Source organism: Amphiura filiformis, chromosome 18 (assembly GCF_039555335.1).
Source record: "Amphiura filiformis chromosome 18, Afil_fr2py, whole genome shotgun sequence".
NCBI lineage: Eukaryota > Metazoa > Echinodermata > Ophiuroidea > Amphilepidida > Amphiuridae > Amphiura > Amphiura filiformis.
Genome location: NC_092645.1, coordinates 54,732,350 through 54,804,438, shown reverse-complemented (window position 1 = coordinate 54,804,438; position 72,089 = coordinate 54,732,350). Strand labels below are relative to the sequence as shown.

The 72,089-nt window shown below is 36.0% G+C and overlaps 4 protein-coding genes across 4 annotated transcripts; 2 read left to right on the top strand and 2 right to left on the bottom strand.

Moving 5' to 3' along the window:
• The first annotated feature begins 15,056 nt into the window (after nucleotides 1-15,056).
• On the top strand, nucleotides 15,057-70,194 carry LOC140138824 (nuclear receptor subfamily 5 group A member 2-like). Its single transcript, XM_072160594.1, is given in 6 exon segments — nucleotides 15,057-15,343; nucleotides 45,818-46,093; nucleotides 52,947-53,504; nucleotides 53,507-53,559; nucleotides 58,069-58,324; nucleotides 63,416-70,194. Coding segments are annotated over 6 exon segments (1,503 nt in total). The 5' UTR covers nucleotides 15,057-15,240; the 3' UTR covers nucleotides 63,673-70,194.
• Nucleotides 20,548-22,975, top strand: LOC140139517 (uncharacterized). Its single transcript, XM_072161244.1, has 2 exons — nucleotides 20,548-20,912; nucleotides 22,033-22,975. The coding sequence occupies exons 1-2, from the start codon at nucleotides 20,646-20,648 to the stop codon at nucleotides 22,933-22,935; spliced, it is 1,170 nt and encodes a 389-aa protein (XP_072017345.1). The 5' UTR covers nucleotides 20,548-20,645; the 3' UTR covers nucleotides 22,936-22,975.
• Nucleotides 25,075-32,685, bottom strand: LOC140138823 (uncharacterized). The gene is made up of 4 exons (XM_072160593.1): nucleotides 32,634-32,685; nucleotides 31,087-31,774; nucleotides 30,282-30,512; nucleotides 25,075-29,372 (listed from the first exon to the last, which is right to left on the bottom strand). The coding sequence occupies exons 1-4, from the start codon at nucleotides 32,674-32,676 to the stop codon at nucleotides 29,078-29,080; spliced, it is 1,257 nt and encodes a 418-aa protein (XP_072016694.1). The 5' UTR covers nucleotides 32,677-32,685; the 3' UTR covers nucleotides 25,075-29,077.
• Nucleotides 33,945-44,194, bottom strand: LOC140139642 (uncharacterized). The gene is made up of 7 exons (XM_072161346.1): nucleotides 44,132-44,194; nucleotides 40,925-41,248; nucleotides 40,760-40,763; nucleotides 39,204-39,895; nucleotides 36,872-37,000; nucleotides 34,968-35,054; nucleotides 33,945-34,406 (listed from the first exon to the last, which is right to left on the bottom strand). The coding sequence occupies exons 1-7, from the start codon at nucleotides 44,192-44,194 to the stop codon at nucleotides 33,945-33,947; spliced, it is 1,761 nt and encodes a 586-aa protein (XP_072017447.1).
• Nucleotides 70,195-72,089: the final 1,895 nt, after the last annotated feature.

Below are 72,089 nucleotides of genomic sequence, written 5' to 3'. Positions count from 1 at the left end.
AAATCTGCTGAGAAGAGGAACTCTCACAACACCTGAAGATGTTTCGTTTAGATGGTTTGAACAAAAGCGAGTAAAAGTGGTAATACGTACCGGTACTAGTATAATACTATATCTATTTTTACACACATCAAAACCGATGGAGCAAATTGCTATGGGCTATTCCAGAAAATAGATGCACACCCCCTATAGAGGAGTTCGGACTTTTTGTCCAATGGTGAATTTGGGAAATCCAGACTTTTAAAGTGTCCAACGGCGAAAACATCCAGCAGAAAAATAGTTCAAAATCAGAAATCCTCAATTTGAGAAGTCATTTTGGACATGGCCGTGATTTTTCCTTCATTTAATTGGATTTCCAGGCTTTTTCAAGTGACATTTTCAATAGGAATTCCAGTCGTTTTCAGAAAGCAGACCTGGAAATCCAGACATTTAAAAAGTTACTCCTTTATAGGGGTTGTGTTCTGAAATAGCCCAATATAGTATTGCTGCAATACAACTCAAAATTGGGAAATATAATTATCGTTTTGTTTAAAAGGGCATTTCGTGATCCACAGCCTCATCCTCACCCCCCTCCCACTTTTTTCACAAAAAAAGGTGAGATTTTTATACCGCTGGAAACCTCTGGCTACATAATGTTAATACAAAAAATTTCTTGCAGATTAATTCGTTCCCGGGAATTCGTTTAGCAAAAATATCGTCAAATTTGAATTTCGTTCTGGTATACCATGTATACCAGAAATTACAACTTGTGGTCTATGGAGCATGCAATGTAACACACAAAATCATGCATAACTCGCAAACGCAAAATCGGAATCAAGACATTTTGGGAATACTCTTTTTTCGTGGATATCTACTGAAAAATGTCATAAAAAGAGGATGCTAGGATCGCGAAATCCTCCTATAATGTAAATAAAAATTCCCTTTAAAAGGGAAGGTCAGCCTCAATGCAGAAGAGGTCTTGTTAATAGTTTGGGTCACCGTGAAAGGCATTTTTTAGGATCACGCTTACATCCATGTTACATGACAGTTCACGAAACCATCAATGGTGAGAACATGCACACTGAAACAGCAAAAAACATTAACTCCTATAACTCCTGTCAACTCTTTAATTCATTACTCCAAATTGTTCTGTATTTTTGTCTTTACTGCTTTTTACCCATGCTTATTATTAAAATCAAAAATACACTGCAGTTGTTAGTTAATTCGCTATGTAAACTCAACTTACATGCACATTTTATTTTAAAATGATTTTATATTATTTCGCAATGTATAGTTTACTATAAAGTAGATAGTGACAAGCACATGATAAAGGACGGATCATTCACTACAATCTTCACTTTTAAACTGTATTTTTTGAATGTGTTGATTGTTAGTCCGAAACTCCTGCAAAGCTATGGACATGGCATCTTACCTACTCCATTCTGTAATAGTCTGCACTATGTGTTTTCTCAGTCTTCAATCATTTTGTTGAATGTAATTTTATGAATCAAATAAAAAGATAGAAAGTGGCCTCACTTTAGTTATGTGTCATTTACAGTATTTATAATTTATAAAGTAAGACAATAATTTATTTATTTTCTATAAGTGCATGTCAAAATATGGGATATATTGTTCAATATTATAGCTAGCCCTAAAAACTTTATTTTCCATCGGATTTTTCCCGTTGAAAAGACAAAACTGATGTTAAAGATAGCAATAATATCATCAATAACATTTTGAGTCAATTTTATCCATAAAACGATACAGGATAGGATAGATAATTACTTTGACTTCAATGTGGTCCATATAATGAAGATTTTGATTCTACAACATTATTAGATCTGTTATCAACATATCAATTATGCACTCACAGGCAACCAAACATCATGCTATGCTCAGTAGTCCACTGATATGACCTTGTTCCAGTGATCATTCCCCACTAATTACTAATTGTTGACCATGTCATTTTTTTGATATGCTGATTGCTGAACAAGTTTATGTTTATATGTGTAGGCCTAACCTATGATAACTTTTAAAGTCATAATTAATTCAAACGTAACTTTGGCATTACTCAATCGTTTTCTTTCGTTGAAACGGCAAAACATACTTTCTTTTCCTTGCAAATCGAATTAGCAGACATCAAAAACATTTCCACCACAAGAAGTAAAAAAATAATTCATACCAATAGAAGAAGGCTATAATCTTAGCTAATCTTTAGTGTACACAATCCCATCTCAGAATTAGTACCAGCCCTATGGGCTGGCGAAAATCTGACCAGCCACCTTTAACCAAGAAGCTGTGTTTTACATCTTGTTCGTATAATCTATTTTGTTTTTCTGCTAACAACTTGCTCCGGGACAAAAGTATCAAGTGTAAAATGAAATCTGACTTTTTTGTTCCATATTCCGCGTATCTGTCTGAAAAATTTGTGCCACTCTTCTTCAAAAAAAGTAATATTAACCATGTTAACCATCCCATTACTAAGTAGATCGGAAAACCACCACCACAATACTCTCAGATCCACTCTGTACATATGGATCCGTATCATTTGGGACAAAACTACTATTCGGTTGTCATGACAACGTGGCAATGGATTCTCACATTAAATAGATAGTTGCTCTAATAAATTTGAAAATGACCAGTAGCATTAAAATGACCAGTGTGTATGAAATATTGTGTTACTTTAGGCATTTTCTATATGGCTTTCTGTCACAAAGAATATATACTATATTTATTAACGCATTTGAGAGTGCGATTTTTGCATTTTTTTTTTAAATCATATTTTGAGGATTTCAGCAAAATAACTTGCTTGGATGGTGGTATATATTGTAAATACTTTCATACACCCAAAAACAAGCAATGAGCAAACCATGACAAACAAAAACAACAATAGACAAACAAAAACAAACACAAGAAAATTTGCTGAGAAACCATATAGGGCGCCCACCTCCCCCCCAAAAAAAAAACCCGCAAAAGTATTAAAAATGGATGGAGGGCTGGGACCCAAAATTGCCAATTTTCCAATTGGGATAGCCCAATGATACTCAGAGGCGTAGTCAGCTTTCTTGGTCGGGGGGGGGGCAAATACATTTTTGGGGCATAGACGAAAAAATATTGCAGTTGCATCATACAATATACAATATACTGGTTTTGTTCTGTAGCCTATACTGTATACATGTCTTCGAGCTTCCAGAAAGGCTTTAATATAGGGACGATGTGCGCGAGTAGCGCGCAAAATATTTGTATTTCACACTATTTTCGCCCGTGACGGGATGAAACGGGCTTTATTTTGACAATGTGCGCGCGCCGCGAACAAAATTTTATTTATTTTACACTTTTTTGGCCCTTGCCCCTTTTCTTTTCCTTTGCCCTTCTTTCAGCACTTTTTTCTTTCATTTTTGTCAGGGGGCACTATGCCTCCCCCTTCCCGCTGGCTACGCTATTGATGATACTTCTTGGCAGTGGCGGCACCAGGAATTTTTCCGGGGGGGATTGGGGTGGGGCAAAGTGAATTTCAGGGGGGGGGGGGGGCAAAATCGTCAAATTTTGGGCAAAATTTACGGAATTTGGGTTTTTTTGCCACAAAAGTGGTGGGGGAAAACGGAGGGGGGGCAAGAAAAAATATTGGGGGAAATGCCCCCCCCGTAGCGCCGCCACTGTTTCTTGGTGGTATTAAACAACATAAAACGCAATGTGAAGTAATCATCGTAAAAACATAGCCCAAAATCAATAAAATAAACAAAATAAATAAACAGGCTAAAGTTAGAATTCATTTATAAAACAAAAACCACAGTAAAACGCTAAGAAACCGCGACGGAAATTCCAACACATATACTGGCTTTCCTATGATCATGATGATTATGATCTGATGATCCGTAAATGATCCTTTGCACTGCCCCTTGAGTTATCGCGTGGTTTAATCATCACGGCAAATTGTTGTAACTTCACTCCTCTTTAGTATGGGGGAGAAAAGTTTGAGTCCGGCGGAATTTGGGGGGTGTTGCCACCTTCAACAACTTCAGGTAGTTGTTTTTTTCAATGCATGGAACGATTTTTTTTGTCATTCTGCAAGTGGTGGTCGAAGTTTTGTTATGGTGCTTCTCTTTTAGGCAAAAAATGAAGAGCTTTGTTACAAAACCCCTTACATCCACTTGAGCAATTTTGAGAAAGCATCACTAAATCATCAAAAAAAGTACCGATATATGGGGGTTTGCAACAAAAACAGTTTTTGGCGGGATGCTTGGGTAGGAAGAGCATCCCGCCAAAAACTGCTTTTGTTGAAAACCCCCTTATAATACCCTATCAGTGATTTTTTGATGATTTTGTGATGTGTTCTCAAAATTGCTCAAGTGGATGTAAGGGGTTTTGCAACAAAGCTTTTCATATTATAATTTATGTGTGTTGTATGTTGTATGTTGTGCGCATTTTGGTTTGGGGGAGCAATTTTACCACATTTCGGGTTTTTATTTAATATTTTTATTTGAGAAATTTCTGATTGTAGGTATGTATACATATCCTGAATCTAAAAATAATAAATAAATAAATAAAATAATAATAATAAATAAATAAATAAATAAATAAATAAATAAATAAATAAATAAATAAATAAATAAATAAATAAATAAAAATAAATAAAAATAAATAAAAATAAATAAGTAAATAAAAATAAATAAGGCCAAAAAAAAAGGTTTGTCTCAAAATCGTGAGATTTGGAAAAAAACAAATGCGGAAATTTTTTTTATTTCAAAAAAAAAAAATTTTTAGTTTTTCCAGAAAAATTCGGCGAAAATCAGATTTTTTTCTCCAAATACCATAAAAAAAGTCGGGAATAAAAAATATATAAAATCGCATTTCGCATTTGTTTTCAAACCACTCGTGAGCTTTGAGACAAACCATTATTTTTTTTTGGCCTAAATAAATAAATAAATAAATAAATATAAATAAATAAATAAATAAATAAATAAATAAATAAATAAATAAATAAATAAATAAATAAATAAATAAAATAAATAAATAACGTTTTTTAGCATTTAGGTTTTTTAGTGATGTCGATTTTTAAATAAATAAATAAATAAATAAATAAATAAATAAATAAATAAATAAATAAATAAATAAATAAATAAATAACACATTTTTTAGCGTTTACGTTTTTTGGTAATATCGATTTTTTATAAATATCCTCGAAAAAAAGCTTAATCCCCCAACATTTCCGTTGATTCCGATTTTGCGTTTGCGGGTTGTGCATGATTTTAATAATTATGTGTATTGCATAAACTCGGGCAACTGTGTTGTAATTTCTGATTTCGTTCTGTTTATAACAATCTCAACTGTTTATGGAAAAATTGTGAGGGATGAGTCTGTAAAAGTTTCGTAAGCTTAAAAGCTCTTAAATCCGAATTAATCACTATACAAAGTGTTGTTGGTCATGATGTTTTGATCAGTCTCGTCATTATTGTGTCATACACCCTCAAAAATATACCCCTGTGAAATGCTGCACTTCGCGTGTGAAATTATAACCCACTACTCATGTTATGAGGAAGTGACTATATCCCGATAGGATAAACAAAATCACAGTATCATGTTCAAAACAAATGTTTTACCATCATTTTATGTTTCCTATATACTTTTCCTAGCAACCAAGCTGTTGTGTCAAAAGATATTAAAACAAAATCTCTGAATTGAAAATTTGCTCAATCAATCCGATAATTTAGCACTAATCAAGAAAAATGGATAAACCATTTCTAATATCTTCCCGTATCTAAGAGTTGTTCACGAAATCTATCCACTGAAAGTGACCTTTCACAAATGGCAATCCGGGCTTGCGACTTCCGAGTTTATGGTACAACCAAAGTGCAGGGCCTATATAAATAATTACTACAATTCATAGGCATATATAATAACATTATTTATATAAAAAATAAAGTAAAATGTCAGGAGTCGAACCTGCATTTGTTACAGCATGGAGAGTCCGTCTCTCTTTCGTTTGCGATTAGACTAGACTCTATATCGTGAAATATTGCTGTGGTGAGGTCGCCACTTTTTCACCCCTTCACAGTCAGTTTGTTACCTTCCCAGCAGTTAACAATACCGGTACCAATTTGAACACCTGGTGGAAAGGAGTAATCGAGATAAAGTGCCTTACCTAAGGGCACAGCACGATGGCGTCGTCGGGGTTCGAACCCGCAACCTTCCCAATATGAGTCGGAGCCCGTTCCGCTCGATTTATACCTATTTACGTTTACGCGTTTGTGGTTGTACGGGTAGTGCTATCGGTCGCGGCTCATCCCGCCATCATGAACACCCCAAATCACCTATCATTATGGGCCAAATTTGATTGAGATTCCCGCGCTTCGCGCATTTGATCCGGAGAAGTCATTACGTCGACTTCGTAATTTTCGCTCGCTCCAGGATGGTGTGGTGGTGAAATACCCCATTAATTGATATGAAACACCAATCCCCGAGTATCAATCACATTAAAATGAAGAAAATGATGATCAGCCTTAAACTTCGCAATAAACATGATAATGTCACGTCACACGTGTTCGAGTCTCAGAATATGGCCTTTGGTTTGAAAATATTGCAACTTAAAATATCCTGTATGTATTGATGGAATTAATAAAAATTGCACCCTGGTCAAGCAACCAGTAAATGGACAATGGTAACTTGAACCGTGTCATTTTCAAAATGACCAAATCTGCCACTAGGATACTGATTTGTGGATATTTTCAATCATAAATATTGTTGAAAATTTGCACAATTTCAACTAGTCTAAACTCCCTTTGCTGCACATTATTCACCTGAGGAGCACACTGATCTTATGTAATTGCCTTGTAATAGAAATCTATAGATTTTATCATTTTTTATTCATTTAAAGGAATTATATATTTGTTTATTTCAGAACTGATGCATAGTTACATCACTATCTATTTATTTTTGGGTCGATGCACTATTTGTGATCAGTATCATTCGGGGAAGTGCAGAACTTCCGAAATTACAGGCACACCACACTGTTTTGTAATAATACATAAATACCGTGCATGCGGTTGGTCTCACGGCAGTTCGATTGGTATTTCAGCAAACAAAAATCCATAACTGCAGAAATTGGACAGAATTTTAAAGTTTAGATCAAGAACCACTGCACAAGTACTGGGATTGTTTGTACTTATTTGCCAGCCAGTGTTGGCGATTTCATTTATGATCATGAAAATTTAGTTTTAAATATTTTGTATTTTTATATATATTTTTTTGGTAAAATCGTATCGTCTGCAAGCGAATTTGGCGGGAAATTGGTTAACCATGCAAACAGAAGGAGAATTAATGGCTCCATACGCACTATTTTTTCTCGCACGGAGTAGTCAGCAAAATATTGGTAATAGCTTTTAGACGATACACATTAAAAAATTAATTTCAATAAGTTTGAATTATTTGAAAGTCTTATTTACTTGTCTATTTTGGCCTTCAGTTTGATTCCAGCAATAAACAACACATAACGAGGAATCTATACCATTATTTAGTCTATCTAACTCATTTGAGATGCTGTTGTGATGATCATGTTGACGATGCTTGCATCTTTTCATATTAAGGTTGGTCTTAAAACCCCTGGAATTATGGAAACTTTTGGGGGTCATAACTGCCAAATTGTTGGTCTAAAGTATTTAAAAGTATACATATTTAGAATGGCAAAGACTTGACAAATCCATCTGTGAGGTAAAATTAAGGCACAATTAATGGTCAGTTTGGGAGAACCCCCAAAAAAAACCCGTGTTTTGACCCAATTTGTTTTGGGCAACGTATAATAAAAACAATTTTGGTGAAGTTGATCAAAATAAAGACAAATAAAAAACGGGTCCTATATATTTATATTTAGTTTGTTTACTCCAGAATATTTTTGTTACATTGCTCAAAAATTTGGGTCAAAAAACGGTTTTTTGGGATTTTCTTCAAAATGAGCATTTGTGCCCAAATTTGACCTGACAGATGGATTCGTCAAGTCTTTCCCATTCTAATAATTTTATATGCTTTAGACCAACAATTTGGCAGTTATGATGCCCAAAAGTTTCTACAATTCAATGGTTAAGACCAGTGGCGGCAAATACCCCCCCCCCCCAGTAAAAACCAAAAATTACGAAAATTGCCACTTTTTGCGCAAAATTTGTATTCTAATACTTTTATATGCTTTAGACCAACAATTTGGCAGTTATGATGCCCAAAAGTTTCTACAATTCAAGGGTTAAGACCAGTGGCGGCAACTACCGCCCCCCCCCAGTCAGAGCTCTTGCCCCCCCCAGTAAAAACCAAAAATTACGAAAATTGCCATTTTTGCGGCAATTTTGCGCAAAATGTGTTGATTTTGCCCCTGAAATTCACTTTGCCCCCTCAATGCCCTCCCGGAAAAAAATTCCTGGCGCCGCCACTGGTTAAGACCAACCTTAAAGACAATATTATGGAGTGGGCCTGGGTTAATTCAGTAGGTTGGCCAAACTAAGCTATGTTTGATTAAATAATTTTATGTTTATGATACTTGATATTAATGCGTCCATGCGGCGTGCATGGGTTCCAGGCAGCGGGAAGTGCACCTTACTATGATGACGATGAAGAGGGTGAATTTGTACTGATGGGGATGAGGAGGAGGGGGAGGGGAGGAGGAGAGGAGAGGGGGAGGGGAAGGGAGAAGAAGGAGGAGGCAGAGGAAGAGAAGGCGGATATGGAGAAGCAGCAAGAGGAGAAGAAGGACGACGACGATGATAATGGTCATGGTGATGATGATTATGATGATGATGATGATGATGATGATGATGATGATGATGGTGATGGTGATGATGATGATTATGATGATGATGATGATGATGATGATGATGGTGATGGTGATGGTGATGATGATGATGATGACGATGATAATGGTAATGGTGATGGTCATGATCATGATGATCATGATGATGACGATGATAATGGTAATGATGATGATGATGATGATGATGATGATCATGATGATAATGATGACGATGATAATGATGATGATCATGATCATGATGATCATGATGATGATAATGATGATGACGATGATAATAGTAATGATGATGATGATGATGATGATGATGATGATGATGATGATGATGATGATGATGATGATGATTCTCGGTGAAGGAAAAAATCGAATATTATTATCCGCTCTTTCCATTACTATACATTGGCAATGGATGCTGTGGATGACAAAGGTCTCACAGACAGTCCCGACGAGGGTAAAGCATGGCTGTTTGTACACCTGTCCCGAGGGACCGCACTGTAAATAAGCTTCGTATAGGAGGCTCTGCTCTTACTCGAGCCTCGAGGTCATCGTTTTTAGGCTGTTTCAAAATACCAAACCCAAAAATTGTTTTAAAATTATTTTTTAAATCACCGTTCTAGCGGCCCCGAATTTCTAATACAACGTAATCATTGGTAATGCCAACATCGCTATACACAGGAAAGTAGGATCTATTTAACCAACTGTTTTTTCTGAAAATAGATGTCAGTTGCTCTGTGAAGTCAACTTGTCGCTGAAAATAAAATAATCAGACGAGATATGAGTTATTATATTTACATGATCAGTGTGATTATCAAGATGATCTGATAATGTTTTTGTGCTTTTTATAAATTGTTAGTAATTAAAAATACATGATAATTGTATTATTAGCAATGATTAGAGGAATGATGGTGAGATATAGTACTGGGGGCCGAGGGAATACCTCATTTAGCATGTTTAGGGCGTATTGTCATAAGTGGTGGTTCCGATCTATAATGACCTAAAAATAATAATTAATGCTTATCGTGCTGATGGCCATTATATACTGCAACATGAAAAGTCCTTTAAAACATGCTTAAGGGATCTGAAATGAGCGTTTTGAGCGTTTCGACAGTATTTTTTGTGGGACATGAGAGCACATCAGACATCGAATTGCATTCTGAATACGAAGAATGTCTTTCTGATATCAAATAATTTTCATTTTTTGAAATTCACGATTTAATACAAATTTTATGACAAATTATATAACAGTCCTCGAAGTAAATTTTATAAATCTAATGATATATTCTTAAAGTGTATGTAGCTGGGAGGAAAAGTCGACGATCAATTGAAAATTTTGACCTTTCATATTGAAGATGGATTTTTTCCCAAAAAGACCTCATTTTTTTTTGTGTTTTGGGGAAAAAAATCCATATCTTTAATACGAAAGGTCAAAATTTTCAATTTCATCCCACCTACATACACTTTAAGTATAAATCATCAGATTTATAAAGTTTACTTCGAGTACTGTTAAGTATCAAAAATATCAATTTTTAATCATTTGCCATAAAATGTGTATTACATTGCGAATTTCAAAAAATCAAAATTATTTGATATCAGAAGGACATTCTTCGTATTCAGAAAGCAATTCGATATGTCTGATGTGCTCTTATGTCCCACAATAAATACTGTCCAAACGTTCATACCCCTTCCCTTAATTGTAAGAGATTTTCTCAAAATATCAAGAACTATCTCAAGAACCATTTGACCATGTATCAATAGAGAGCTTGTTTGTACTCATTTTAATGCATTTTTTTATGCCGATTCCAAATATGGTCATGACTGAATTGTTTGAACTTTTAAAGAAAATTTGAAACTTTTTATTTTCTTATTTTTTTATCTCTTCAAAATACTTGTCGTACTCTCTAAATTCCAAAGAGTGAAAAAGTCAATTGAAGTGTGTTTAAATTTAACAAACATAAATAAACTTCAATCGAGAGAGATTGTGCTGAGGGAACACTCTGTGAAAAGATTGAAATTTTCACTCTAAAAGAAATTACTCTTTGCAGAGTGAAAATTTTACTCGTATGGAGAAAAATATGTCATTTTCACTCTTGATAGATTGAAATGTCAATCTTTTCGATTGACCCGAAGAGTCACTCCGAGGAGGATTGACTTTTTCACTCTTTAGAATTTAGAGAGTAGGCAGTCGACACCCGTCAAAATCATCCCCAAGTTCAGCTTGAGGTCAATTTGTGCACTTTCATTATTAAATATATTGGCGATTAATGAACGTTGCATTAGAATCGAGACCATAAATAATATCAGCTCTTACATGCCCTGAATGGCTATTTTTCTATAAATGACCAGAATGTTGTACTATTTTTGTATTTCAGCACTGTTATGGGCCCAGTTGCCAAGATCTCACTGATTGGCCCTCATAATTACACCATTTTTGTGGACTTCTCACGGTTTCACCCAATGACCTCAGTTTGGGGCGTCAAATCTCACTGAAGACACCCAGTTTTGAATTGCTGTGCGACCATCCTGTCACTTTGAAAGTTGACCCCCCCACCCCCACGGGGGGCAGTGGCGTAACTGCGGGGGCAGAGGGGGGCAACATGCCCCGGGCGCCACCCTTAGGGGCGCCAAATTGACCATTTCAGCATCGATTCTGCGCCCCTAGGCCCTCCAAGCGATGAAAGTCAACATTTTCGCGCGCGCATTTCAGCACAAAATCAGTTGAAAGAACATTTTAAGACCGATATTCAACTTCTAGCTTAACCAAAATTATTTAGTGTATAGGCCTTATTTGTCCAAAATTTAGTGCGCTCCGCGCGCAATTGTTTCAAAAATGGGGGGCATTATTTACCTTAGCCCCTATAGCTATACGCCACTGTCCGCGTCTAAGATATTCTCGGAGGGGGGGGGGGGGTAGGGGCGCCAATTTTGTTTCTTGCCCCGGGCGCTACAAACCCTAGTTACGCCACTGGGGGGGGGGGCTAATTCTGGCTTTCACTATACTTTAATACTTATTCCGAATATTTTCCCTGTTGCTATACTTTTAGATCCTGCATTCTGACATATGATTTTGACTTTGTGAACAGAACTTGCTTTATTCAAAAAATTGAAACACACATGTGTCTTCCAATAAAAGGCATCTGGGTTGGCTGATTTAATCACACTGATTATCGTGATTGAAATCAAATGATTCTTAATACGAGCAATTTAAAGTTGTTTTTGTTGATCTGCTTACACTTATTTGTTCTTTGCTATTTTTAATAAATTTACGTGCTTATTTACAGACGTGAAACATGTTTATTTTTTTATTTGGCCTTATAGGTATTTTATACTTATAATGTTTTTTACATGATTTATTCAAGATTTTACATCATCAATTTTGTATTTGAACGAAAAAATTTTTATTGTATAATTGCATAATTGAATTTTTTTTGTAAACTCATCGGTATTGTGCTAAGACGCTTTGGTTGGGGAGAACAAAATTTTAAAAAAAAATAATTAAAAAATGCTCTTTTAAATATAAAAAGAAATTAGATTTTTAGTGCGCTTTTTTCAAAAGTTTTAAAATAAAAAATCAGATATTTTTGATTATTTGTTTTTTAATTTTATTTTTTTAATCATGTTTATAGATACTAATTTTACACGAGATATCAAAGATGTTATCTTAAAATATGTCAATATGTTCACCAGGTCAAAATATCATCCTAAACAAATAAAAAATAAAGATATATGACATGTGAAAAAAGGGCAATATTTGGACCTATGAAAATTAAAATAAATGATAATTTTAATGAATGCATTAATATTTAATTTAATATTGAGCAAATGAATCGGCCCGGGAAATCGACATAATTGAATACAATCAGAACAAACAAAAACTGTTGCATATTGTAAACAGATGGAACGGGTTACAATGGGTCTGGGTCTACACACCGCTGAATATTAGGTGATCTATGCGAAGAATAGGGGCCTAATAATATATAATGATGATGATAATAATAATAATAGCACTAATAACAATAATAATAATAATAATAATAGCCTAATAATAATAATAATAATCTTCACAAACGAATAATAATAATAATAATAAATAACAATAAAATAACAATAATATTAAATACCCGTAGACATATCAAAGTTTCACGATCCCAAAAATAGAGCTACGAGCCTTTTTATGCCCTACCGAAAAGCACCGACAAAACACAATTGTCCACAGAACAAATATTTAATTTATCGGCAAAATCTTCCATAGAAATCCATTGGTGGAAAAGATAAAAAAATAATCATATCGATTAACAATATGCTTATAATTCATATCAGATCTATGATAATTGATGATAACTAAATAGACTACATGTACAGATGACGCTGTACCCCGGCGCTGTACACCTGACGGGAAGTGTGGTTTCGTTTGCAAGTATTTCAGTACTTGTAATGACCCGATTTACAGTAGCCCCAATAATCGAATCGAAAACACTTTTACGGTCACACATAAACAGCGCCTCCACTACAAAACACTCCTGACGTCACCAGAATAGAGCTGACAGAGAATAGCGCATGCGCAGCCTGATTTTCATCGCACGTATGATGGCTTGTCCACACAAAATCACAGTACTGCTCATACTTAGGATATGAATTTTATAGTACGCACATGCTTGGAGATAAAGCATTAGTGAATTTGACAGTCTACATGTAGGAAGCACCATTCAGTGTCATGTCATACCAATTGCATGTATGTCATCATAGCATCAATAGCTATAGCTAGTCACAACTTCTCTGAGATAACTTTTTGACAGCTCCGGGACTTCTTCATCACATTTCTATTTTACTGTGGATTATATTTTATATGTACGGACCAACAGCCAACATGCCTATGCTTCCCGATCAACCTGTAGATTACCTCTTCCCGACGCATCCAGCGTTGGATGATTATGCTGATATGCCATTTGATTCCTACAGAAGTGAGTTTTTAATTTAAACTATCATTGTTGTCATGTTTTGTTTTGTCACGGTGTTACGACCACTTTCGTTGGTGTCAGAAGTGGGACTTGATGTTGTGTAAACTGTTGCGCTTGTGTTGTCTTGTCCAAACATCGACATCATCATCTAATTTTTGTTTATAGTTAAATATTTATTTAATTTACCCCTATCGTATATAATTTGTTTAATTACAACGTACTTGTACAATTTCGGTATGCGTGACAGGAAAACGATAATCAATTGTCCAATTTACTGCCAAAAAGTTACCCGACGATGATATCAGTTAGGCTAGATATGATGAACACGATGAAGGGACTTTTTATACATTTTTCAATTGTCGCCATATCTTAATAGGAAAGTACTACCACTACTAAGAATTACCTAACGTTTCTGACATCATATGGATATGGAGTTATCATAATTTCACCCATCCATGGTTATTATGGCCATACGCTAATTTACAGATCTCTAAACCATTTTGCGTACAGTCTCGTAAGCTCTCGTATATCCATATGATCCAACTGATATCAGATTCAGATCATATGTCCATTTCAAAATTCGGGTCACATTTTCATAATTAAATTCAAAACGAAGGGTGAATATGCTTTTCTAGTTTTCTAGACGTAAACAAGTAGCATACCTAGCATAAAATATGGACATGCTCAATTTGAACCTCCCACTTTTGCCCATGTGCGAGTTGTTTACTTAATTTTTAATAACGCGCAGCAAAAGTTAAATGAAAACTTCGAATATTTCTCGCATGGAAAACGGTATTTATGTGGTTGCCACAACAATAATATTTCTAGAAAAAAAATCACCTCAAAATCATCATGCATTTGCTTATTATTTTGCCCACGCTGTAAAATTTGAGAGTGCACCAGCTGATTGCTTGCGAAATACACCGGTTAGTATCAATGAATTATGTAAACTTTGCTGTCACATGTGCGCTATAATTTATGAAGTTCAACCTTTGACCTTGCTCTATTCTTACTGCGCATGCAACTTATCAATTCTTCATCTATGATACATACAACCTTAATCGCTCCCAGGTTCCCAAATTGATAACGATAGACCGATTCAGCCAATCAGAATCGCGCATCTACAAGGTTAGGCTCGCAGCAGCGAAGTCGTAAGCAGGGGTATTTACTTCATGCATATGTAGTAGCGTTCAGCACATGCGCACTGCGTCTTAATCTCTCACGTTCAACTGAATAACATTAACATTACCGTAAGCTAGAGTGGCGTAGCGCTGGGTATGTGTTATGCCCGCGGCCGGCCCCTCGTAAGTTCAGTACATGTGTACGTTGTCTATCGCATCTTCGCGCAGAATATTGTATGTATGGCTAAATCTTAACGCACCTTGATATGCTGTCTCGGATTATTCTACAGTCCAAACACACATGATATACCCTTTAGTAATTTTGGGAGGCGTACGTTGATGCTCGTTGGGGAAAATAAGGTGGTTTTATAGCGGACAGGCAATCGTGTAAACTGTCGCAATGGCTAGCGAAACTGTAGTGGTGCCAATAGTGGTGGAGAAGCCGGAGGAACCTGGAAACGCACCAAACGCTAACGGGATCGGGATGCCCTTAGAGGGTCAAGGTCAGTTACAGACAATTGTATATTACTCTCCGCACTTCGATCGAACACATTAACATGTGGATGCTGCATTCGAAATGATCTCGGTGTCTGTTAGCTGCCACGCAGGCTCGCGAACTGTATGGACGTTATATCGTCTACCATGCATCAGCATAGTGGTAGTCATGTACATGTGTAGCTATATATAACGTGCATGCAAGCGTGCTATGTTGTTGTGTCCACTCCGCATAAACATGGCGCAGCTAGCTATAATAGAAAAGTTGGGCGGGTACGTCAGGTTTCCCGCTTTGCTGAATGCATACGTAGCACCGGATTAGATTGTATGTGATGGGTTTTCCATGCAAAAGAGAAGCTGAAATTTGGTGTCATTTGCAATAATTTACAACGCAAATACGGTTTTGCTCCACAGTGCAGTATCAATGTCCCTGCGCATTTACACCGTATATTATACGTAGATTCCAAAAACAAAATGTCAGACCAGAAAATAGTGTGATACTATGTGAATGTGATAGTGCTTTAATGTGCAATTCAACGAGTTTCTATTCCCTTTAACTATGATCTTTTCTTCTATTGTTGCTGCGCGTATTAAAAGGGCATAATGGTATACATGATTCGGATTTAAGGGGTGTGGTGGTCGTAGTGGTAGTACTTGTGCTTTAAATTATACCCATGATATATCGTTGCAAACTGTATAGTATAGAAAAGGGGCTACGTTTAACATTTGGTTTAAGCACATTTAATGTGTGCAAGTTTAGTTATTTCTAGAGTTTCTGTTCAGTTCAAGTTTAATTGCATGGACCGCACATACAACAACATCGGGGACACTTGTTCAAAACGATTATTTTAGATCTAGCTAGAGGTCAGAGGTTACATGTCTCTGGGGACGAATACGAGATACCAACATAGCAGTACAACACGTGTGATCTTTGACACCCAGTAATACTGGCATCACGAAATGTAAACCAGCAACTTGAACATGAATCAAACACCAGCTGGAACTAGTACATTCTAGCAAAAATATACTACTATAGTATAGCGTTTATATCAATCATGGTTGTTGCATGTTGTATCTTGATTATTTTAGGGAGACCTTTTTTTTAAGTTTTGTATTTTTCCATATATGTCAAAGAAAACGGCCTAAAAATACACATGTAGAAACTTTGGCTATGGTAATTTGTGTTCATTGTTGCCATCACTCAGCGTATGCAAATTAATTTATTCATACACATGTAAAACTTTACCAAGTAAACAATCCATTCAAAATGCTTTGAAACTTTAACTTGTCTAGGTGCAATAATCTTGTGAGGCGCTTGCTGATTTTGGTGAACATTTTGATAATTCGTTCGTTTGTCGATAACGTTTGGGGTTTGGAAGTTATTATCAGGCAACCATATCTGGCATTAACACCTTCAATATGTTCCATCTCAAGTCAGCAGGCACAGCAGATCCGTGACCATTTCCCTTTAAAAAAAACCCTGACCGGATATGGAAAGGAGATAGAGAGTCGCAAACCCTCTTCCTCAATCAGTATACCAATTGAACTTGGTAACCAACTACAACAAACTTACTCCTTAGGAAGGAAAACAAAGTTCCTTAATCTGTATACCAACTGAATGAACTCAGTAACCAACTACATGTACAACAACCTTACTTGTTAGGAAGGAAAACATTCCCCCTAATTATAAATTTCAAGATTCTGAGATTTGTTCTTGACCTAAAAAATCTAGTGCCTAAAAGGACTACCACTACCACTACACCATACATGTAGATAAAGTAGTACCAGCATATCGCCATAACAAATAATAGTTGTTTGCGCTCTTATATTGTCTAGACTTAAACAATTAATTTGCCCTGTTACATAACGCAGACAATTAGTTTCACCATGATTACGTCCAGGGTGTATTTTGTTAATACCAGAGAAGATGTCATTGTAATACACTGTACGTTTCCCTTGTGATTTTGATCATCAATCCACCCAAATCTGGAAAGGTTATATGACCCTTGACCCCAAGAAGTATCTGTATTTTTCTCATGTCCATACATGTAGACCAGAAATACCATTGCCATCAAAAGCAATACAGATTTATAAGACATCAATGAATGTTTCCCCTGTACCCTACACAGCAAGTACCCGTAGCCCTATGCAGACTATCCAAAGTTAGCCATGCATACATCATATAAGACCACTATATTGACATGCAGATGAGGTGCTAGACGGCCTATTCACACTGTATACATAACAATGTTATGTATTATCACCGAGAGAATCACTTCAAGAGTACGGTGCTATTGTTACTTTAGATCGGTCCCAGGAACTGCTATTGATTATTTCTGTCTGCGCTAAATATAATTATAATATAAGCACTATTTTGCTCATGCACGTGTAGAAGATGGCAATACTGAGTATTTTGTTAATACTTTGAAAGTACTATTTAGTGTAATACTATTAAGCTGCCCCACCCTCTCAACTACCTGTCCACCAAAACGTTATCCCACCTGGGCTAGCAGAAAAGATCAAGCGATATCCCACCTCTGCCACCACTGTACCAAATTCATCCCAAACCACCCTGCTTTTAAATGTAGACCAGGGACAGTGTAGACTACCAGACTATTCCTACAGCTACATCCTGCATCCTGTGCTGTATTGTAATGAACAAATCTCATTCCTGTAGCATTCAGCTCAACTGCATGTCTGCAAGGTCCATAGGCTTAGGAACCGGGGGACCTTGGGGGACTCAGACCCCTCAATAATGTTGGTGCGGGACTGGAATACCTTTCAGCCCCCCCCCCCCCAATAATCCTAGGTGAACTTTAAAAAATGTGATAAAATAGAGGGAAAATTTTCAAAACAAATGTGACCTATATATATTTCAAGTTTCAGCCTCCAGCCCTCCACACCCCCCTTGTTGAAAATCTTCCTAAGCCTATGAGGTCTTCTTTAGGCAAGGGAAAGTGGATCCCAATACCACCAATGCATGAAACTTTTAAAACCTTGAAAATAAAACGAAAAAAAATACGAATTGACCAAACCACTCTTTTATCTGATGAAACGCAAAAATAAAATACATTTTTTGTGTGCACCACCTGATCCCACCGTTATGCCACCAGAGATCTCATCTTGCCCCACCTCAGCTCAAAACAACATCAACACCATCCAGTTCAGCTCAAAACAACATCAACACCATCCAGTGAACCAAAAGTGCAAAACACCCTTATGTAAATGACGCAACAATCCTACATTTCACCAAATGTACCGGATAGATAAAAGAAGTGAGAGTCGAGTAAATCCGGTGTGGTACTTCCTCGACATCCCCCGAATTTTTACACTCCCTACACACCTTTGGACCACACGTTTGGACACTCCCGGATCCCCCGAATGTTTTTGTACACTCCTAAAACCACACCCCAGATATGTTGAGGTCAATTGTTGGGCTAGACTGGTGAACGGGTTTTTACGAACCATGCCTCTGGGACTGAGACTGTTTTGACCCATATAATTGTAATTAGTACTACTAGTCGTAGTACTCTCATCGCGAAGGCAGATTACCGTTTTCCTATGAACGTCGTTGATGAGAATGACCCATATTATTTCGCCAACCTGAGTGATGCGTGGGTTGCGCAGTTTCTGTAATGTCATTGTACTTTTCTTGCAAGCAGCTTACATGTATTTTTGTATCTCATTTATCAATGTTTATTGCCCAGTCAGAAAACATTAAGGAATTGAATGCTTAGCAATACAATAATGACAAATATTAACCAAGACAAAATAGAGAAATAAATATTGTTGTCAAGAGTTATTTAGAAAAGGAGTAGACATATTCATACATTTTTGTATATTTTATGGTACACGTATAAATCGGTAAAATAACTAAAATCGGTAAAATAACCTATTTCATAATTAATGTTACCATAGTTACGATATCATCAGTATTAAAAGCATCAAATTGGACGAAATATAAGTTTTTATTATTATTATTATTATTATTAGTGTTGTTATTATTATTATCATTATTAAATTTTTATTAATTATTTTTGTTACGAACCTTTTATAAATAAATATGGTCCTACTCGGATAAAATAGAGCCCATAATGGAATTGTTGTACTGAAAGCAAAGCTAAGACTAGAGGTCCATGTATAGAATTACAGTAGTATTAACTATTATAATTTCTTGAATCTGTATAAATGACCACAATTTATCTTTTTATTTGCATAAAATCAAACATTAAGGGTAGACGAGGTATTGTTGGTCGAAGCAACCTAAAAATCGATTTTCATTATCTAGATCAATATATTATTGAAAAATAACACCTTGATGTTTTGCAAAAGTTCATTCTACAAATCGTATACTCTGCAAACTTGCTTAATTTATTGTTTTTAATGAGTTATGTACGTTTTACGTCAGTGTTGTTGTTTCAGCCCTCTTTACAACATAACTCAAGAACCGCAGCACCTATAAAAGTATATCTGTGATATTTAAATTCTTCTACACAATCGCTATGAATTGAGCAATGCAGTTTTTGCCAAAGCTCACTACCATTCGTATGATGCTGTGAACTACCAAATCACAACAGTTTAAAATAATTAATAACCTTAGGGGGGTACTACACCCCTGGCAAATGTTGTGCCTATTTTTGCGTTTTTCTCAAAAAATATAGCACATCGGTGACAAGTAAGATATGTATATTATAGGGCAAGGATTACAACTACTGTACTGAAAATTCAGCAACTCAAAGCAAGTAGTTATTGATTTATTGATCAAATATTGGTTTTCCTCATTTTTGACTGTAACTCCACAACTGTTGTCTGTGCTGAAATAAATTTTCCAGTGCAGCCATTGTAGTCCTTGCCCCTATAATATACATATCTTACTTTTCCCCAATGCGCTGTAATTTTTGAGAAAAATGCAAAAGTAGGCACAAAATTGGGCAGGGGTGTAGTACCCCCTTAAGTTTGCAGGGCCCTAGACTCTCAGTGGCATGCCACGTGCGTGCAATAGGGTTAGGGCATAGGGCAAACCGCAAGTTTACTTATGTCTAGAATATTCTTGATTATGATTAATGACGCAATAAAATGATATTATATATAGAAATTGTTCTAATCTCATAAAATCATAAACATCATCAATATAGATAAAAGTCCCTAGATTCCAAGTTATCATATAGAGCCACGTGTGTTTAGGGTTAGGGCATAGCACAGCAGACGAACGCTCAATTCATGATGCTTTGCGCGAAACAGTGTTTCTAGATCGTGATCTGATCGAGTATAAAAGCTAGACACGGTCACGTGACTATTATCATTTGAGCGATGGCGACTTTGGCGACGGATCACCAGTATGTTGCGAATGATCTGAAACATACGAAGTTTGTTTACATTCACTGCGTTGAAGATGGACAGATATTGATACGAATGACGAACTTTCCTGCTATAGTTGCTCGAGTGAGATTGTGTCATATTTCGTTTCCAAATATGCCAATCATACGATCTGCAGTGATTGCCGATACATGGGGAGATGGCCATGTCAATTTCCCCGTACCAAAACTGCTCGAACTGAAGAGCAGTTGCGAAGTTGAGGTATGATTTTGATTTTGATTCAAATAAATATTATGTTTCTGATAGATTAAACATGTGCCATATCGCATGCACATCTTTTTTCCAGCGAGTTAAAGCAGTAAAATATAATTATTCCACCATGAAAAAGATCGATGTACTTGACCCAGTATGACGCGAATTGCATGTTGTTCCGAATTCTGCACCTTTACAAAACTAAACCATAGGCATAGTCAACGTCAATCGGGAGTCAAAAGACATATAGAAAGATAAAAGATCGTAAAAATGGTGCTTTGGCATTTTAATTATCAGTAGCCACAAGCCATAGAAAGATAGAAATTATCCAAAATTCTCTCATCACTGCACTCTCTCACTTGAACATGTTGAAAGTGATTGACATTCATGCATTTCAAGTTTGGTATTTTAAAGAATTTCATCAAGACAATACAAAAATATAAACAATACACTTGATAAATTTGATATACTTGGCTTGGTGCAGAAATGAATGATAGTAAATTTATTGATTTTTAGGCACTGGTCATGCACTTTTGCATATAATTGTGTACCCATACACTGTAGTCTGTAGTGTATGTAAAATTATTTATTTTATTTATTTACCGTATTTAATTATTTACCGTACATAGGCCAAGTAAAATAAATAAATAACATGTTCAATGTATATCATCCGGACATTTTTCTTCCCAAAAAATCGGTGAGGCAGGTCCTATATTTGTTTATTATGTTATTTTTTTACCATTCATTTCTTGGTAAAATTGCAAAATTTTGCAAAGTGTTTCTCAAAACATAAAATCGGTGAGGCCACCAATATTTTCTTTTATTTCCCCAAAGCCGTACCACTAGCATGAAGAAAGTGTTTGCAATAAATGTGTTTATAAATGATTTTTTCATCACAACAATTTTAGAAACAAAATGAGGAAGCAAATAAGAAACATAACAATTTAAAATATTTGAAAATCAGTGAGGTCAGGGACGATATGCAATGCATGTTATTTATTTTTCATGGCCTTATTTGTGGCATGTCACTGACTTATTCAAATAATTCTTTGGGTGCATTAAAGCTCAAAATCATGTTGGCATGCACGCCCGTTTCTAATTATGTCTCTATCTACTTTTATCATTACAGTGGGCAGGCGACAGTGGCCAGCAGTTCCAAGGAGTTTGTGTCTGGAGATGGGATGAAATGGGGGACTTTCCAGCTGGTGTCCAAGCCAAGTCTTGCTCCGGGTCATCTCTGGGACTACTGCAGCCAGTGAAAGATGGCGATTGCCAGTATTGTTGTGATAGTAAAGAGACTGTGGTTAATTCTAGCGATGACAGCAGCAATGACAGCAGTAATGACAGCAGTGTAGCCGAAGCGGAAGAAGAAGAAGAGGAGGAAGATGATGACGTCGAGACAACAACAAAAGAAGAAGACGATGACTCCGACGATGATATTGATGAACAAGAACTAGACAGCACCGGCACAAGTGAATCAGAAAATGAACATGAAGTCGAAGATGAAGATGAAGAAAAACTGTTTCCCTTTGTGGTAAAACTTAGGGGATCAACCATGGAGGAGAGGTATCAAGTTGTCTTGAATGAAGTTGAGGTTAAATTGGATGATAACATACCGGTACCAGTAAGGATACTTGCAGAACCTGACAATCCAGTTGACGTCAATGCATACAGAGTAGATGCACAAATTGACAACCAATGGAAGATCATCGGCTACATACCTAGGCAAATGATCAGGAAATTTAAAAGTGCCATGGACAGGTCTGAAATTATTTCATCAAAATTATTACGTGTTGTGTTCTTGTACCACCCTGTAAGAAATGGACTCTTTCCAATAATTGTGGTATTAAAAAAAAAAAAAAATGGCTGCCAAATGACTACGCCTACGAGTATAATGACATTTTACCAAATTTTTGACAACTTTGTTTTTGATAAGTTTGTTAACTTTCATCCATGTTACATGGAAAAACAGTGGCAAGATCGGCAGGAATTACATAACAAATATAATTTTTCACCAGGTTCGTTGTCGTAAATGATAAAAGAGCTAGACAACCAGACTCATAAAGCTCCAAAAGCCGAGTGGGATCTCTTTTTCTATAGTCTGTATACCTTTCTCGAGTCAGTACGGTATTAAGAAATTTGTTTTTTATTGTACGGGACATATCTTTAAATGTAAGGATGAGAAGTATATAAAAGTATACTTTTTTTAGAAAGGATTTGATGAAAGGATTCCATTCCACATTACTATCAGATTTCTATAAAAATCTGAGAAAATCTCAAAATTCGTGATTTTTTTACTGACTCGGTGAAGGTATTAGAAACGGACTATACGTATCTCCTTTATTTTATGCATCGGCGAATTTTGTAAAAATTTATGCTTTATATTTTTGTTCGTCCTAGCTGTGTGAAGCTACACCAATGATATCAACGATCAGTAAGCTACCACCCCCCAAAAAAAAAAAAAAATACAGAACTAATTTTTGGGGATTAAAGAAGTATTATCAAGTTCTGCCGTTTTTGAATGAAGCATAGCTCAATCCTAATCATTCATTTAATCCTAACTGTAGATAAAAGAAAAAGTTCACTATTTTACCAATTTCTTGAAAACAGGGTCAAAAACATTCATTTTCAGCATGTATTTAATCGAGTCACAAACAAATCAAAGACTTGGAACAAGTCTAAGCATTCAAAATCTTGAGTATATGCCGAAATTTTGCTCTAATTTTCACTCTTTTGTGTTACTTTTTATTAAATGGTTGGTTATAAGAATGCAGTGCATGTCTTTTTCAAAAATTAGAATGCATAGACTGTAATAATATTAGTCTTAGTACATAATACGAAAAACTCCCTAAAATTGCATGGTTTTGGCCCTTATTTCCAAACATTGGCCAAATATCAAAAACTTTTATTGCTAGTTAGCACTAAAGGATTAGGATATAGCTATGTTTCATTTGGCAAAACAGTGATAATAAATAGTTCTGTATTTTTCTGGAATAGAGAGTAATGAAATTTTCTTCATTTTGCAAATCGCACATTATGATTATGGCTTTAAATCTGATGCCAGCTTGATGTTAATGGGAAATTTGTAATGTTGAAACTTGAAATATATTCCATGAACATTGGAAAGACTCGAGTTTGTTTAATTTCTTTTCAAATTTGTTGCTGTAGAATTGAAAGTAATGGTAACCCAAATGCTGGTTGCTGGGCATATCTTTTAGATTAAATTATGTTTCCAATCATAGATCTCTTCAATATCTTTAAAATATAATTTGCCGATTTTAAACCCAGAATAATAAATCACATTATAATGTCGAGGGTGGAGAGCCATAAAGCCTCGACTCACAATCACTTGCTCCCACAAAATGAGCATTAAGTCACCAGGCACTATAGAAGGGACAGTCCTTTAATCGTGACAAGATTCAATCCGGGATTCTATAGAAAACATAAGACATTGTGGAGGAAATATTTATTTTTGAAAACCAAAGCAAGGAACCAACTTTATGCTCATTTTGTGAGAGCTCAGAGCTGATCATGGCGAGTTACAGCTTTCGGGTTCTGTAGGCCTACCCTCGATATGTATGCACTTGTCATTTTTTAACCATTCCGAGGTCGTTATGAACATGTTGTGAAATATTCAAGAAATTCTAAAATTCACAAAATTTAGCCATATTGCTTTTGTAAAATCTTAAAAATTATACTGGACATTTAAAGGAGGATTTTGTGATCCTAGCATCTACTTTTTATGACATTTTTCAGTAGCTATCCACGAAAAAAGCTTATTCCCAAAATGTCAGTTTATTCTGATTTTGCGTGTGCGAGTTACGCATGATTATGTGTATTACACTGCTCCATAGACAATCTGTAATTTCGTTCAGAACGAAATTCAAATTTCACGATATCTTTGCTAAACGAATTAATCTGCAAGAATTTTTTGTACATAAACATTATGTTTGTATAAAAATCTCCACTTTTTTTTAGAAATAGTGGGGGATGATGCTGTAGATCACTAAATGCCCTTTTAAGTTTGATAGAAGCAGATAAAAATGATCAAACATTTTGTACACTTTATTAGTTCTTGTACAAGTCTGTACATATAGGTTAATGTTTTAATTTGCTCATTAATTACACTTACATGTACATCAGCCTAGATAACATTTATTTTAACACTAAATGTTGTTCAGCAAACAATCCATGTTTTGCAAAATACCAAAATAATTATACAATTGTAGCAAACTAACACAGTATTTCAAATGTTGGACTCCATACATAAATAAAGCCTATAGCAACCTCTGTAAGGGAACAAACCAAATGATCAATGATGTCCTATAACGTAACTAGTTTAGTTTCTCATAATAATAATAATGACACATTCTTCAGACCGATGTTTTTGTACAAACAACGTAATCGAGTATTTTTATCCCCTCCCCCTAAACGAAACTAGTTTCGTTTATAGGACGTCATCGATCTTTTGGTTTGTTCCCTAAGGTACAATTTAAATTTATCTATCTAATATTTTGCAGTGCTCATCAGTACAGTAAATTAAAATCCAGAAAAATAAGCAATAATATTTTTGGATTCAAAACATATTGTCCTATTTTGAAACAGCTAAATCCTAATCATTTAGTTTGTTCCTAAAAAAAGTCAAATTTTAATATTTGGCCAATTTTTGGAAAAGTGCTAAAACATGCGTTTTTACCTTTATTAGTTTTTGTTTTCACAAAGACTTGTACTAATTCACGTTATGGATTCTAATTTTTGGAAAATGCATTTTCTTGGAACTTTTATATAACCAAGTATCAAAATTAACATAACATAAAAAAACCAATTTGGAATGCTTAGACTTGCGGCAATTCTTTGAATTTTGTGACTACAATTGTAAGAAGAAATCATGGAAAATTGTATGTTTTTGGCTCATTTTCCTCAAATTGCAAAGCTATTAAAATGTGCCTTTTCAATTGCCAGTAAAATGATTCAGTATAAGTATGTTTTATTCGGCAAAGTATTATTTGTTTATCCATAAAGTTTAGTTGTTTTTATTTGGAATCAGACATCTAGTATTAACAAGGTCTCATGTTTCTAAAAAGTTGTTTTTACATGTATTTATAGCAAGGGTGTAAAGGAAGGAGAATCAGCACTCAATTCAGTTTTTTTTACATACACTTGAATGAAAATTTATACATGTACATGTGTTTTGTCCAAGTACACTGTATGAGCCTAATATTCAGTACTTGCTTTGAAGGAGTGATACAAACGTGCATCATTTCTGTGTGCACTCTTGACAGTTTTCTTTTTTATTTAAATTGTTGTGTATTATATAAATTTATATTTTTCTGAAGGTTCTCATTACTGTGGGTATGATGTAGAACATTTATGCTTCTTGTAATTTAGTAGTAATAATTATTAATAAATGCTAAATCATCCAAAAAGCTTACTTGTATTGATAATTTATTTTATGTAGTTCATGTTTCATTATGAACATTTCTGGAAGTTCAGGAGTTACATACATTTCCTGTAAAACATGTATGTACACATAATTATTCAAATATCACTTACGACAGAAAAAACACACCGTTTTACGGGCCCGACCGATCCAGATTTTGCATTTTGGGATTTGTTTTTAAAGTTTTGCCAAAATTATGTAAAATAGCTGCTTTTTTAACAAACTAAAATTGATTGATTTTGACTGATATTTTTTGGGAAAAAAATCACAACATTTCTTAAAATATGTTTGCAAAAATAAACACCAAAATTTTTGCCAGATCTTTCAAGATTGTGGTGATATTTTAGCCTGGACCAGGAAAATAAATTGGGCAAAAAAAAAATCCAGACTAACCGACCCCAAATCTGTCCATTCTTAAAACAGGGTGTTTTTTTTGTCGTCTAATGTACAAATGCAGCAAATACAAAATGCTTTACTGCTCTGTTTTCACAATTACATTGACATTATGTATAAGTACCCTAATGAGTAGGGCACTCTGAAAGCATGATCAGCTTGTACTAGATGGGACCAGGGGTAGCGCTAGAACTAAACACTCCAGTGTCCCCAGGGACCCTGAACTTGCAGAAAATCAAAAAGTAGGGGTCCGGAGGACCGGAGTAGAGTTTGGTGAGTCCGAGTTGCACAAATGCAGCATAAATAGTATGTCTGCAATAGGGCTAGATTGAAAAACTACATGTAGGGGTCTGCAGGGACCCCTGAACTTGCAGAAAATTTAAAAACAGGGGGGCCGAACTCTATTTTGGTGGGTCCGGGACCCCAAAAGCGCTATCCCTGGATGGGACTCATAACATTGTGGATTAATGGCGACTCATATTTGGAAAATTTGGAATTTGTAAGCTCCAAAGCATATGATTTGGCCCAGTTTTAGTTCTCAAGACCCATCAAAAATGTGTACTTTCCTCAAAATCAGTTCTTTGTTCCCAAAGTCCGCTCTGCACACCCCTACGAAAATTTCAAATGAGTACCACCCCCCTATTGCAATAGCTGAGCATGGTATGATCCCAAATGAAAAAATTGCTATTGGTTCTTGCCAGTGCTGCCAAATCTTTCACCGTCAAGGCGCGGCACATTGGATCGCCAGTCCGCGGTAAAGGAGTCTAAAGTAGTCCATTTATTAAGCTTCCAAAAAAAGCGCCCAATACTGGAAATTGGCCAGAAAATCAATTGACTTACAAATTTCCGGTAGGTAATGGTAAGTTACGGACCGATCAATAAATGGTCACAAAACTCTTTGTCATTGAAATTCAGAACTTCAGAGATTCAAAACCTTATAAATTGGCTAAATTGAAGTAAAATATGGTACATCAAACTAAAGCCGCTACCTGACAAGTGATTGCAAAGCAGCCCAATTGTGCGCCTAAGGAAAAAAAGGCACGGCATTGGCATTACGGGTTCTTGCCATTTTCATTTTGTTACAAATGGCCTTTTATGTACCTAAATTTACATTCTTAAAGCACTCCTTCTCCATGCAAACAGTTTCAAATTTCAGAATTCGTCAGCTGCATTTCATAGTGGGGTATAGTGATTATTGGGAAAAAAGGCACATATGTTTTTTATGACACTCACTTTCCCTTATTTTTCAAATAAGTTCATTATATTCATAAACATGCTAAGGTCATCAGGCCATCATACCAGAAGATTCGCCTAATGGCGCTATGGGCTCACTTGACATTTTAGGCACAACCTTAGAGTGCCCTTCATAAAATCCCCACCAGCAAATACACAAAACCTTAATTTGCATTGGGATTGCAGAGGAGGGAGCTCTCTGTCTGGACATGAAATTAACCCCAATGCAAAGGAACCCAAGTGTGCCATTGGGCCAATCTTTACAGTATACTATCACCATACCATCGGCTATAGCCAAAATAACAATTTCTCGATCATGAGAGGATGTACCTTCTGCGTCAGCGGACTTTTCATAGAATAACACGATCGCGCGACCTGCATGACCGACCCTTGACCTTGCCTAGCAACGACCGTGTGATTGGTCAATTCTCAACATGCTCAAAAGCGGTGTTTGCACCATAAGCGCCGGTATTTGCGTAGTATGCTTGACGCAAATAACTGTGCGTACCCAAGTTGGCTCTCATGATCGAGAATTTAATATTTTGGCTATAGTGCGTTTAAGTAATGAAAATGAGGCAACATATGCAAATAAGTCATTAATGTTCATAAATATGCAAATTACATGCCACAAAACTATACAGCACATCAGGCCACCATATACTATCAACATACCAAGATTGAAATTGATTGGTTACTGTGTTGGAGCTGCAGAGTGTATTAATGAATTTGCTTCTGCCTGGACAACCAGGCAGCCAAACAGCAAGCAAAACAGATGACATTTAGATGATAACATAAGCATTTGTCATGATAACACACATTTGTGTGGGGGTCAAAATTGTAACACCATTGGGCAAGAAGAACCAAAAAAAAAAAAGTTGTTTGCTTGTACTCTTCAGTAATCTGGAAAAAAAACAATCCTAATTTTGGAAATTCCAGAATTTGGTTTTTTCTTTCAACATTTTTGACACCCTGAAAAATTGATTTTTTTCAGTTTCTACACTTTTCTAAACTGTATACAGTAGAGAAATATCCCAACCAACCAACCCAATTCTGAAAAAGTTGAGTATAAGCAAATATCTTCTTTTTTTTTGCCTTGTGAAATGCCATTTCACTGATTTAATTCATCCTGAACTTGAGCTAAGAATTGTCCGGTGACAGGAGGCACACCTACATTGGTGTTGTGATACAACTGCCTCGTTCTCTGCTGACCTTTGGCAGGCAATGATAGCCTACCCACACACACAATGGAACTGTCCTCTCTTGACCGCCGCTTGAGAGTATACAATCTCTTCTTCTTCCCTGGCTGCTGCTCATCAAAAGATGGAAGGTCTTCAGTACTGAATCGATCATTAAGTGTCCAAAAGTAGAAAGGTAGGGACTCATCGATACGGAGATTGAATTCTCTGCGAAGGTAAAACAAACACAACATTTCCATGCATTTATCTTGAAGACAATAACATAAGGTAGAGAGAAGGAATTTTGAAAACTGCATGTAATAAAGTAACATTTCAATCATCCATTGATTTCCAGTAATGTGTGCCAGTCTGTAATGCATTATGCAACATGCAACTAGCGTAACTGCATGCATGACATTTTGAGTGTTATGGGAAATTTTTTCACTAATTAATTATAAGCCAAATTAACTATGGATGATTTCAAAGGCTCAGGACTCCTCCATGTACATGTGTCTGTGATGGTAGTATACCTCCAGATTGTTTCCCCACATACCTGGCGAACTTTGATTTACAATATGTGCGTTTGCGTTCCATTGATTCTATGCCTAATGTGTAGAGCCTTTTAATGATAATGCCAACGGTTTACTATTTTGGTCTCAATGCATGACAATTGAAAATGGCTGATTTACCATAATTATAGAGTACCGAAGTGATGAAGTCACAGAAAACTTTTTTTGCATCTCAGCGTTTTGAATACCATGTATCGGTGGAGCATGATGAAAAACATCCACAGTCAAAATTCACGAGGGCCCGAGATATGGCAGCATGAATACCTAATTAGCCCCATTGAAATCAGTGTAAATTGGCCTGGTTCCAAACAGTTATGAACCAGGCCAATTTACACCAATTTCAATGGGCTAATTATGTATTCATGCGGCCATATCTCAGGCCCTCATGATCCAATTCCCACCAAATTTGGACTGTGGATGTTTTTCATCATGTTCTACTGAAATATGGTCATGAAAATGCTGAAATGCAAAAAAAGATAATTTTATGACGTCACACTTTGGTACTCTATATAGTGTTACACATGGGGCCATTCTGAATCGGGACACTTTGTATGTTAATAATACTTACATAACCAACTTCCGCCACCACTTCTTGAAGTCCTGAAGAGTGACATTCTGGCCCTTGATCTTGTTATGGAGCATGCTGAAGAAGCATTCAACATCATCAGTAGTACCACTTCTTGGGTGCTCAGGGTAGCCCAGGTTGTCATTCTCCGCCCTCCGGTACTCCTGGCTTTCAATGTTTGTTGTCACTGCAATCACAGTTTCCCTGCTAAAACCCCGAACACCTTGAAGTCGTCTGTATATATATATAAAATATAATAAAATTCCAAAAGGTTTATAATTTAGCTATATTTTAACAAGTGGAATTTTTGATTTCAGTATGATTCTGACCATCACATCAAAACACAACAGTTAACAAAGTGATACGGATGCTCTGGTTTTGCTTTAAAATACCATCGGATACATTTATCAGAAATCGAATATTGATTTCATGTGATAATTGATGCATTGAAGAGAGTAAAATAAATATTTTTGACAGTTATTAAGACTTTGACATGTCTCAGTCAGTCAGAATTCACTTCTAATTCCTGGTTGTTTTTGTTTGTTTGTTTTTTTCAATTTTTATATTATAAAAGGGCTGTTTGTGATCCACAGCCTCATCTCCTTGTTCTTCTCAAAAAAGTTGAAATACTGAAAAAAATCAGAAGAGGATGCTAGAATCATAAAAATGCTCCTTTAAAATCTGCAATTAATATTGACAACACACATGGCATCATTCATCAGACAATTTACAATGTTCTTCAATTGAAATGAATGGATCAATGCTGAATGGGTAGAGAAAGACTCTGTCATGTATCTCACATTCTTACCTGTTAATGTCCAGAGTAGAATAATCAGGATTATCCCTGTCATGCCAAGGGATCCAGTCTTCCATTACATAGTGGAACATGTCCCAGTTGGCTGCCTCTCTTTCGGCTTGACTCAGCCCACGTCCATCAGAGGCCTCATGCCACCTGCTAACAATATTCACATAGGCTGCTTCATTTGTGTAATTCTTAGTCTCAAAGAATTTGGCAACAGCAGGTGACAAGAGGCTCTCTGCATCGGCTACGGACTGCTTCCGCTTCCCCAACAGAGCAGCTACAGTCAGGTCTGTGGTCTCTGAGTCGCAAGCCTCTGCAAATCTCTGGACTTTAACCTCTGGTGGTCCACCTTCTCTAGTATGCTTGCCAATCCGCTTCTCAATGTGGTTATGGTCTTCACGGTGGTGTAAGACTTCCCCGGTGACTGCGTCTACTTCTGGTATATGTACATGCTTAGTAAAGTCAACCCCATGTTCGGATTTTATGTTGTTGAGAGTTTTTCTGTATTTGTAGGTTGCTACGATTGACTTCAGTTGTTCTGTGTGGTTTTCTGGGACATGATCCCTCCATGTGTGATATTTGTACCCTGGGGGGACAAGGTCCTCTCGCACCAGGGCCGCAGCATCTTGAAAGCTGTTCCCCTCTTCCTGCAGCCTTTCCATTTTGTCATGTACATGATCAGGTAGTACAGAATCTGAAAATATAAAACAATATTCATTTGAACAATACTGCTACCGATTCAACAGATGCCAGTGGGGGTGGGGGGTGGACACCAACCATGATTGGTGAAACCAGGCGTGATGGTGGGGGGCACAAGCCATTTTCCTACATTCTCAAATCCATTGGGGGGCACATGCTTCACCACGCCACTGCCTGATGTAAATAGCAAGATTGAATAAAAAACATTGCATCAAAAATAATACGAAGAAAAGAAAAGAGATGGGAGATCGCAACATTAAGACTTTTAGAAACAAATTGCCTGTGTATCATCAATGTTTATAACAACCTGCACAAAGTCATATTTCACCACAAACTTTAAAATAAACGCAATGTTCACATTATATGGAGCAAGCAGGGGCGTAGCTATGAGGAGGTGGAGGGAGGGCACTTTTCCCCAGAATATTTTCCGGGCTAAAATGGGGAGGCGAAGAGCAAAGTCCTTAAAAAAAGACTCAAAATGGGACAAAATGACAAATGGGAACAACAATTTGGCTTTGCCCCCTCACACAAAAATCCTGATTATGCTACTGGGAACAAGTATGCAATTATATGACCTCGACACTCTGACAACTAATATTATAACATTTAGCAAAGCATATACAGGCAGATACACAAATACTTCATTAAATGCCATGAATTACATACAATATCAGTCGGTGGAATTTAATTACTGCAGTGAAACTGAGCACTGTGTACATGATAGTTGTTTGTTAAATTTACTGCCAGCAGTGCTGTATCTTGAATATTGCTGACATTATATGTGACTGTTCTCAAAACTAACACATTAAGACATTTGTGATTGGGCAACATTAGAATCCACTCAAATATCTTACCTGTTGATCTTGCAAACATTTTCTGTAACTGATTCTTACTCATTCTGTTCACTGCAGCCTTGAATGTCATGGATTATCTGCCAAATGTGGAGTGGTCTGGTCTCGCCTTTGGTTCTTAGGGAGGAAAATTCTCCATCAGTAACAATACCTGTAATAATTAAAAAGCAAAAACATAATGAACATTACATGACTAAGACAAAAAAAGAGCATGCAAACATTTTTTTTCAGTACATTCTTTTGTATAGTATGCTGAGAATCATTGAATTTTTACACGTGCATGTATGCCAACACCATAGTGCATGTATACACAAACATACACTCAAAATAACCATTTACAATTGATGTGAAGCAAAGCATAAAACTCAGAAAAGAAAAAAATGAAATGAAAACCAGTAATAACAACATTTGTATTAAGTTTTAAATGCATATGATTATTGAACCAAAACAATATTGAATCTTCCACATAATAAATCAACTAAGTGCTTAAGGTGGTACTTCACCCCTTAATAAATTTGTGACTATTTGTTTCTCCCTGACTCAAGACAAGCGGTACATTATTTGATAAGAAAAGAGGTATCACTAGAATGTACCTCATTTCTTAACATATATAATGAACCACTGAAATTTCAGTGGAGCAATTGGATTCATTATCCCTATAATATAACGTTTGTTACCAGTGTGTAGTTATTTTTTGCGAAAATGCAAAATTATTCACAAAAATTACCACCTTAAATCATGTAATTTAAATACTAGCATCATGATTTAAATCAAGCAACCCTGTTCATATTTACTGTTCTGTTACCATATGAACCTGTATACATAGTGCATAGGAAACTTAATTGGACCTGAAAATTGTTTGATAGACGTAACATAAAAATAATAGGGTAGGTCGGTCAGCATTTTTTGTTATTGTTATTATTATTTTTTACAAACACACACACAAACATTTTAAGCTGTAATTAAATAAGCTAAAAAGTTGTTTTTTTATCTTAATTTTTTGATTTTTTTTGCAAAAAAGTCTATTTTTAGGGTCGGTTGGGTTACGCCAATCAAACAATTTCTGTACGCCTTATTAGGAATCCAACTCACCAACAACTTTCAGCCCGTGCTCCACCATCTTCTCCTTCACCCCATCTGCTATTTTTTTGGCTTGGGCATCAGTAATGGATTTGTAGGGCACATACTGCACCGGTACAGCATATGGCTTCCTTTTCCTCTCTTCGTCCGACACCATCAGGACAAGGACATGTGTTGCTGGTGTCCGCTTTTTTTTAAATATATCTCTTAGGTAACGCGTGTACTCGTCCCATTTCACTGCATGGACCTTCTTGATGTCATTATTGGTCCGGTCTTAAGTTGTGTATAGTCGCTGACTATCTCTTGCGCTTTTTTCAGCAGCGTGCTGATTTCCAGTATCTCCCAGTTTATGTTCTTCAGTTTTTCTTCAGAAGTCGTTTTCTTTTTCGTCAAGTTCTTGCACAAGTCAACTGCTGCTTTCAACTTGCAATTTAACAAGTCTATGTCTTCTTTGATGATTTCTTTTGCTCTGTCAAGCATGGGCTTGGTGGGCCTATTTTTAAGCTGAATTAGTGTTTCAACCCTTTTGTCAAACTCCTCTCGCAATCTTTTCAGCTCCCCATCTTTCATATCCACGTCACCGTTCCATTCTCCAATCATGGACTGTTGTATAGCGGACTTGATGTCTGTACCGTCCATTTTGATCCAGTAACGTCCATCAGGATTAGTTGCTTTCAATGTTTTCAATGCAGCTTCCTACAAAAAAAACAAAAAAAACCCTGTTAGGCAACGAAAAAAAGAAACTCTGTTCTACGGGCGGACGAACCTTTCAAGTAGGTTCGGTCGGTCGGCCTTTTTCTTCTTCTTTTTTGACCCAAAAAAATCACCAAAATTTCTAAATAATTTGCAATTTTAGAAAATACAATGAAACAAGTTTGTTTCTGAAATTTGGGTCGGCATTTATTTGTACAGGGAAAATTTTTTTCCCAATTTATTCAAACACTGTGTCGGTCGGGCCCGTAGAACAGGGTTTTCTTTTTTTGTCGCCTTATCCTTGCACAAAGAAAATACCAAAGCATGTTCATATCAAATGCAGTGATGGAAACATACAATGAATATGTTGGTATCAGAAAACATAATAAATTCTATGGAAAACATTTAGATAAAATGGATAAATGTCTCATTTAAGACAGACCATCAAGATATGCTAATTCGGTTACTAACCCTAACTCTAACCTTAACACCGGTAACCCCTGACCCTAATGAACATATCATGATGGTCCGTCTTAAATGAGACATGTAGCAAAAGCTGCTAACCTGGATATCACTTGTGTCTGTAAAGCCACATTTTGTCACGTCCTCCATAGCAGCTGTACGCCCTAGTGCAGCCACATTAAACCGCCCCTAAGAAAAAAAATGCATTTTACTTATTCTGTGTTCAACATGTATTCTATGTACTGCAATGGCTGAATGATTTGAAGTTTGGAGGGAGTGACATCAAGGGTGCATGCAGGTGAGAGTTAAATGGTCTGAACACATGTGTGAGCAACAAATCAAGTAAAAATGGGTGTTTTTTAGGCAAAAATTTATGCATTTATGGTCTAAAAAACACTGATTTACAAGAATAATGGTAGTTTTCTGACCCCTGAACAACTTGTTTAGGGTACCTTTTCAAATTTTTGGTAAATTACAAGTCCATAAAGGGTACATTAGTTGCATTTTTACTAGCCAAAAACTTATAACTCTGTGAATTCTATATCAAATTACCTTATTAAGGGGATAAATTTGCTAGTATTGTAAAACTTGTTTAGAGGGTTTTTGAAACAAATTTGGTCAAGCATGCATACACCATTACACTGTCACTGGTCATATTTGAGTAGCCCCTGTGGCCTTTATATACCAAATCCAATAAGAACAGAGGTGCTGAAATTTAATTTTATAACTTAAGAAAGTCAAAAAATGAATGACTACACTGATAGCAACTTAAAATTTGTAGCACATTTTCTTATAGGATTTATTTATTTATTTATTTCTTATTTAACCTTACCTGGGACAAGCAATCAGTGACCAGCACTGTTCTCCCTTGCTGCCCAGGATGCAGCACAAACATATATTTAAAATACACAAAGAAGTCATGAAAATAATACCATATACACATACTTACTAGCTACAAGAAATTGAAATACATATGATAATTACATTTACAAAATGATGCATAAAAGAGTAAGAAAATGTTCAAAAATTATTACACATAATTAAGAAAGGGCATTCGTCCAAAAAACCCTGCATAGACTCACCCAGTGGTGCACATAGGTTCCTCGCCAAGAAGAGGAAATCACGCACAGACAGAAAGGCCCCCCCCCCAAAAAAACCCAACAAGAATTGAGGTGTGTAACCTCAACCGCTGGTGTGACCTCCATGGGATGGCACCACCAACCTGCACCCAATACCCTGATTGGCAAGGAAAGCCCACATACACCACTAGGTGTAACAGGAAGATGAAGAAATAAAATTACATGTTATTATATGTTCTTGAAAACACTTGTGTTGGCAGGTAGGGGATTTTTAATGTTTAGGCCCCCCGAACAGGAAAGTTCTCTTGCCAGTCTCAGTGCGCATCTTATGAATAACAAAATTCCCAGAGGTTGATGATCTGACAGTGTAATTACTATAAGCATGAGTGCACTTAGTGAAAATATTGCACAGGTTGGGGGTACATTAAAAACATTGAGACGGATTTGATATCTGCGACGATCAGAAAAAGTTCCAGTTGAATCAAAAACAAAATGAGTTGAAGTGCACATTGGGACACCCATGATTGCTCTAACAAGTTCTACGTTTTTGATGGTGATCCAACCTGTTCAGGAGAGTTAGACCTGCATTTAACCAAATAAGATTACAATAATCAACTTTAGGATTCAGTCGCTAAGCTTAATTGTGACACGATCTGGTCCATGGGGGCCAAAGGAGGCATTTTTGAAAATCGAGTTACAATTACCTTATACATTAGGCTATCATATGTACTGAAAACAGTATAAACAATATACTGAAAAGGTCTAGCATACTTGGGTCTTCAGTTATGAAGTTTTGTGATTTCTATTTTCTTATGTATTTTATTGTTTTTTACTACATATTTTTGCCTTTATCTCAATTTCAAATTTGCAGACTGTGGCCCTTGTGGACCAGATCGTGTCACAAGTTTTAAATCAAAATTACAATACCTCATATGGGTAGCCTCGTTCTTCATTATTACCACTCCATCCTGGACCACGGAAAAGCCTATTGAATCTTAATCCAAACTCTATTTCCATCATAACCTGCCACTGTCTGTAGTCATGTGGTATTTTGATCTATTAAACATTGAGTAAATGAAAAATAATATGATATTAAGATATTAAAGAAAATGTTATTTCAAATTCATCTTAACAACAAAACATAAAATGGCACAAAATCAGTGTGATATATAATTCACTTTTAGAGAATATATTTACATGTAGGCCTGCCTTTGCTTGTATCTTTTCATTTGCTTACTATTTGTTTTTCAGAAGGAGCTATGTGACAAGTGGCTACATGTATACCTCCATCAGCTAGACTATGCATTCCAGCCATTTACAGATCTCAATATAATTAATATCATTATTGAAGTGTTGCAAGTACACAACATTTTTGGTCAAGGATGCCGGCATGCCGGTATAAATTTTAATAAAAGGAAAAAGACCCAGAATATAGTTTGACATTTATACATGTGCATTTTGCTATTGTGACAATCAAAGGCAGTTGAGAAAGCTTTTAATTGGTTACGGAACATGGAATGCATGCTGTTATTGCGGAAAATAAGAAGTAACACAATTTATAAGAAAGTAAAATAACATTACATGACATACATGTACAGTAGCTCAAACATTTATGAAAAATTCTTATAACAAAATGATGTGTGAGGTGAAGATGGTGACTGCAAGAACAGTGCATATAATTAAGTCCGAAGTATCCAAATTTATACTGATTAACAGTATTGTATGAAATGAAATTGTCTGAAAGTTATAAACACTTGTAAGCAATAAATGGGAGAAAACTATAACTATCAATTTCTGGATTTTAACATGACAACATTAAAACAGGACACATTGACAATCTGCAATTCATGTGGTTGTTACAGCATATTTAATTTAAAAAATGGGTTAGATATGACGATAGATCACACTATTAATGTACATGGGTTTTCTGTAATTTAAGTAATTTAAGCTCCCAGCTAAAATCTTCTTCCAGTCACCTGACAATGAGGTTAAATATTTACAGTACAGATGAATCAGTAAAGTGCATTTATATCAAAACATGTATCTACACTAAAATCATGGCTTCTGTCTGTCCGTCCACACATTCCACCACACTTCAACACATTCCGATATTTTAGGTAGGTGTGCACTGCTGAAGTGGTGGTTTCAAAGGGCTGCTTGAGGTCAAAGGTAATTAACAGGGAAATTAACAGCCTCAAATTTAATTTGAAGGGTCATTTAGGCGGAGATGCCCTATTTAGCGTTAGCTTTGGGTACCGGTACTTAATTACTTTCTTTATTTTCCACTCAACTTACCCAGGTGAAAAATCAATAAAATAATTAAATGTCCAAAGCTAACGTTGAATCAGGCATCACCGCCTAATGAAGTACAATAGACAAATGTGAGCCATACAGATCACGTTTTTGGCAAGGTAAGTAGCATGATGCATCTACACCGTTGAACCATGGTTGAACTACATATTCATTCATACAGTGTTACAGTATTGCACAAGGAATCTGAACAGAAGTTATTGGCTTGGTGGATTGTCAGATTCCCCTATACATGTATGTTTGGAATTTCTACTATCAATCTCTTGAATGCAATAGATAAAGAAAAAGTAAAACTTTTAAATAAATAAATAAATAAAATTAATAAACAAACAAACATGCAAATGAAATAAATTAATACATACATAGTATACATAAAATGTCAAATATTCAGAGAGGGTTGTTCATGATCAAATGACATCCCAGCAAACGCAAAATGCTTCCACATTATTCGCCAAAGGTAGAAAAGGTTGCCAGAAAACATTTACATGATGTGGTATATTAAGGGGATTTTGAGGGTATAAAATGTCTTCATAAAATTATTCAAGAACATTTTTTTCAGTGGGTTTTTATAAAAAAATATTTCTGAAACGTTTTCATGATATTTAAACATTTTTACCCCAACCAAAACCCCATATAATTGTGTAAAATGTTTATAAAAGGTTTTGTGTTTGCTTGGTATATTGGTCAAATCTTTAAATAACTTGATTGTGTTTACTTTTAGTGAGAAAAAACCCAAACAAACAGAAAAGCATTTCATTGTTGTTGTGTTCTTAATAATTATGGTTTTACTCTGAAAATGAATGAAAAGCATGCATAATTTTTTTTCACATATTATTACAAATATGGTTGATAATGATATTAATTGAACAAGAACATGTATGAATGTTAGCTGTTATCCATCCAAAATGTGAACAACTTGTGTACAATATGCACTGTACACATAAAATACCTGAGCCTGGTTTGTGTGAGAGAAGAACTGTATTTGATGCTCTATCAGTCCAAAAGGCATGTGGTCAAATGGTAGAAGTGGTGTCTTAGTTCCAGGCCTGTCCTCTGCTATACACCTTGTGAAGTGGTAAATTAAGTTTGGCTTGCCGGCCTTTTCAAGGCGCTCCATTGCATTTAAAGACAATGTTACAAAGTTCTCTGGGTATGTGCCCAGTCCTTTCTTCAAATGGAGGTCATAATACAGACCATCCAACAACGTCTGAATTGTATCAGGCTCTAGAGCATCATTGAGTTTCTTCATAAACTGACTTTGGCTTGTTATGCCCATGGACTTGAAAGACTTCACTACATCATCTATCCAATCTTCATCAGACATGATTTTAGTACATGCAGGTGTACTGGAACTTGGGGTTTCCGTGTCATGTGGGTGCAATTGTCTTCCACGCTTTTGGAGTTCTGGTGTATCAGGCATCGCATTTGCGAGGGCATATGAAGTCGAAATCAAATCATATGGGGGAGCTAACTCCACTGGCACCAACGGGGGAGATGAATCAGGTAAGAACTGAGATGCAGACCCAAACTGGAAGCTGTCAATATCTAAGCTATATGCTTTTTCAGCTGCATAAACGCCCCCAATATTTCTTGGAAACTCTTTTGCTAGTTTGCTTGTCACTCTGGTCCTGATGGTGGTTGCTAAAAATTAGGGGAGGCACGTACACAGGTATAGAGGTTATTCTTGTGAATATAGTAACTCCCTTGCCAGATGCAAGTACATATAGGATGGAATTTTTCAATTTTTATACATTAATTGGAGTGCATGACCTTCCAACCCCATATAACTTCAGGAGTCATTCAACATTGTCCAGTTTCCCATACTAAAGGCTACTTACATACACGTATATTTACATGTATGAGGGGAAGAATGGCTAAAACAATTCCAAAGTGTGCACAAACTGTAATGTATACATGGATCGTACGAGAGAAATTTATTCATGGCGATGTTTTTTACTGTTTTATGTCTCCAGAGGGAAACAGAGGTGACAAACACACATGCTTTTTTACTGTTGACTTTCATCCTGCCAAATTCCACAATTTTTTGTTTGACAGATTCTTTTCACTTCTAAATAAAATATTGACATTTTTTATCTAAAATTTCAATTAAACAGCTGTTTCGTACTATCGCACAGTTGTTTAATACCTATAAACAAATTAATAAAATATTGACAGACAGGCCCTATTGATAAAGTGGTTGAGGGTAAGCAAAACCAAGCATTAATTTTATCCCTTACCTAACTATACTTTTGGATATCGCTTTACGCCAGCAAGATAATTTAGACATCAGATATGCTTAGGAATGCACAATTTGATCCTCATGGGGGTGCAAGGGAGTTTGGGTTAGGCGGAACTATTTTTTCTGTTCCAATTTACCTTTAAAAAGAGTTGGGTAGGGAATTTGTTTACACAGTGGGGCAATTGTTTTTTTTTGGGGATTGTTCTTTCTTTTTTTTGGGGGGGGGGGAAGTTTTTCTTTAATTAAAAAAAACCTTCCATGCCTACCCTCCTAAAAATCAAATGGTGCACCCCTTACAAAGAATAATAGTTTCCAAATTTTAAACTGACTTGTTTATTACCAGCACATACATGTATGAACTTACATTCAGTATATAATAGTGAAATTCAGCATAGCATATCATGAAACATGCTAGAAGGAAATATATTTACCTTTCCTAATGTTTTTCCCGATTGGTCTGAGACATGCTTTGCAGCTTCGCCCAGTATTTGTGTGTTTTGCGCCAAATGAGGGCCATCCGCTTTGCTGGATTCTTTGTCCCAGTCACTTGATGGCAGAGCAATAAATTCCACAAGGGCTCTCATCTCATGTCTACTCCAGGACTGCTGTTCACGCTTTGGTGTAGACTTAGGCTTAGCCACAGGAGACCTGGACCGAAACCGGGTTTTGGCTGGTGATGACCGGGTTTTGCCTGGTGATGACCAACCACCTTGAAAATTTCTGGCCTTCCTGACTAAATCTTGCGCTAAGTGTAACTAAAGTGTGATTAAAAAATGCAAACATAAAACAAAGCCATAAACATACAAGGAACATAAATGGAACACACTTCAAATTGGCAAAGCATTTAAATCAGGTCAGGTGACACAGCAAAATATGTGTACAACTGTACATATATGTCATGGGTTTGATGAGCCCCATAGTGGAGGCAAAAATGCATGATCAAATTAATTATTCATTCACTACATTAATTTTAGGCAGATACTTCAGATGGCAAAGATCTCACATACATGACACGACTGTTGATACACCATGCCATATGGACACCATGAGGAATCAGCAGAATGATTTACAAATTTAAATTTAAAGTGCAAAATAAAAGATATATATTTTAATTTGTGGGTCAAATTCAATGTTGCAACCAGTAGCATAGCCAGGATGGAACCAGAGGCCCCACCGATATTATTCAGGGATAAAATGAGGATGACAAAGAGTAAAGTGCCACTAAAATCCTGTCTATGCCTATGTCTAATTAATATAATACTAATTCTATAGCAAAAAAAAAAATCAGTTTTTTGCGATACATTTGTACAATTTTCTATATTGCTATGCCCATTTTATATGAAATAAGAAATTTACCTCATCATGCATTCCACTTGGGCTAAATGAGAGTTTGGTTGGCTTTCGGGCGTATCCTCTTCCATCTTTGCAGCAGGGAGGTTTGTGGTAAGTATGTAGCAATAAGTGACCTTTACCTACCAAAAGATAAAAAAATATAACTTCATTTAAGTTGGAACAATGACTAAGGGTGTGAGTGAAATTTTTTTTTTTTTTTCGAAGGTTTTTTTTGGTTTTGTAGTGCCTCATTCATGCTTGACCTAAAAAAAATGCATGACTATGACATGAAAACTATGTATCAATTTTCATATTAAAAACAAAAAACAATGTGCAAAATTCTATTTTTTTTAGGTCAACCATGAATGATACTAGCATTTAGGTCTAGGTCCAGAGACACCACAAAACCGAAAAAAAACTTTGAAAAAAAAAAAAAAAAAAAAAAAAAATTCCAATTTCGGTACCAAGTTATCCGCCGAAAAATGTGCGGGTACCGGGCACAAAAATACCCGAAAATCACACTCCTAACAATGACCAAACAAAATACATGTATGGCAAAAAGAGAAAAAATATTGCCCTTTTCTCAGTTTTCTGACCTAATTTTCACAACTGATCAACCCACAATTTCCCCATAAAGCAGTGGCGTACCATGGCCGCCCCAACCCCGGGGGGCTGAAGAAAATTCAATTTTGCCGCCTTCCTCAACAACCCGAAAAGGTTGACCCAATTTTTGTTTGAAAAAGTGAAGAGTAAAAAAAAAAAAAAAGGATTTCAGGCGTATCGCCCTAAAAGCAACACATTTTGATGTATATAGTACCATTTTTTTCAATTTTTTTTTTGCTTTATCAAATTTGTCCGCCCTTTTTATTTTACTAATTCTTTTTATTTTAATCCTTTTTATTTTACTAATTCGCCCCTTCATTTTTGCCGGCCCTCCTTCTTTCAGCCCCTTCATTTTGGCCGGCCCCCTGCAGGGTCAGAAATTCGGCGAGAATCCGAGAATCCATTCTCGCAAAGATTCTCGTCAACAAAATTGCAAGAATCTAAATGGATTCTCCTAAATATTTCAATTTATCATACAAAGTAAATTGGCGAGAATCCATTGATTCTTGCAAAATTCCACCGGGAGAATTCAAAAGGATTCTCACACTTGGTTGCGAATTTCTGACCCTGCCCTGCTTTTACCCCCAAAATACGCGCATGATAAAGTCATGAACTTTTTCATCTAAAAAACTGAAGATAAACATGTAAAAGAAATGTTGTAAAATACCATTTCCTGAATGTTTCACACTGTACTGTCTACTCGTACCTGGCTAAGGGTTCCAATATCTCGTATCATCTTCAGCGTCTACACATTTTTCCGTTCAATGCCATGAAAACAGTTCAGACCCAGAACACGATCATGTCAGAAATTAATATTTTGTTCTGGGTCTGATTATTCGGAATAATAATACTTTCCGAAAAAAAAAAATTCACTAGAAATACAAATGCAATAAAGAGTCAGTTGCGTTGAAAAGTTTCTGCAACAGAGAAGGTTCTACAACTTGAAAAAACCCTCAAATGTTCGAAATTTATACCACAAGTGGCACAACTGAGCGACATGCATGCGTGACACTTTCTTGACAAGAGTCAGAGTTGGCCAAATAAATTTAAGCTTCCTTTTTAATGATGTAAGATAAGATTTGGCCACGAAGTTGAAATAGATGATCATCACAGTCAAAATATGTCTGGTTCCACACAGCAAATACGCATGAAACTACAGTTTACCGATATTAAATAATAATATAAAATTGCAAAATTCATGAATTTAATACGATGTCGATGATGATAATCATATAAAAATGTGCTCGTGCATGCAAAAATCATGAAAATAAAAAACAATCGAATAAATTTTAACAAAATAAATTGACACCAAATACTTACTTTATACGCTTCGTATTCCTATCTGGAAGCAAATATGACAAATTTGTAAGAAAACTGCAGTCCTGAATAATCAAAATCTCGGCTAAATCACAGCTCTGCATTCGAAGAATTCACTGTCACTGACAGCATGCAGCACTTGACAGCTGATCGGAACTTCCGGAAAAATACGTCAAAATTTCGAACTATGAACTTTTGAGATGATGTCATATCTCGTGCGCATGCGTTCTTACGAAAAACTGCAGAAATATCTAGCTGGTATCCGTTTAGTTTTTTTTGGTCCAGTAATGCTAAAGAAAGGTGCTCTCTTACATTGAAAAGCGTTATGGTACCCAGTTTAATATGAGGATCAATAATATGAAAAGAAAACTAAGTGAGCACCTTACGGAACGAAGTACGCTGCCACTAAACATGGCCGATTTGCGTAGGTCGTCAATGGTGGGTTCCATGAGGGATCCACGCACATAGGCTGCATGGGAAGGTACGTTTTTCTGCTGTGGGCATAGGGCATGTGTATTCAAACAACCACTATTGGCATTTTGTAATCAACTTGCCAACTTTGACATTACCAAAATTATCATTGGCTAATCGAATGATTAAACCGTGTATCTCGCATGTTGCAAAAATGAGTCACAATTATTCTTGATCGTACAATATGTATGTGCATTCCCTTTATTTGTTTACCAAAAATAGTCAAGTATTTTATAATCATTGAATATTTTTATGATTTCCGAAACAAAAGGGTATGTGCATCATTTTACCTGTGCTGCAATTCTACCAATGTACACGCAATCCCATTGCTAATGGATTCCAAGTTCAAATAAATAAATGATCATCGAATATCTGACATATAGAATTCCAGATCTCTATAATATTTAGGGTGTCTTTTAGAATACTCGAGACCATTTTTTTAAACAATTTGTGTAAAATCTATGCTTGCATTGAATATTATATTATGAACTTCTGTCATTTAATTTTTTGATCATTGTGATCATGCAGCTGACAAAATTATGCCATACATATGATTTTTATTATCATTTTCAATTAATTGTGTTATGACCACAGAAGTGGGGACTTTCTTTTTGTGAGGCGTTTACTACTAGATCATATAGATGTATAAATCACAATTTACTGAAACTTGCCTTTTCTGTGCGTAGTTTAGTACTCATTCATTCATATCGAACATTTGGCATGAATTTGTAGCGCACTAGTGGCGTGCCTACTAGTACAACTCAAGTAATATATAGCTATATATATATCATGAATAAATGGAAGATTTCCTTTTACAAATGGGGAACTGTCATTTTGGCACATCACGGCAGTGTTGACATTTTCTATGGGTGTACACTGCCTGTTCTCTTAAATTGTAAATTTATGTGTATACTGCAAAATCGAGAGTGTCTATGATCAAACACTACTGGATTGCGTCTGGTGTAATTGTCTTATCCGAGGGCTGGAAATATGTTCCATTTCCCTTCGACATATGTATCAGGATTCTCCACCATTTCTTATGCATTTCTTTATCCAAAAAAGCATAATTTCCCTCCAGATTACCAAATTTCCCAATTTTTTCCAGGCCTGGTGATGTCGTAACTTCATACCCCATTTCAAGATCATTCTTATCATGGGTTTAATACTACTCGATCCGGAGCATCATTGGTCCAAAAAAAACCCACTAAGAGTCGTTATAAACCCTAACCCTTACTATAACCCTTCAATCTAACCCTAACCTATAACTTAAACGCTAATCATAACCCTAAACCTGTTGACCCTAACCATGAATATAACCCTGTATGACTCCATAGTCTTGATTCTTGAACCTAGACGTTCTGTAACCTTTTCTCAGGCTTGATAAATTCTGATGTCAACCACTTGAATGTGCATTCTTGCAGAGAACATTGAACATTACGTTTCACTGGAAGTTCATGCAGTAGTGCCACATCGATGCATCGGAATATCCAATTTTAACCGGTGTTTCGATTTGTCATGTTAAATTGATCAATACTGTCGATATGACCAAATGTTACCTTTCTTTAAATAAGTTAAAAATGTCTTATTATTTCTTCTTGCAGACCCAGCATTACGAATGGATTTTAATCCTTTCGAACAAACCGAATTGAAACCCGAATTCGACGAGCAGTGTCCTGTGTGCGGCGACAAAGTCTCCGGATATCACTACGGTCTTCTAACGTGCGAGTCGTGCAAGGGGTTCTTCAAACGCACCGTACAGAACAAGAAAGTTTACACATGTATTGAGAATAGGAATTGTCTGATTGACAAGACACAAAGAAAACGATGTCCGTATTGTCGCTTCCAAAAGTGCCTCAAAGTCGGCATGAAACTAGAAGGTAAGAAATAGAATTTGTCAAGTCTCATTCACAGTGATATACCTATAGCTCCATTTAATATAAGTTGGTGAATACAAAACTACCCCAGGAATTCTCACCTATTGATGACAATTTGACAAACATGCAAATCTGTAGCACAAAGTTACTTCAAACCGCTTTAATAGCATAGCTACATGTATGTATGCCTAAGTTACATCATCTTTTGTACAATACGTACAAATGCTTTATTGTATTCACAGAAAAGTTATAAGTTGATAGGCTTCTCGATGGGAATTCATAATTAGTTTAATATAGTAATTGAACCAGTACGACATCGGCATCAATGAAATGGTCATTTACATTGCCATGCTCTCGTCGAAGTTATAGTATTTCTGGAGTACATCGTCGGTTGTCATAGTACCGCTGCAGCCGGTCTCTGTGTGAGTGGGCGAGATTTCGTGAGATGTGTCTACGACTTCAGCAGGACTGAATGAAGTCAGAGACACATTTGACGAAAGCTTGACCATTCACACAGGGACCGGCTGCACCGGTACTGTGACAACCGACGATGTACTCCAGAAATACTATACTTCGACGAGAGCAGGACATTGTAAATCAACTACCGTAAAACCTCGTCTCCAAGCATATAGTGTGCTTCTGATGAAAGCTACATTAATCCAGTCGCCATTATGGAGTTTGAGCAAATAAATTACGGATCCAAGCATATACAAACAAGTATTATTTTAAGACCGATCTATTGTATTGATATATTAACGCTTGCTTCGAATTAATTAAGCTATTAAAAAAAAACCACTATATATGCTTGTAGACGGGGTTTTACGGTATTTCATAAACATTTATAATTATAATAAAGTAGACTCTAAATAACTGAATTCACATGCAAAACTTGATTATTATTGTAAAACACGTGGGCCCTATGATACGAACCGATGCTACAAGCATGGCTCTTCGTGTATCCCAATAGTCATCATCATGTTTATTTAACTTGAGTAATGAAAGGGAAGCCATGACCTCGTGCATAGGTATTTTAAGGTCACACTCTATATTCAGAAAGGTCACCGACCTCGTAATATTTATAAATCGAAGTCTGTGATTCTTCAATACGATTTAATGCTGTATGGCCTTCACTTCGATGCTGAGTATGACCTAATGAGTATACAAGGTTTAGCACTTAACGTAAGGGCACTTTGAAGCATGATCATTTGTATGCATCATTGTGGAGGAATCGCTAGGGAATTTCCCCGAACAAATTTTGAATACTCTTTTCTTCACTCGCGTACTTTTCCTTCATTCAGTATACATAGAGCGATATGTTATTGTTATTTTCCTATCTCACCATTGATTGCGAGGTTGTTGTTTTTGTGTGTGTGTTTGTTTGTTGTTTTTTCCAGAACTATTAGGCCCTTTACTATTTATTTTTTAAAAGGCACGAGGTAGCTTCAAATTATTAATTATTATTTTCTTTATTTTGAAACTGAATCAATGGTACATTTTGGCACCGCAGATTTTATTATATTGCAATTTATATGGTTGATTTTATACATTGACAATAATGCGTGGGGTGTTACTAGTATTTGTTTGCCCAGTATCATAGTTATAAGATTATCGAAGTAAGAAAGTATCAAGTTAATATAAATTAAGATGTCATTTAACAGAAAAATCAAATGATGAAATATTTTCCAATTCTCGAGGAAGGCGGGAGGGAAATGTATTGAAATTTATTTCAATGTCTGGCGAACATTTCAACTGCAAGAAATGCGAATTTGCTTTTATGTGAATGACACGCTTTGAAGTTCCTTCAGCACATAGTCCCTGCAGTAAATTCCATATTGGATGCTCAATATGTAACTAACTATTTAACGCTTAGTTAGATTTCCCAAAAAAGAATGTTCAATACGACGTTGTCATTGTTTATCCTTCCCGATGTTTCGACATAAATCCATAGTCCAATGTTTGGTAAGTCGAAGCCCATGTTTCTCAATGTAGATCTATATAATTATGCGTGTGAGCAAACATTTCAACTGCCAAATTTGGCATGCTACGTATGTACCAAGGGTCTTATCAGACATGTCTGTACGTTCTATTGTAAACCTCATGCTATACACGAATACCATTAGGCTAAGTAAAAAATAAAACATGTTTCACGTCCGGGTTTTCGAAAAAAAGGAGGAAGAGGGGGCTTTTTATTTTCTATTTTTTATCGCAAAATTGGTGTAAATACCCATACTTGGAGCTGTTTTAGCGTACAATCCGTACATACAATAATGCCTGGAAAAAGGAGGAGGCCCTTTTTTATTTGTTGTTCTGAGAGTTACACCCCCTCTAATGATCACAAAACCTTCCTAAAGTGTTTCTTGTATCTTAACAAGGCTATAGAAAGCATCCCAACGTCCTAGACATATTTTTTGAAAAGTTATAACTGAATTTCAAAAAATAAAAATTTATTTGAGAAAACCTCAAAAAAGGAAGCGGGAGGGGACGTGAAACATGTTTATTTTTTTATTTGGCCTTATACTCCATAGCACATGAATTCAACTCTTACAGACGGTGTTTTTCCACCGGTTGGATTCGCCTCTTCAGTGCTCACGAGACTGTCTTCCCATCTTCCCAGCATGCATCATTTATCATTCCAGTGCATCATAGACCCTAAAGCGGGCTATAGGCCTAAACTTCTTATATTTCCACGTAGAACATATCATACATATGATGCAACATGTCTTCGTTTAATATTTAATCTATTCACATTCTTCTTCCAGATGTGTTTTTAAACATGATTTAGGCTAGATAAAACTTTTAAAAAATGTGTTTTTCAAACCTCCGCTCTACTAACGAATTTTTGATGACATGAAATCGATATGTTTCTCCACCAGACATTCAGCATCAAATATTTGTTAGAAGAAAAAAAAAATAATTGAAAGATATTGAATAACTTTACTTGTTGAATTTATATTTGATGTAGGCCTATTTATGTGGCCCTACAAAGTTAACATTAAATATTGAAGTAATAAAAAAAAAGCGCAGTGATTTACAGTGCGCTACGCACAGGCACAACCATAGACCATTGAAACATATCCACAAGCCTCCGCACACTTTACTCTAGTTTGAAACAAATGACTTGGTTGATGATATAAGCAAGCTTGGTATAGGCCTAATTATTAACTGTGACCCCCCACAAAAGCGAAAGGAGTAAAAATCAAAAATGATAATCTTCAGCAAACAGACAAACTAAAATACAACTATAAATCTTCAAATTTTAGACTTATTACTGCATGTTTGTATGTTATTGCTCCACATAAAGTCACATAATTATTTGAATGTATAGGCCTACACGATTTGTGGTAGATGTATAGTATTATTTCCAAAATATTATTTGTATCCTTTGACCATCGCATCATTTATAAATAGTTGACGACAGTACAAAGCCCAAAATAAGTTGAAACTGCCATATTCTGATGGAGATGCCAAAAACTAATTAATTCACCACATTTTGCATCAATTGCCGATCTATGCTTTATACGCTAGGATCCGCACAACATGCTCATCTATCATGGGCACAGCTCTTAAACCCCAATACATTTGTAATTCATTAAATGACCTTTATAAATGTGGGTACCAAAACTCATACTCTGCAACTTGAGATCAAATTTTGCACTATGAATATGTAATTGAGGTTATTGGACTATGCCATTGGAATGAGGCTATTGTGGTCCATAGTGATATAATGACCTGTAGTGAATGCTTTCTCATTAGAGGTAGTCTAGACATTACGTAAGACATGATCATTCGTAGCATGCATGCAGGTCATGCGTCCTTAGGGGATACACTAGTAATACCAAAAGCCATATCCCAAATCTCAGATCCTAGAAAAATCATACAAAACATGAATACGTCCTTTTAGGGACATATAACCAATAGCCATGTCCCACATCACCACATGATCACAGATCCTGGAAAAATCATACAAAACATGAATACGTCCTTTTAGGGGACATATAACCAATAGCCATCCCACATCACCACATGATCACAGATCCTGAAAAAATCATACAAAACATGCATTGCGAATGATAATTTTTGTTGCATGCTGTTGTCTGTGGTTGAAGCATGCTTGCTTGATCTTTCGTTTTTCTAACGCTATCGTCGATGTCGTGTCTTTCATGTAGGCCTATGTATGAATGCACATTTAATTACTGTCAAGTTTACGAAATGCTTTAGAAATTTGGGAACTTGCGAATTTTCTTAACTTATTCTCCTGGTTTAGGTTAATCTCGCGGCTCTTTTGAATATGTGCAAAAAAAAAATCACAAATGCCAAAATAAAAGAACCAGCTAAGATCTAAATTACACGATGAATGGCCCTTTAAAAATTCAGATTATTTAAAAACCAAAACTAAGGGGACGTTTGCTCGTAGTATTACTAATACTATTAGAGGCTTAATAAACATCTAAACATGCAAACTGTTTTCAATTAGAAAAGGGACCATTTAGGCTATAGATTTGACATTGTCAAAATTAAAGTTTGAAATTTCTTAAGTAGCAAGGCTGTTTAATATTTGTTGGATGCTTCCCCGAATGCAGAAATGCATTATATTTAGAAAGTTGGGTATAACCATCAATCACATACGCACATTTGAGAATTGATTATACAATGTACGGTATGTATAGGTTTTCAAAATGGCGTCGGATCTATTGAATATTAAAGCCCCAATCAGAAATGGATGAATAAATCACAAATCGGTGATCTTTTGAAATCCGACTGATACGATCCATCAAAACCAGAAGTGTTTGTCATTCTTGGGGTCAATTGTGTATTGGTCATCTCTGCTCCAGTGGTCAGTCAAATGGTCAAACTCGGGAGATATCGCAGCCATTAACAACTGACCCTTCAATCTTATCAGGAACTTGTGGTCATCCTGTCTTGATATTCTGACCAAATGACCACAACAAATATTGCAAAATGAATCAAATTGAAAAGGCGAAATGCGTAAAAATTATTTGAATAGGGTGTTGAAAATGTATATTAGTTACATGGTAGAGGTCACTGCACAAGTGTATTGTTGATGTAGAGTTGCATTTGAATTTGATAATAGCGAGTTTTAAATCTACTATCAATGACTATTCATCGTGGGAATTTGCATCGGTCACTGAGTGGAACATTAATACAATGGGCAGGGCTCCGGGAATATTTTTGACCTCCAAGAAAAAAAGACCTGTTATCGGGAAAACGATTGTCCACGCCCACTTTCAAAAGTGAGATTAAAAATTTATCAATGCATGCGTCTTTAATCTGGAAAAGATTGTTGTTCAAGTTCACGGGTGGGGTGTTTATTGAGGATATGCAATCAGATGTACTAAAAGTATATCTCTGGTATTCTTGGCCAAAAAATTAATTACGGTTAAGGGGGTACTACACCCATATGGTAAATTTGTGACTATTTTTGCATTTTTTCTCAAAAAATAATTATACACTGGTAACAAAAGTTATGTATATTATTGGGGCAAGATATCCAATTACTACACTGAAATTTCAGTGACTCAATACAAGCGGTTCAGTATATATGATAGGAAACGAGGTACATCCTAGCGGTACCTTATTTCTGATCATAAATAACAAACCGCTTGTCTTGAAATCACTGAAATTCAGTGTAATAATTGAATTCCTTACCCTATAATATACATAAATTTTATTACCACTGTGTTATTAGTTTTTGAGAAAAATGCAAAAATAGACGCAAATTTATCGAGGGGTGTAGTACCCCCTTAATTGTTACGTAATATTGGACATCGAGTTATACCGTATACCTACATAAACAACATACAAGAAACCCCATGCAGTACCTGTATCACAAATTCTAGACTCGAATCTATGCATGTATTTAATATTTTTGTTTTGTTGTTCCTCACCCTATTTTATTCTTGAGTTGTAATTAACACAATTTTTAAAAGTCTGGGATCAGCACAAAATATTCTATACAAGTTAACTATACTCGCTGTCTTTATACACAATAAGACATACAGTTTATAGCATTGGGCGCAATTGCATAAGAGACAATCGTAAAAATTAAATCACTGGGAATTACAAGCGAATTGCAGACTTACACCTGTGTCACGCAGTATGTGTTCCAGAAACTGTAATCAATAACATGGATGTCCAATTCCGTTCTATTCTCCATTTGACAGTATCCCATAATGCATGTTGATTTAACCTTCAAAATACGTCACACATATGAAAATGGCGGACAAAAATTGGGGTTTTTTTACTTATGTGTTGTTTAAAAAAAATACTTTTTCATGAGAGCAAAAAACACAACTTATTTAGCCAATGTTAACGTGGGGTTTCAGCAGAAATATTTTCCAAACAGTGAATAAAAACGTAGCCTTTTGGTATTTCGTAGTGCAGCAGTAATCACTATGGACCACAATAGCCTCATCTCAATGGCATAGTCCAATAACCTCAATGAAACAATCATAGTGCAAAATTTGACCTCAAGTTGCAGAATATGTACCCAAATTTTCAAAGGTCATTCAATGAATGTGCAACTGTATTGTGGTTAAAGAACTGTGCCCTGACAGATGAGCATGTTGTGGATCCTAGTGAATGGAAAGAAAGTGCAAATGTTCGTCATTTTTGGGCATATATATTTTGACAAATTTACGAGGTAAACATCAATCTCTTACACAAGAACTACACGCTTGATTGCGTGTGTAACGTGAAGAGGTTTAAAATCAAGATGCATTTTGGGATATGGACAAATGCAGAATGTACATGTCATGTTCCGATGTTGTGTTCAATGTGTTGTGTGGTACAATAAAAGAGACATTAAAATCTATTTATTTATCTGTTGTTATTGCAGCCGTAAGACCCGATAGAATGCGAGGAGGAAGGAACAAATTTGGTCCAATGTACAAAAGAGACAGAGCACTCAAACAACAACAGAGAAACAGGTTGATCGCTAATGTAAGAGCGGTATCTGCTCCAGGAAGCCCTGACATCTCCATGGCTATCAAGAACATTCAAGTGGCAGCATCAAAGAGTGCGCCATTATACCCTCCCCCAGCAGTGGTGATTCGTGATCCACGTGATCCACACTTAAACATACCACAGCCAGGTCTTCAGCATCATCATAATGGGTACGGTCATCATCATCAACCACCACACCAAATGCTCCCAATAAACTACACAACAAGTCCCCCTCCTGTACCTACGTCCAGTCCGCCCCCGTCATCAAGTGCTAGTCCATTAGCTGTCAAATCCGAGCCTGATCAGACCCCAAAACTGATTATCGAACTAATGAGAAGTGAACCCGATCAGGGGCAACTCCAAGCCAAAATCACGTCATATTTGCAGACTCAGTTAGGCATGACAGCACCGGGTGATTTCTTTAGTATGGTGTGCAAGTTGGCTGACCAAACACTTTTGCCTTCGTAGATTGGGCCAGGAATAGTTTATTCTTCAAAGAACTCAAGGTAAGTTGCTAGTTCGATTCCAGATTTGCCGATAGTGATTCTGTACTGTGATACAATCTTTAGATTTTGAAACCCAATGTACAGGTTACAGTCTGGAAGCTTGGTAGTGCCATCAAGAACACATGCTGCTTCTTTGACACTCCTGGGCGTCCACACTATCTTCGGATGTTGTCAGCACACTCGGATCCTAAGTGGAATTGTCATAACAATTTTCGGACTCAATATCACAAACAAAAAATTTAACATTATTGGTTTTGACAAAATGGTTTCATTCAGAAAGCTTTGGGTCTGGCAAAGTGCTCCAGAACCTACCTGAAATGTCCAAAAGACATTTCAGAATTGTACATAAGGCCACAACGAAGCCATTACACTTGCGCTGCTGTGAGTCAACGTGGGAATAGGTGCAAAGTGGCACATAATTAAAAATTCTAGAAATAGTAATTATTTTCTTCCAATGCTGTGTGGTACATTGTACATAAAGGAAACGAGGCTTTAATATTATGGATTTGATTTCTACATATCTACAGCTGCTGTGCCATCTAATTCACAAAGATTTTGCCTCACAAGCTTGTCTAAAAATATGCAAAGCAGTTTGCACCATATTGCATTAAATGACAATTAAATCAAAGCTATATAGATAGATATATAGAAGCTGTACAGTACAACATTTTAGTATACTATATACCTGTAAAATACGCGTAATTGTCTAATTAATGAGATTATATTTCTCGTGGACAATCAGGGATATTAAAAAGCTAACCTTTTGACCGTGGTTGCTGCTGCTGCTTGTAAAAAGCAAAAATTGCCTGATCTAAAGGATAATTTAATGGCAGAATTAACGTATTTCCTGAATTTTTATCGGCTTAAAAAGTGCATTCAGAATAATGCTCATTTATACACTTAGGGGTAAAGTGAAGACAATGTTTTAACGAACAAACGAACATCGATGGACTGAAATAATCTCACCTAATCAAAAAGTTGATGTGGTTGTGAGAACATTACTTAGCTAAACCGTATGGCAAAACATGCTCGCTAATATTTCACTGACCATAGCATCCATCTCCCCCTCCCCTCCTCATCTTAAGAAGGTTTAATTGGCAAGGACCTGTAATTATCTGTTGTTGCAACGCCAATAATGAAGACATGAGCGCAAGAAGACCGTAAGTCCACTTGGCCCCTCAACATGTATACACTCAAGTTGCGTATAGTTTGGTAATGTTGTATACATGTTCAGGGGCCAAAGCAAATCTTTCACAACCTTTCATGATGTTTTCACCCTGGACCGTGTATTAAATATTATAAAACCCTAAGAAACTATACGTAACTTTAGTGTATATATGTTGAGGGGCCAAGTGGACTTACGGTCTTTTTGCGCTCAGGTCTTCAATTGTGTTGCTTATTACTTCTGATGACGTGGTACGAACAAGATGAGAGCTACTTTACAATGCTAAGCACTCGCTTACTAAATGTCAATCAAAATAGCCATCCAATTCGCAAAGATTTCTCTATGGTCCTCACATAGCACAATAGAGGTCATTTTCGATGTTCGATTTCTAGAAGGGACAGGAGAGGATTTCTAATATGAAAATCCCGGGGATGAAAATGCGAGATAATCCGTCGTTTTCTTTTTTTAAAATCCCCATAAAAATCAATGTTCTTTGATTTACTCCACACATCTCGGACACTACGGTGTACCATAATGGTAAAGGTGGTTTTACGACATTTATTCGATTTCTTTAAAGGCATGAAAGGGGCGTGGTAGATACATCACAAAAGAACTGCCCGATTTTGAATGATAGTGGAAACCACTCGTTTAATTCACAGTAGTGCGTGAATCATCAATCTAGTACATTGTATTAAATATACAGGTTTGTTGTAAGCATTTTGTATTCTTAAATCCGTTTGAGTAATTTCTATTCTTTTCTCAGCCAAAAAATGACCCCTTAGATCGCTGCTTAGAATTGGAAGGTATTAAATCAAGTCAAGCGATGCTAAATTTGAGAATTTTTCTTGAGGTTTGGAAAGGGTAGATTTAGACATGTATTCAATACGGAGACATGCATATAGGCAGCTGGGCATGGTGATGGTCCCAATCCGTCGAGATGTTGTGTTCGATCATTGGATGATGGGGTGCGAGTTACATGTTGGCGAGTTTGAGTGGGGAGGAGTTTTGTGATACACTAAATTACTATAGTAATTTGACAGTTTTGATGATGTGGCTTATACTTGTATACTTTTAGATGTTGATTTCAAATGAATTATTATAATGGATACTATATAATGCAAAATATGCAGTGGTTGACATTTGTTAGGAAATTTGTACAGTAGGTTGCCAAGGACAGAGGAAAGCGTTCAGTTGAAAACGAAGCAATTTAACATTAAACTTGTTTCTTGTTTGAAATGACTACACTGTCATCAATCTGTCATGCAGTTTCAGACTGTCATAATGTAAAAACGGTCGCTCTATGCAGAGACACGCTTGGGTCCTGATCGGACCATGCTCAAGTCAGGCTACAAGAAGCCTATGTTGCAGGTCTATTTGTACTTAAATTGATAATAAACTGGAGAGGTATAAATACGATTTGGGACAATGCAATATTATTTACCACCAGCGACCCGATGAAGACCTTCATGTTCTGACACAAGATGGACTGACACTTTCAGTAAACCGTTCAGGTGCAACTCCACAATTTTGTACTCATGACCCAAAACAACCTGCGTTCAATCCGCAAGCTCCACTATGGCGCCTTATTGTGTCAAATACGCCTGGTTGCACACATTTTCTCTAACCACCCCAGCACGCAAAGCTTTCGCCATAGATTTCTCTCTCTTGTATACTACAATAAAGCGTTGCCAACGTGATCACATAACACCTTTTTGGGCTACTTTTAATCCATATTTTCACTGAGGGGGCTCTTGTTACCCCCTGCAGAAAGCGATAGTAAATACATTATTTATAATCGCTGCTGCATCAGTATGATCAGCAGAGGGTATACATTCAAGGACCCTCTCCCCAAAACGACATAATAAAACAAATAAAAAGTGAAAAGGTAAACAAAATCATCTCAAGTGATAAATAAATGGCAACACTGGTTTTATATGCACAACATATCTGAATGAACGCAGACATAACATACTATGGTCTGATGCCGTATTGAGTTCTGTGCAGAGAAGCGAATGCTAACAACATAGGGATAATATTTTAACCCTCACAGACGCAACGTTCAGTCACATATATAAATTCAGAAAATCGTTTAAAAAAATAGGAAATTTTTGAAATGTCATGATTGTATTGAAATTATATATGAAATTTAATAATTTTATGATTTGTGCAACGTACAAAGGTATACTGTGTTGTCGTAAATGGGTATACATGTATATAAGCAGATGTTCTGATGTTATAGTATAACTATAAGCTTGCATGATAAATCTGAATTCTCGTTTTGAAGAGCTTAGCAAGTGTCAGTGCCTGTCTGCAACATTCAAGGGGTGGCACATACTTGTACATGTATAAATTGTATTGATGTGTTTATTTGTGTGTGTCGGAATATTTTATACAATAATGTTATCATTGCATTGATTCATAAGAAAAATAACTTAAATATAGAGACATTTAACAATGTTTTGTTTAAGTAATACTGGTCGCAAATAATGCGTTCATATAAGCATAGCATATCGTTAAAATGAACCTCAGGTGATATTTTCGTCTGTGCTACAGTACAATGTAGTATTACGTAAGCGGTATAATAGACGTGAATAGCAATGATAATAACAATATTATATAATATTGTTATTATAACTGCTATTCATGTCTATTTTTATATAAGAAATACTTTCAGGAAGCAAGAGTAAAAAATAAATTCGTATAAGCGGTCCACGATTTTTCCGTGACATTAACCCGTACCCGTTAGTCGTACATTAGCGAGTTGAACATTCGGCCGTAACTTTAATGTTAAGATGTAGGCACTCAGTATGCTATAATAAGTAAAAAGGGTGTTATTTTATGATTTCAAGCAAGTCCTACGGCATGATTTGAACCAAGCAAGTGTCTTTTATATTGGCCTATTAATTTGATGTCTACTAGGCTAATATACTATTACCGCTATCAACGCCGGCCAATAATTTACAATTAACATGATTAACATTATAGCATTCACGGCTGTTTTATAATACCGTAAATCCAGAAAAATAGACGATAAAGCGATATTATAATTGGCAAATCATCTAATGCATATTCATAGTAGTACCGTCATATAAATTTGGAAGTTGTTTCCTTTTCCCATCGCAGAACCATGTCCGTTCCTGATTTGCAAGTTGCATGGAGAATGACTGATCCAAACACTGAGAATGATGAAGATAAACATTGGACACGTGTTTTGTAATGCATGAATGTTTTGTCATTCTAAAAATTGCTAGAAATACCAACATGGCGCAGCTCAACTTTGCTTTATTAAACATGTTGAAGTAATTACTAATTTAAAGTTTCTATTAAACTTCTTGCTCTTACAGGTGGAAGATCAAATGAAGCTTTTACAAAATGCCTGGAGTGAGCTTCTAGTATTCGACCACTTATACAGACAAGTCCATCATCATGGCGAAGGAGTGCTCTTAGTAACCGGACAAACGGTCGACCCTAAAGGCCTTCCGTTGTTTTCCATAACCGAGATCACTGATCAGATGAACAGAATCGTCTCGAGAATGAGGGAACTGAAGGTCGATCATAAGGAGTTCGTCTGTCTTAAATTCTTGATCTTGCTTAATCCAGGTAAGAGAAGCACATGGATGGATGGAGAAATGGCGCCAAAATGTAAGGTCCGAATCCTCAAAGAATATAGTTGCTATACGCATTGCCACCTCTCTTTGGAACCTGTGTTCCTTGAGTAATATGACCGTAATCCTTACCATAATTTCTTCAGGATTTAAAAGAAACAAAAAGTAAGAGGTGCATAGCAAGTCTTAGTAAATTCGGGCCCAATATATACATTTCGGCGTCAATAGCAATCAGATTTCACTTGTAAGTAAGCTTAAGATTTCACTTAAGTAAGCTTAAGTGCACATTTTATCATGTTTCTTTCACATGAATTTCATCTTAGGGATTTAAACACAGAAATCATTTTATCATGTTTATTTTGCATGAATTCCATCTTCGGGTGTTAGACAAAGAGGTCGTTCTGGCTACAAAAACATTACTGGAATCCTATTAAGGAAAACATTAGTTCAACACTCATAAATAATATATCCGATCTTATAAACTTACAGATCTTACAACTTGATTGACAGTTTTCATTTGAAACTAGGCGATGCCATATATAACATATGTTTCTGTTAAAGCAGTCAACTGCTAGTTCAATAAAAACCGAGTCACTGATTTAAGGGTTAAAGGACCTTTCCCTGTTAAAATTTGTGACGTCATACATGTACATTTCGTTCCATTAAATATATTTTCAAGGGAAATACAATTAATTAAGCCTATTGTCTCAATTATGTAACTACATGTAGGTGTCTTCTTCCGAAAACTTGATAAATGATCATTAGCATTCAAAAGAAACATTTCTTCATTTATAAGAAAAGGTAATGAAAATAGCGACTGACAAATTAATAAGGCTTGCTGGTATGGACATACGCAGGGAAAATGTAGCCTATGTTCTTAATATTTATCACTTGCTCCAATAGAAAGACATAAGATCAAGAGGATGTATTGTACTGTTGAACAGGAAAATTGCCACACTCCCTCATAGGAATAGTATCAGTTTCCCAGTATTTTCCACGAGTAAAGGATCTTCATGAAAACAGCAAAATGAAGTTCGCATTCATCGTATGACATTATTTCTCTCCCAATTTTATCACTGCTCCAATACATTGAATCAAGGGCCTCTGCAGGAACACAACAAACCGAATTGCTCGTAGGGACAGTATCAGTTTCCAATGAATACATAGATGCGTCCGGATCTCAAACATGCGCATCATTCTCATGCGTCAGGATACAGTTCGTAAAATCCTATGCGCGTGTGCTTACAGAATGGCTCTGAATATACATTGGGTACGAAACTCATCCTCTAAAACTTGGAAGTTCAAGTTGGTCTATGAGTTTTGAAAGGATGTTCTGAACTATGACACAAGATTGGATGATGTTGTGGCTTGAAGTGATATGTGCTTGCTAAAAGCTATAATCATGTATGGAGCTGGTCTCATTTCAAAACAGAATCTACTTGTAGTGGTATACAGACATACAACAACTATTTTCTTGTCACGTGTGTGTGAGAGATAACAGAGATTGAGCATCAGCGGAAGTCGGTTCCTGCAGCCTTTTGTTGGGTTGCAGACTACTCCAATATCGTAGCAATCCCATCATGCAATGCTACTAAAAACACGTGACTTCTCGCGTTTTCACGGTCTGGGAAGGTCCTCTTACTGTGTTCTCCAAACATGCTCATCGATCAAGACACAGTTCTTTAACCCCAATATACATGTATTTTCATAGAATTACCTTCGAACTTGCTTTGGGTACTAAAGCTCATGCATCACTACTTTAGGTCTTTCGGGGTCAAATTTTGAGCTAAATTTGGTTAAATGAGGGTTTTGGAAATGAGACCGTGTTAATCACAGTGTGTGCTGATTATTTTGGCCCCATTTTCCTTCTCGGTTTTAAATTGTGAACAAGACTACTAAGCCTATATGTATTTAGTACATGTATGTTATTGTTCTCAGATTTGCATTAGTCTTCATAATTTTGCCTGCTATCGTCATGATCATGTTTTAACTTGATTGCAGTGTATTGTGGGCATATCATATGCATAGCATGAAACATCCTATTGTCCACAAACTAACGGTGATTAAAATTGGGAGCCCTTAAAATAGAGTATTCAGTGGTATTGGTCAAGCGATTCACACTTGCAATAATGCTACTTCGGCGATAGACTTAATGTACCAAATGCGGTGTTTTTGTTACTCTTATTTTCATTAATTACAAGATTCTCGCTTCAATGCAAAATCACAAAATAACGCGGTGCTACACTTAAAAACACAATCGGTTGCATTATGCCATAATTAGATGCACAACGCAGGTCGAATACAACCACCACCAACTCACAAACTAAAATTGATCCGAGAGGAGAAAAACAAGCGAGTGAAAATCCAAAGAGATATATAGCACACAAACAGCAGTATCTTTCTATACAAGTAATATTGCCCAAAATCCCCATAGCATATCCATCAGCGTCTCGCATGCTATTAAAAGACTGAAATAGCTTCAGCAAAAAATAAATGCTGAAAAGAAACCTGTGCATTATTTCTTTAATAATAAAAACCACGAGAATTCGGTATAAAAATGGTGGTTGCATCCCCGGCACACAAGTTAATAAGCATTCCCCTAGGGGTATAGATGTTTCAGTCCTCCTCTCATCCATAAGACGGGAGTTTTCGTCTTGCCTATAACAAAATAAAACCTTGAATGAAGCATATTCTCAAGGTCATGTCCACCGTATACCATTATTATAATACGCAGACAACGGGAAGATGGACAAACGCCGGCCAGTCGAGACTCCATCTCGTTTGTGATTTTAAACGTACAGAATTTTTGGGTTTGTGTGTTTGCAAAAAGTACCAATCTACCTACATATAAGGGTTATGGACGGTACCAAACACTAATTTTGAGACTTAATTTTCATAACATATCATTTTTGCTGCAGATCCAGAAACCTGTTTTTGAAAAATATATAATTTAAAAAAAAATGTCCTCCACGCCCTCGCATATTAATCCTTCCGACATGTTTTACATTATCGGCATTAATCGGATTTTAGAATGTTCCACAAAATGTGTCTCACACATGAGATGAACCTAAAGCAACCTACCGTGTTTGAACGAATTTAAATGCGTTTAATTGTGGATTTGAAAAATGAGTTCCCAATTCTGATTATGGTTTGATGGTTTTCATTTCGGGTTCGTTAGGTAAAACTATTTATGTATAAATATAATACCCCCTACCACTGAAATGCTCTTTAAAATATCTATATATCTGAAGACTTCCTAACTAATACCATGCAGGTCTCAGCTTACAGGAATGTTTTGCTAGCATAGGTATCAATTGATGGCGTTAATGTTTTCATATTTAGATATAAACTTAATGCAAGTTGTAGCAATCGTGTGCTTTCGCAGTCTAATTGTGTAATAGGCATGCAATTGGAGGAACAAGCCTCATATACCTGATAAAGCGTGGTTATTACGAATCAGGTGGTTTAAATAGGGATAATCCTGTCCATATGCCATGTGCATGTGTATGTGTCGCTCATTTCAAAATACTATCATTGCTCAATCAGAAAATCCTAAAAATCAGATTTTGGCATTGTTGGTAGTATTGCAGGTTGCACCAGGGATATGAGTTGCACTATGGACTACGATGGCCTCGTCCCAATGACATTGTTCAATAACCTCAATTAAACAATCATAGTTCAAAATTTGACCTCAAGTTGCAGGTTATGAGTTTTTGTACCCAAATCTTCAGAGGTCATTCAATGAATATGCAAATGTATTAGGTTAAAGAACTGCGCACTGATTGAGCTTGTTGTGGATCATAGTAGAGTACAAAGAACCAAAAGCATGACGGTGATATGTTGTGGCGCTTCACATTGTTTCAACACGCTGTTTTCCTTCAAATATGCGAATTTTCAATGTGAAATACCTAGACAGTTGGTAGAATTTCCCTTCACTTTTACAAGCTATTTCTATAAGTAATTTCAATTTCGTACGCTTTCTCGAGATCACATTTAATGCTATAGAGTTGAGAGTTCCTACATTTCTCAGTGGACGTATACTGGTACTTACTAATGGGTTTCTAACCAAACATATTCATATCATAATAGACACTCGGCATGAACTATTTGACATACTTTTTGAACACATTACGTGTATTATGTGCAACTGAATTAATAAAATCAAAGGATGCACAAACAAACATACCAAAATTAATGACATTACATATCAATTATAAACACGCTCGCTCGTCACATGAATATTGTTTTGCATAAACAACGTTGTTTTTGAAGCCCCATCTGATTTGTGAAGACGTGTGTTTTAAAGTTGAAGTGTGGTTTCTTTATACATTTGACTTTTTTTTTTTTTGTAGATTGCAAATTTATTCACGCAAAATCAACATTTTTGATATTCATCCGTCCACACGCAGCTTATGGTTATCGAGTGCCGAGTTCATTCACGCGTAATTTATAGCACCGCAAAAAGCACGCGGTGGCCGGTGCGCATGGTTGGGACGTAGAAAAATATCGAGCGAATTATCAGGACAATCTGCTACGAGATTGACGCGTTATAACAAGTGAAATGACTCGGAAGGGAGGTTCTCAGAAAACCACAAAGAATGACGAAAAAAATTGACAATTTAGTGGGTGGGTGGGTCGAGTGAAAATCTTGAAGATTGACAGAAAACAAATTGATAATTCACTGTGAAATAACTTCGGCGTTGTCACGAGATGATAATTGTCATGTCGACAACGATTTAATAGTCCATGTATTTTTTGTTTTAACATAATGAAACTAACTATTGTGTCTTAAATTTTGGGCATTTTTTTGTTTTATCAAAATAAAATCATACTTTTTTAGCCAAGATATGTGAAATTGCTTTGTTTCTCATTGTGACAGGAATTAAAATACCAAATACTTCGACAATAATTATAGTGATCGATCATATTGTGGGTTACTGAGGTGGAACTTACGAATTTTATGATGAATCATCAAATTAAGTTGTTTAAGTTGTGTCGCTTTCAAGTTCCAATGTTCTAATTTATCTCTTGTTTGGAGGCAAAATTTATAAAACATTTTTGCACATTTTCTCTTCTGTCTTTGCAGGTGACATCGCGTCGTTACAACTGCAGGACAAGCCAATCATTGACAACTGTCAGGACCAAATAAGCACCGCCATGTTGGACTACACCATGTCCACGTATCCACATATCAACGATAAGTTCGGCATGATGTTACGCATGTTGCCAGATGTCCGTCAACTAGCCCAAAAAGGTGAAGATTACTTGTATTACAAGCATCTTAACGGCGAAGTACCGTTCAACAGCCTCCTTATGGAGATGTTACACAGCAAACGGAAATAGTTACAGCATCAACAGCACGTGGATTTATTTATAGTCCATTGCGTGCAAAGACTGAACGTTGTGAAACCAAAGATGGACTGAGAATGACTTTGAGAAGGCAACTTTTCAAGTATTATGTTATAACAAGGCTGACTTATTGTTTTATGGATGTCAAAGAGGCCAAAGGCCAAGAGTTTAACCGGAAGTCGACTTCAAAAGGTCACGAGTAAACAGGCCCGAGGCCTGGACTGTTTGTACTCTTTTTAACGGACTGGATCATACGGTAAAAACTATAAATAAGATATTACTGTGAATGTATAACTAATTGGTGCTTGCCACTTAGGGTTTGCCGACATTTGCCTATCAAGGCGCGATCAGTGAAAGAATACGAGTGACGGGTTCGATGTGAAGTTCATTCCCGAGGATGAAGTATGTTGAATACGTGTGTTTTTTTTCCATTACGAGAGAAAGTGAAACGTTGCTTTTGGTTATTTAAAAGGATAATATTGTGTTTATAAATTATATTCATTGCTTTAATCATGGGCTGATATCAACTGGGTTGTGGAAGAACACAATATCTTGGACTTACGTAAAGAGTTTAACGAACGGCATCCAAGTCAAAAGATAGCAAGTACTTTTAAGTTAGGATTTCGCGATTATAACCGGAGAGTCGGCTACCGACGTTTAACCGACATAATCGCGCAAGCCTAACATGTTTATGTACATGGTACATATTAAAGAAACGTTGTGTGTTATTATGTTATTGGTAATTGTTTAGTAGAAAGAGGTTGTAGAATGCGCTTGCAAAGCAAGTTGGCTTTAATACATATAAATGTGTCCTTTTGTCTTAATGCTATAGGGCGTGTATAGCAAACAAAAAATATATATTAATACCTTGGACCATCCTCCAGTGTAGTACTATTTTTAAACACTACATGATACTAATCTTTAAGTAAAAAAATATTTAGCTTGTATTTTTCATTTTGGGAGAAAAAATGTATAAAGTAAAGAGGTATATTCGGTAGCTTTTTGAAAATGATATTTTTGTTGTAGAGATGTAGATGATATGAGCATATACAGTATTTTCCCCCTTTTATGTCTAGAAATGTTAGCAGTAGTACGTTGGTATCCGAAACTATCACTATGGACCACAATGGCCTCATTCTAATGGCATAGTTCAATAACCTCAATTAAACAATCATAGTTCAAAATTTGACCTCAAGTTGCAGAGTATGAGTTTTTGTACCCAAATTTTCAAAGGCCATTCAGTGAATGTACAAATGTATTGGGGTTAAAGAACTGTGCCCTTGATAGATGAGTATGTTGTGGATCCTAGTGTATACGATGTTCTGTAAAGTCACGTGTTTTTAAAATCAGCAAAACAGAAGTGACGTTGCGATTGGCTTAAAGCAATCTTGTGACGTCGGTTCTAGCTGTCAGCGATTGGTCAGTTTACAACTTCATCAGCATCGTGTAGTTGAGTTCGGATGCATCTAACTGATACGTGAACCCTCGTGTGGTTTAGTTTGGATGCATCTAACTGATACATGAACCCTCTTGTGGTTTAGTTTGGATGCATCTAACTGATACATGAACCCTATACATTTGCGCGTGTGTGCAAGTGGTGGTGGGGCGTGCAATAAACAAAATAATCACTAATTATGATTAGAAACCAGGAATTAGAGATACTTTAGCAACAGGCGATTTAATTACTCATTTAGGTGCAGAAAGAGAGACTGATCCATTCCTTAAAAAAATAAAAAGAGCATTATTTTTTCTCCTGTATAAAATAAACAAAATTGTATGTACACTTATAAGCCTTTATGTGAAATCTCAGTTCCGTTTGAGAAAAAAATGTGTGTGAAATACCATTACTATAGGTACCGCTTCAAGACTATTTGAAGTGAAAATATTAAGAAACAAGAAGTACAGGGTTAAGAATATGTTTTTGCCATTTTGTAATGTGTAAACAATGTTGAATATAAAAAATGTACATGTATTATTGAAAACTTTGCACTCATGTGTTTTATGATCATGTGATGTAACTAGTGTATTGTGGTCACTTTTTAGATTAAAAAAAACCAGCACAAATGTGTGTTATTGCCACAAAAATGCAGTTAACAAGGATGAGTTTTATATTTAAAAAAAAAGGCGCTCTCTGTTGATCTATTTTCTTCACATAGTTTTCTGTTATCGGTTATTGATTATATGATCGATATAGTTCGTATCATTTTTAACATTCGGTTGAGTTGTGTTTTGATTTAACATGTTTAATGAAATGAGCCAATGTTAGAGAAGATATCTTACACTTCCCACAATGCATTTCTTCCATTTTAATTTTCTGTACTGATTTGCTATCTAGTGCAGCATACGTCGATAGCACTGACAAAAGTACCGCAGTGAACAGCACATCCAGATCTAGCAAACAATTTTATTTTCTTGACTATCGACTCTTGTGTAGCCAGTCGATTGTCAACATGAAAACAAAGGGAATCTAACTTGTACAAAGTAGTGTCATTGATGTAATGAGGTGATACATCATGTTGCAAAGGATTCTGGGAAGGGTAGATATCTTCTCTAACAAATCACTACGAAAACTAAATATCATATACTGATGATATAGTGTGATGAACATGACATTTGACTTGCCGCTTGAAAAAAATGTGTAGTTCTACAAATTCTTTTTATTTTTTAAATGAAATTAAGAGAGGAAAGGTTCATCATACAGTACACCATTAGAGGTCAGATTTGACAGTAGTCTACGAACTACAGCAACAGGATATGAGTGATTCCATTTGAAATCCATACACCCCCTATGGAACACCTCGCCTTAATATTTAACACAGGGAGTATGTATTTCAAAGTGAGTTACACCCCCTATGGAAGATTTAACCAGAATCTTTCACACAGGGAATATGTATTTCAAATTGAGTTGCCTAAGGGTGACTCCATTTCAAATCTATAAGCCCCCTGGGTGCAAGGTTAAGGTTAAGTCTTCAATAGGGTGTATGGAATTCAAATGGAATCGCCCAGTGATGTTGAAACTTGTCATGATTCACTTTTCAATCCCAGTTACTAACCTGTGGCGTGCCTTTAAGAAAATTATATACGTTCTGTACATTTAATATAATTCTGTACTTACCCGTAATACTACTCGGCGATTCAAAAATTATAGAGGGCCGGTCAGCCAGGCTGCGTAAGATAAATCCTTTTGATTATTCACAGCTACGGATATCTGTATATAATATATAACATTAACAATCAAAACCTTGTTTTACTTTTTTACTGTGAATAAATGTCATTTAATAACACAATTTTGTAAACGGGCTTTCAATGATTACATGATTCAAATTAATGACTGGGTCAAAGCATGGAAAAGGCCGAAAAAATATTTTGTTTCTCGTCCCCTCCGACCTCAATTTCTGGGATTTGTAAATTTTTTAAACTTGAAAATACTTTAGGAAAACATTAGAGAACATGGATCACTTCCAAGACTTTCTGTGGTACTCAATGGGGTTTATCCTTCAGAATCTCACATTGCTAATTTTACATTTGAAAAAAAAACTCCATCCCTCATCAATTCATGAAAATCCTCTGGACGAGAATCAAAACATTAATTTTATATGGCCTCATATAGGCAAGCCTACTATATTTCCATGGTCACAGCTGATACGAATATAATTTGGTAACATTTTGTACAATTTCAGGCCTACATATCCAGATATATGACTGTACTCGCAATTACATGCGGAGTTCTGTAAATGATGGTAATTCAGTACCATCCTTAGGGATTTCATAAAAGAATATTATCATGTCACATTCGAATTCGATCTTATTTTTTTAAATACAAATTACTGTCACGTATTTTAATTATTTGGATGGGAGGACTAAAAAATCTTTTTGGTCGATGTTCTTGTTATGTGTGTGATGTAAATTGTCTAAAGCTATTTGATTTTTTTCCTTAAACTATCATAAAACTAGCTGCCAAAGGCGGTATTTAAATCTTAATGCGTAGGAATTCTCTAAAAAGAATTGACTTCCTAAAACCAGGCTAGCGTAAGAAATAATGCAACCATAGGCATTTTAGCCTGGCTTGAGCATTTTGTTTGAACCTGGTCCCATCAGGACTCAAGTGTGTGTCTTCACACGGAGCGACCGTTTTAGAAGCAAACAAACCTTTTAAAAATACACTGCAAATAAGTTTTGCCAAACGTTGGTTCAAATTAATAGTCTAAATTATTGGGCAAAATTTAACCAATTTTGTTTAAAATTTGCCAAACTTTTGGGTAAAATTAATTCTTTACCAGCTTATTTATGGGGGGTGGGGCTGATGATATTTGAATCAATGTTGGATAACATTTGAACCTTTTTGCAGTGTAGCAAGTTAAAATTGTTCAGGAAAAATATATTTGATTTTCATCTAGGCCTATTGTTTGTTTATTTTTAATCGTCGAGTAGTCGTCTTGTCTTGTGTGTAAAAAAAATGTGCAAAATCACACTATATATATCTTCATGTATTGATATCTGATCGATTCGTATTTCAGTATATCAATATCTGAATTATTAATATATTGATCAAGACACTTTTATTTTAAGAGCACGAGTGAATACGTGAATTACCATATTAAGTGAAAAAGAGAGGGGTGCCACTCAAAAATTCCGAAATGGTTTCTTATGAAGGCAACACACTGTATCAACTTATTGCCAGGCCGATTATTAACATTTACGCTGGTAATTATAGACATTTTGATTAAATCCAGTTATGAATTGCCAAAATGGCGGCTATGGTGTGCCACAGTCACTAACAACTGGTGTCTGATTCGCGACTCAACTTATTTTAGTCTTTTGTAAAAAGTGCTGGGGATTTATCACGATAACTATGAGGCTTTATTATAATTACATTATGCTTCCAAATATTTGGACTTGCTGAAAGAAAGTAACGTACTGAAAGTGCGTCAAAATTATATTTAAGAAAAAAAATCATTGGGCATTATTTGTAATTATATTAGTTGATAATATTTTACACTCGGGACATATATCTATTGGGAATTTATTGTATCACTTATTCACAGGTATACATATGATGTATAAGAATTATTTTCTTGGAAGGTTTTAAAAGATTCGCATTTTTTGATATTCAAGTTCAACATTTCGTAATCAAGAACCTGGTAGACTCTCGTCGTACCGGGATCGTGCGTGGATATGCAATTTTGGCTCTTTCCCATCAAAAACGCGCGAAATTGACGTTTGGCTTGATCAAGTGGAATCTCGCTAAATTATCTAAGTAGCATTGTTCTTGAATATAGACACAAAATGCGAATTTTACAAACCTATCATATATTTAACTTCCACATGGATGTATCGGTACCCACAATGCATTGTAATGGAATGAACCGCAGAGCGAAACATGACTGGATACCTTTAAGGCAACTGACTCGTCTTTCTGTACATGAATATGCTACATCAGTAGTTAAACCGTAGAGGTTTTTGGAAGTAAAATTGTCTCTCGTGTGTGTTTGTTGTGGCGATCTTGTAAATTGACTTTCTTCATGTGCCTTCTTGTCATTATTATTTTGGCCTTCATATCGAGGGTTAGTAAAAGAAGGTCCTGTGTGCAATATGATTGGACATAGGGAATTCTTGCACTAAACTCGCGATTTTTTTGTTTCAAAACATGTTATATATCTCGTACACCCAATATCCTTCCTAACATTGGAAGTTTCTAAAGATGTTGTTTTAAAGGTATCCAATGATGCAGTATTTCTCATTTGTCATGGAATTTGCTGTGGAAGTCTGTATATGAAATGCATTGTGGGTTGATCTGATATCCATGGTAACAGGGCTGAACACAAACTTTACGTTTAACACGTGACATGAATTTGTAAGATTAATCGGAGTACTGAACTCATGAGTTTAACTCCCAGTCAGGACTAATTGATAATTTGATCGATTCAATTGGTTGGGGGCATGAGTTGGTGACTGTATATTGGGCATTGACTGTATTATTACAAATACTTCAGTGTTAGGGCCTACAGTTCAAAGCCAGATCCTTGTAAAATCAAGATTCGAGCGTGTTTTTGCACGGAATGTCCTTTTTCCACCATTCCATGGCATTAGACATACTAGTATAACTATTGGCTATACAGGCATGTATGGTGACTCATTCGGTCTTGACGTACTTTTTCTAGGCCTGACCACCCTGTGTATTCAGTCACGTGTAATGTTCAATATCGTCCAAAATTTAGAAGATAATCAATTTCATTTTTGTTTCCTTTCCTTTCTGGTGCACTTTTGTCTAACTTTTTGTGTTTTTTGGTAATTTGTGTTCAACACAACTCGCTCTATTTGTTTGCTTACTAAAAATGTCAGTAATGTAATATACAACTAAAGATAACCATTCTTTGTTTTTATGTTTTTGTTATTCTTCACCTCTGATGACTCGACCTTTGACCTTTTCGTGTGTTCAGTGACATAATGTACATTTTTGTGAAGGAGAATGATAATTAAAACTGTTTCCGTGGAAACTATAACAAAATAAAAATAGTTTTTGAGTGTCTGGAAATTTAATGAATTGTCTGACTACTTGTCTTGTCACAGATGGATCTGTGGTCTTGTACATCGCATATTCGCAAGATTTACACGCTGACCCCCACTCGCATTCCTTCCCACATGCAGGGCCGTTCCTAGGGATTTTGCCGCCCTAGGCAAAACCTCTCCCTGCCGCCCCACCAGAGAATACCAAAAAAGTGTTAAGGGGGGTTATCCCCTTGAAAACTCATCTTTTTTTTCCAGTGGCGGAGCTAGGGTTTGTGGCGCCCAGGGCTAACACTGGCTAAGGATACATAATGACACCCCCTAATTCTTGAAACAATTGCGTGCGGAGCGAGCCAAAATGTGCACAAATAGGGCTTACCACTAATTAATTTTGGTTATAATGATATTGAATATCGGTCTTAAATTCACATTGCAAATGATTTTGAGGGAAATGCGCGCGAAAATTTTGACTTTCATCACTTGGAGGGGCGCAGAATCGATCCTGAATTGGTCAATTCGGCGCCCCCTAACGGAGGCGCTGTCATTTTTCTTCCCTTTTCTTTCTCCATTCCCGTCTTTTTTCTTTTTGCGTCTTTTTTTTGGCGCCCCTCTAAGTTTGCCGCCCTAAGCGACCGCCTTACCTGGCCTAATGGTCGGAACGGCCCTGCCCACATGGAGATTCACATCAATAACCCTACATTATCTTTATGTGCTTTTGAAGTCGCATTCAATACTCTGGGAAAAAATTAGAAATTTATTTACTTTCTTTCAAACGTACACAAATGTATACACAAGATATCGCAGCCATATATTTCAATTTTCATGAGTCGATGGAGGAAATGTAACGGGCTTTTCTTTCTCCAAAATTGTATACAGAAAAGGAAGTGAGTTATTGTGTTGATGGGGCCATCCTTTAGTAATTTCTATGGTACACAGATAGGCCAATAAACGGGGTTTTAGTTGGACCAGGGTTATAATGATTTTCAGAAACTGAAACAAATGTATTATACGACTTTTCCCGAATTTGAACCGTATTAACTCGGCTATTTCCTCCTCAACGTGGGTCTACAACTGAAAAACCGTCACTACCGTAAAATGAGGTAACTTCGGTCAGCGGGGTAACTTTGGTCGGTCAAATATATTTTTTTAGATGGTCATAGTTTCGTACAGCAATATTGTTTTTAGTCATATTTGATGTCAATTTGTTGAGAAATATATTTGGAAGAAATAATAGTCGCTCATGTCCAATTTCCTTGAAATTTACCAAAAAATCGGGATTTTGACCAAAAATTAGCATTTTTTTACATTTTTTTCAGAAAATAAAAATCGATATTTGTGAGCAATTTTGCAAGGGGTCAAATGTCACAAAAAACAAAAACTTGCCCATATACAGCGAAGATCAATTTTTTTGATTTTTTTTTTCTTCATGGAATGCAATACTCTGACCAAAGTTGCCCCAAATGCGGGGTAACTTTGGTCAGGCTATTTTTAACCCCTAGGGCACCCTTACAAAATTATTAAAAAATCTTTTTCAACTTCAAGGTGTAGAAGGGAACCCTAATGTCAAAAAAAAAAAAAAGAGTTAATTAGAAATATAATTGGTTTTGTTTGGAAGCAGTGGTCTACACACAGAATTGTTACCTTGCGTTCGCTTTATAATCGTTCACCCAACTGAAACTATAATACCAGCTCATTGCTCATTGCGCAGGTAAAACAGAAACATGTGTAGTGTGGATTTAACCAGAGAAGATCTGATTTAATCAGTTGAGCTGTTTTCAATGAGTGTTATCTTGGTTTAATAGCTTTTAATGGGGTTTAAGTCCTGCAAAGGTCGTGGTGAATTCTACTGTATAGACATGACTGCATCATGTTTGAGTGAAAACATGGACTGTAGAAATGTACGG

Coding starts and splice junctions, on each gene's coding strand:
- LOC140138823 (XM_072160593.1), bottom strand. CDS start 32,676: ATGAGTAAGAATCAGTTACAGAAAATGTTTGCAAGATCAACAG. Junction 30,513..31,086: donor TCTACTCTGGACATTAACAG/GTAAGAATGTGA, acceptor ATATATATACAG/ACGACTTCAAGGTGTTCGGG. Junction 29,373..30,281: donor TGGTGGCGGAAGTTGGTTAT/GTAAGTATTATT, acceptor TTACCTTCGCAG/AGAATTCAATCTCCGTATCG.
- LOC140139517 (XM_072161244.1), top strand. CDS start 20,646: ATGGCGACTTTGGCGACGGATCACCAGTATGTTGCGAATGATCTGAAA. Junction 20,913..22,032: donor AGAGCAGTTGCGAAGTTGAG/GTATGATTTTGA, acceptor TTATCATTACAG/TGGGCAGGCGACAGTGGCCA.
- LOC140139642 (XM_072161346.1), bottom strand. CDS start 44,194: ATGGAACCCACCATTGACGACCTACGCAAATCGGCCATGTTTAGTGGC. Junction 41,249..44,131: donor GTGGCAGCGTACTTCGTTCC/GTAAGGTGCTCA, acceptor ATCACACTTTAG/TTACACTTAGCGCAAGATTT. Junction 35,055..36,871: donor AACGAGGCTACCCATATGAG/GTATTGTAATTT, acceptor TTTTTTTCTTAG/GGGCGGTTTAATGTGGCTGC.